This window comes from Pyrus communis, chromosome 6, assembly GCF_963583255.1.
Source record: "Pyrus communis chromosome 6, drPyrComm1.1, whole genome shotgun sequence".
NCBI lineage: Eukaryota > Viridiplantae > Streptophyta > Magnoliopsida > Rosales > Rosaceae > Pyrus > Pyrus communis.
The window spans coordinates 20,301,585-20,372,396 of NC_084808.1; the positions used below are offsets into that span (position 1 = coordinate 20,301,585).

At 37.2% G+C, this 70,812-nt stretch overlaps 8 protein-coding genes across 9 annotated transcripts in view; 5 read left to right on the forward strand and 3 right to left on the reverse strand.

Moving 5' to 3' along the window:
• LOC137737397 (major strawberry allergen Fra a 1-3-like) overlaps nt 1–777 on the forward strand; it is a 780-nt gene extending 3 nt beyond the window's left edge. Inside the window, exon 1 of the mRNA XM_068476856.1 lies at nt 1–777. This exon is cut by the window's left edge and continues 3 nt beyond it. Within this exon, the coding sequence (XP_068332957.1) occupies nt 87–566 (480 nt within the window). The 5' untranslated portion in view covers nt 1–86 and the 3' untranslated portion in view covers nt 567–777.
• Nucleotides 778–7,919: 7,142 nt separating this feature from the next.
• On the forward strand, nt 7,920–8,738 carry LOC137737071 (major strawberry allergen Fra a 1-3-like). The gene has a single exon (XM_068476426.1). It carries the CDS (start codon nt 8,015–8,017, stop codon nt 8,492–8,494), a length of 480 nt encoding a protein of 159 aa, XP_068332527.1. The 5' UTR covers nt 7,920–8,014; the 3' UTR covers nt 8,495–8,738.
• Nucleotides 8,739–9,819: 1,081 nt separating this feature from the next.
• On the forward strand, nt 9,820–13,216 carry LOC137736769 (uncharacterized). The gene is made up of 6 exons (XM_068476029.1): nt 9,820–10,170; nt 10,458–10,669; nt 11,627–11,912; nt 12,011–12,096; nt 12,180–12,271; nt 12,380–13,216. Exons 1-6 carry the CDS (start codon nt 9,925–9,927, stop codon nt 12,625–12,627), a joined length of 1,170 nt encoding a protein of 389 aa, XP_068332130.1. The 5' UTR covers nt 9,820–9,924; the 3' UTR covers nt 12,628–13,216.
• A 1,231-nt stretch (nt 13,217–14,447) lies between these two features.
• Nucleotides 14,448–17,122, reverse strand: LOC137736770 (protein DEHYDRATION-INDUCED 19 homolog 4-like). Of its 2 annotated transcripts, none has more exons than XM_068476032.1 (5): nt 16,863–17,122; nt 16,617–16,756; nt 15,746–15,823; nt 15,022–15,275; nt 14,448–14,754 (listed from the first exon to the last, which is right to left on the reverse strand). In XM_068476032.1, exons 1-5 carry the CDS (start codon nt 16,930–16,932, stop codon nt 14,652–14,654), a joined length of 645 nt encoding a protein of 214 aa, XP_068332133.1. In that variant the 5' UTR covers nt 16,933–17,122; the 3' UTR covers nt 14,448–14,651. The 2 variants fall into 2 exon arrangements, with proteins under 2 accessions (XP_068332133.1, XP_068332132.1); XM_068476031.1 differs by having other exon boundaries at nt 14,448–14,757.
• Nucleotides 17,123–22,805: 5,683 nt separating this feature from the next.
• On the reverse strand, nt 22,806–23,916 carry LOC137736745 (exonuclease DPD1, chloroplastic/mitochondrial-like). The gene is made up of 3 exons (XM_068475995.1): nt 23,519–23,916; nt 23,170–23,375; nt 22,806–23,005 (listed from the first exon to the last, which is right to left on the reverse strand). Exons 1-3 carry the CDS (start codon nt 23,914–23,916, stop codon nt 22,806–22,808), a joined length of 804 nt encoding a protein of 267 aa, XP_068332096.1.
• Nucleotides 23,917–42,078: 18,162 nt separating this feature from the next.
• On the forward strand, nt 42,079–46,258 carry LOC137737240 (two-component response regulator ARR1-like). Its single transcript, XM_068476667.1, has 6 exons — nt 42,079–42,531; nt 43,057–43,209; nt 43,316–43,696; nt 44,047–44,123; nt 44,268–45,422; nt 45,528–46,258. Exons 1-6 carry the CDS (start codon nt 42,357–42,359, stop codon nt 45,597–45,599), a joined length of 2,013 nt encoding a protein of 670 aa, XP_068332768.1. The 5' UTR covers nt 42,079–42,356; the 3' UTR covers nt 45,600–46,258.
• Nucleotides 46,259–47,005: 747 nt separating this feature from the next.
• Nucleotides 47,006–50,213, reverse strand: LOC137737035 (COBRA-like protein 7). The gene is made up of 2 exons (XM_068476384.1): nt 49,562–50,213; nt 47,006–48,795 (listed from the first exon to the last, which is right to left on the reverse strand). The coding sequence occupies exons 1-2, from the start codon at nt 50,112–50,114 to the stop codon at nt 47,375–47,377; spliced, it is 1,974 nt and encodes a 657-aa protein (XP_068332485.1). The 5' UTR covers nt 50,115–50,213; the 3' UTR covers nt 47,006–47,374.
• Nucleotides 50,214–66,264: 16,051 nt separating this feature from the next.
• On the forward strand, nt 66,265–66,816 carry LOC137736193 (leucine-rich repeat extensin-like protein 3). The gene has a single exon (XM_068475514.1). It carries the CDS (start codon nt 66,265–66,267, stop codon nt 66,814–66,816), a length of 552 nt encoding a protein of 183 aa, XP_068331615.1.
• The last annotated feature ends 3,996 nt before the right edge of the window (nt 66,817–70,812 follow it).

The window sequence follows — 70,812 nt, forward strand, 5'->3', positions numbered from 1 at the left end:
TTCTTGACAACTCAAAACCTCCCATTACATCATCTTCCTCTTCATCAATTTCCTATTTTCCTACTTTCCAAACACTTCTCAGAATCATGGGTGTTTTCACATATGAATCCGAGTTCACCTCCGTCATCCCCCCTGCTAGGTTGTTCAATGCCTTTGTTCTTGATGCTGACAACCTCATCCCCAAGATTGCACCACAGGCAGTGAAGAGCGCTGAGATCCTTGAAGGAGATGGAGGAGTTGGAACCATTAAGAAGATCAACTTCGGTGAAGGTAGCACATACAGCTACGTGAAGCACAGAATTGATGGGGTGGACAAGGACAACTTTGTCTACAAGTACAGTGTGATTGAAGGAGATGCTATCTCTGAGACAATTGAGAAGATCTCTTATGAGACTAAGTTGATCGCTTCCGGCAATGGTTCCGTTATCAAGAGCACTAGCCACTACCACACCAAGGGAGATGTTGAGATCAAAGAAGAGCATGTTAAGGCTGGCAAAGAGAAGGCCTCTCACCTCTTCAAGTTGATTGAGAACTACCTCTTGGAGAACCAGGATGACTACAACTAAACTAATACTACATGCTCCCACAAAAAGTATTAATAAGTAGTTGTGTGATCTTTTGGCATCATCCAATGTACCGGTGTGGTTTTCATTCCCTTTTTCTTTTAAGTTTTGAAACAGTGTTTTGGCTTGTAATTGGAGCTTCTGAGTGAAGAGTGAATATTGTATTTCCATTCATTTACAAATAAATAAGAAGAACACCATATTTGATGATATATTTTCAAGTTTCACCGTGGTAATAAATAATGTTCATTTTCATTTTCTAACTTGACTTCTATTATTCTACATGACATGTTATGTCAATCACACCAAAACATCACACAATAACCAATTTAAGAAAACAAAGCATTAATCTTATTTATCACCTAATACGCGATCAATTCAAAGCATCATATTTTCTAACTACACGAGTTGACATAAACCATACAACATTTTACAATTATCATGGTGTGACAAATGAATATATATATATATATATATATGTATGTATGTATATATATGTGTGTGTGTGTGTGTGTGTGTGTGTGTGTGTGTGTGTGTGTGTCAAACGGTCTTTTTGCATTAGTTGACCCAACTACTAATGAATAATGTTAATGCCTTTAGTTTTCTAACTAAGTTGGCAGGACCTTGCATGCATTGGTTTTTATGAATTCTTTGTCTCTTCCAGCATTGTCTTGCAACATATGATGAGATTATTCTTTTGTATATATATTTTCAGATCTTTGTTAGTACCCCATTTTGGGTCATGTTCTTGATTTATGTAAATATTGTATGTATTTGCTCCTTCACGAATGAAATATGTCGTTCCATTAAAAAAATTATAAGTAGACCTAAATTAGTTGACCTCGAATGTATAAATGTGAGCACATGAACATTAATAGATATGACTATGCCCCCGTTAATGTCAACAAAGTTCTTCATATCTATAGATCTCGTCAAAAATGGAATTCTAAAGTAAAAAAGAACGCATTTTTGTGACAAAAGCAAAGGTGTGGTACAATCAAATCTATTAACAGCAAAAAAAATGATACCAGCCTAAAACTAATTAACCATTTAATAGACAAATTGGCTGACATTTATGGAATGACACAAACTTTCAAAGTCTGATTGAACCCAGAAACATAAGCTTCTAATTTTACAGATTAATCATATATTTGAATAAGAACCCTTGCTCTCAGCTACCTATATAACATTAATTTAATAGAACTTTCTTTTCTTTTCTTTTTTCTAGTGATAAAATCATGGACTCACAGTGTAGAATCTGTGGATTCATCCTTGGTAAAGTTCTGCCGAACATACTCATTACAGTGGAGCTCCAACAAGTCAATTACTTTAAGGTAATTTTGTAACGACCCGTCTCTATAGTCTTTATAATTTTTAAATGTGAATTTACGAAAATGCCCTTCGAGGCAAAGACATTGACTTTTGTTGACCGTCTTGTCATGTCACGTAAGACTTGTTTTCTTGGCATATCCTCGTAGTACTCATCGCTATGAATGTGTGGGCGCAAACAGAACTCAATTTGGAGTTATAACGAAGGAGTTATTAACGAACGAAATCGAGGACAAAATGGTCAATTAATTATTTTTCAGGAAAGCTCCAGATTTTTTAAGCTAAATCTAGGTGAGAGGTCGGTGGAGATGGAAAATAAAGGAGAGAAACGAGGGAGATGTGAGGATGAATGGAGAGAGGGGAGAGGGTGAGTGACCAATGGGAAAGAGAAGAAAGGAAGAAAAATGAGAGAGTGAGGGAGCACCGGATCACCCTTGACCCGGTTCCTCCCCGCCAACCCGATGCGTTCCGCAGCCATTCTGACAGTTTTTCATCGATTTTTCCGCCAAATTGCAGCCATTCACCACCTGGGAACTTCTCACTAGCCCTTCTTCTTCAATTTCCACCCATGATTGACGGGTTTTTGACCCTAGTTTCACAAAAACACCCACGTCGGCTCCGAGGATTTCTTTCAATTGTCACCACCAATATCCCCCCCTTGAGCTCATGAACAATGCCCAATCATTGGTTGAAGCATCAGAGTTGATTTAAGGACAAATCATGAACACCCAAATTCTAGGGTTCCGGTGGGTTCGTGGCTATTTGAAGCTTTTCCCGGCCAAATTAGACTTGGCCACAGGTATAAAACTTGCTCTACTCATTGAGATCTTCATTTCTGTGAAGTTTGAGAATTTTTAGAAATAGTTGATTTTTCCGATGAGTCGGGGCAGCCGACCGTCGTGTACGGCGGCGCGTGGACCGAGGCATCCCCTGACCTTCCTAGGCTAAATTTGATTCTCCAAATCCATATGTGAAGTCCGATTGAAGAATCGTTTGAAACTAGTCCCATTAAGGTCCGCCACTTGATTATTATAGCAATCGACGATCTGACCGTTGGATCGTCACCAAACTTTGATACGTTATAGTATGTAATATTTAAGGATATTAGAAACTTACGAATTGGGAATCCGATGTACGGATCTTTACAAATATGATATGTAAGTTACATGTTCTATTGATAAGAATTCTGAGACGTGATTTAATAATTGTTCTAGGCGCCGATCGTTCGTGACGCCTCAATATTCGTGTTTGTAGCGCGGACCTCAAGTGAGTGGACCTTTTTCCTTTTTATAGTGTGTGTGTGTGTGTGTGTGTGTGTGTGTGTACACCTTACGGTTTTCAGAAAATGTTTTAAATTGATTATACATAGCATGCCATGATTTAAATGTGTTATATTTAAATATTGCATTGTGATGAGATTTGTGGTTATGGCAAATGATCCTACAGAGGCGCAGGTAAGTTCAGGTGAGTTATTATGTGATTGAAATGGTTGAATTATATGAGCATGCATATATTAATTTAGAGCTCATCATTGTTGCACCCCAATGTTAGTGCTCCCGCCCCGGGCCAGGGCACAGCCTTCACGTGATTATTCACCTCCCGCACCACACGCTCGCCTTGGATCCAAGTTAGGTGTTAGCCTGTCGTATAGGTTGCATTAGGCGACTCCGACTCGTAGGTGACCCGCGCATAGCGCTAGTTTTCACGTGATCGTAGCACTAAAGTGTATATATTTACACCCAGCCTGTCGTACAAGTCACACTAGGTGACTCCGACTCATGTGCTAGCATAAACTAATGAGTAATGGGTCCAGTCGTACAGGTCACATTAAGGTGACTCCGACTGGCATGTTAGTTTAGACTGATCTCACACCTGGCTTACTTTTATTATTACTGAGATATTGTGGCATGGCATGCTTCTGTTTTTACTGCACATGTGCATTCATTTTCCATACCTACGTAGTATTATTTTCTGGAAACTATACGGGTTTTACGGTGAGGGGTTATAACGCTTTCAAAAGGTTTTTATTAAAACTTTATTTTCAGGCTCATCCTTGTTTTTCGCCCCTCCAGGTTCTAGTAGCAGAGTTTTCGTACCGACAAGGATTATCAGCATATCTTGGGGTAGACAATTACCATCGATGGTATAATTCTCACCCTATTTTACTGTACTATACTTATGATCTATCATCACGTGTGAAATGGGTTCATACCCCTCACCGCGCACTCTTGTACTTAGACACTTTTAGGTTTAAATTTATTCACATCTTCCACATCAATACACTTTATGGCTTCGTCATCTTCTAGGTGTCGGCCAACACAGCTCGATTCGGAGTCCTAGTGGACATCTCGGGTTGGAATGTGTCAAATTTACACCCCGAAGGTAGAGAATATCTTCTTCTTTTTTTTCTTTTCTTTTCTTTTTTTTTTTTTTTTTTTTTTTTTTTTTTTTTTTTGAGGGGATTAGAAAGGGGTTAGTGATGGAAGAAAAATTTCATTTCTAATCCTATCATTTTGAGTAGGATTGAAATAGATAAGTTTTCTTCTTAAGTAATTCATCTCCTACTCCAAGTTTACCACAAATTTTCCATTTATTCCTTCAACATACCTTGACAATAGTAATTTCTCCATTCCAACCCAATCCTTTGTACCAAACAAGGTTTAAAAATCATAATGCTCTTACTTTCAACATATATAATAGTAATTGTACGTAGCATTGTAAGCTTCTCACGCATGTAATTAGGTGTTGATGTATATTATTTTTAATAGTGGAAAAGGATGAGGCAAGATTAGCTCTTTAACAATAGTCGCATGCATTGCATACGAGCACCTTTGAGGTCCTATTTCAGGACTTAAAAAAAAAAAAAATTGTGTCCCTAAAAGAATATTGTCTCCATAGTGTAAACCTTAAATTTGAGGTTTGTATAATAAAAAAAATCCAGATTAAATTTGGACCGTTGATTTGCAATAGAAGAAGAAGAAGAAGAAGAAGAAGAAAGAGCAGCATTTGCATTGTGGGACTTACGCATGTGGCTGCGTCTGCAATTGTTTGCTGACTATAATTGTGCAACCACGCGTGTAGAGGAAGTAGCTCAAGAGCTGCATATAAGCTAGACCTGGCATTCGTGTCATGTTTTCCAAGTTCGTGTCGTTTTCGTGTCATACCTGATATCTTAATGGGTCGTGTCGTGTAACACCCGTTAAAATAAACAGGTAAAATGACCCGACCCAAAATCGACCATATAATATTAACAGGTAATATAACCCGACCCGTTACCCATTAAGGAAAATATATTTTAAACCAATAAATAATCAAATGAAAAACATAATACTAAAAGTATATACATACCATATTGTCATATCCAAAACATAAAAACGCAATTTTCTTTTAAGTATATTTTCGCTTACCTAAACTGATCAAATGGTAAAATTGGAAAATATTGGAATAGAGAAGGGGTTTTTTCGTCCAAAAAAGTTCTAATAATATAAGTGAAATAGAATCCAATGGTACAGACTTACTCTCATTTATCTTACGGCTATTATTTAAGTAAAGTCTTTAATAGTTTTTTAATTAATGTAGAAGTGTAAAAAATATAGAAAAAAAAAAAAATATATATATATATATATATATATATATATAAACGCTCCTAATGACAAGCTTTACAACTTTCATGAAGAGCTTAACTTCGAAATTCGCCACTGTAATCATATAAATCATAGATCAAAATTTAACCCTTGATTGCTATTTACATTTACCCTTCATTGTTCTCATCAAATTTTATTTTTTCATATTTTCTTTTTTGAAAACATGATTTATTAGAGGATGCAGGAAGATGAACGGTTTGGATCTTTGATATCATATTTAGAGTTTTACGATTAGTGAAAATATTGCTTGATGTTTATAAAGTTTCTATAAACTATATGACATCGACTCATATTTCAGTTAACCGTAAATATCGAAACGTGATATCAAAGATCTAAACCATTCATCTTCTTAAATCTGCCAAATGATCATGTTTTCAAAAAAGAAAATTTTAAAAATGAAATTCAGTAAGAAGAATAAATGACAATCGATAGTTAAATATAAATTTAAGGTTTATGGATTATAGTGTTGGATTTTGAAGCTGACCCCTTCATGAAAGTTGTAAAGCTTGTCACTATGAGTGATTGTATATACACACACACACACACACACACACACACATATATATATATATATATATATATATATATATTTTAACATTTTTTACACTTCTACAATAATTATTATTAATTTTACCCTCAAATAAAAAACATTATTCATGAGGGTTTGGAGGATTTTAACAATCTAAACGATAATGTAAGTGTAACCATTATCTACTCGTAAAGGAATAATGATAAATCATAAGTGTTTATATATTATTTCACATTTTTCATACTTGTATGTATGTCTTCTTAGTTCTTGCCTATACAAATAATACACTAGTTTATTTTAATTTTGGACAGCAACATGTTAAGTAAAATTTATCCTAGTAATGATAATAAGGAACTCTCATAATAAAAATAAATAATGACAAAAACTTTTTTTTTTAACTTATATAGAATAATAATACAAAACTATATATTTAATATAGAATATATTGTATATATTAATATGGCTATTGTATTTTATAATAAATCTTTTAGTAATTAAACTTTAAAATTATCAAAATAATTTTTTTCTTAACGGGTTGAAACGGGTTACCCACATGCTACCCGTGTGTATACCCGTTAATAACAAGTTCTTAACGGATCACCCGATTAGTTATCATGTTGACCCGAAACCCATTATTTTTGTGTCACTTTCGTGTCGTGTCAGAAATTGCCGGGTCTAACATAAGCCTTCGCATGGGTGAGCATCATTTCCCACTCAAAACCCAATGGGCTCCACCATGGTCGTCCCTATATAGTTCTTAATTGCGAGGAAAATTTTTACGGCTTTGACCAGTCCCTCTACTTTAGGAATTGGAGTTCAACCCCATTGGAGGCCACCAAGTCCTTAAACTTAAAGACATACGGTGGTAGGGACAATTTTAGGACACCACTGGAGATGTTCTAAAGGAATGACAATGCAGTAGAAAATTAGTATACAAATCAAAGGACGAAAAGAAGGAAAACTTATTGAAAAACTCTAAATATTATTCCATAAACATACAAGAAAGAAGAATACTACAAATTGACAAGCATGCTACATAACGAATAAATTACATCTTGCTAAGACTTTATACCTACAAAGTTACAAGAGATGTACTTATAAAGACCTAGCTAATATACTAAAACAAATAAGAAAGCAATCTTACACCTTGATTACAGATGGGAAAGTAATCATAATTCTTATCCTAATACAGAGTCACAGACCATATCAAAAACACCCTAACATAAAAATGAACCAAGTAGTTAACCTTTCCAATAGATTTTACGGAGGTTAATTAGTTAGTATGCACTTCCAGAAGTTCAATTTTTCCTTTTTGGTCAAACTCTAGAAGTTCAAATTAGGGGGAATTGACTTGCATTTCAACATTGGCTGGTTGCAATTGTCAACATTGGTTGTCCACCCTTTCCCTTTAGGTTATCACATCTCCAAATGGAAATGGCGCAAAATAATTTCAACTGTTATCCCAATGCACAGTCCTCATCCATTTTAACCTATTTAAGCACACAGCCAAATGGAAATGACTCAAAACATTAACCTGTACGGTAGTGGACAACGAAAATTGAATTATTAGAAGTCCCACACGGTTCGTGCATGTCCATACTATTGTTTATTATCAAATGGAATCTCATAGTGCAAACCCATGTTAGAGAAAATAATTGAGGTTACTCGACCTCGTGATTAATTGGGTATTTTCTTATTCAATATCCAGATGGTCCTTCCCTTCCCCTTGACTAAAATACAAAATTTCATGTAGAAAAAAGTAATGGTTCCCACGTAAATGAATAGAACCAAGCAGAACTTGAATAATAAAACCTTTTGATCAACCTTGAGCCTCGCCCTATAAATACCATACCTGCTCCCTCACTTTTTCACAACTCAAAACCTCCCATTCCATCATCTTCCTCTTCATCAATTTTTATTTTCTTACTTTCCAAACACTTCTCATAATCATGGGTGTTTTCACATATGAATCCGAGTTCACCTCCGTCATTCCCCCTGCTAGGTTGTTCAATGCCTTTGTTCTTGATGCTGACAACCTCATACCCAAGATTGCACCACAAGCAGTGAAGAGCACTGAGATCCTTGAAGGAGATGGAGGAGTTGGAACCATTAAGAAGATCAACTTCGGTGAAGGTAGCACATACAGCTACGTGAAGCACAGAATTGATGGGGTTGACAAGGAAAACTTCGTCTACAAGTACAGTGTGATCGAAGGAGATGCTATCTCTGAGACAATTGAGAAGATCTCTTATGAGACTAAGTTGGTTGTTGCCGGCGGTGGTTCAGTCATCAAGAGCACCAGCCACTACCACACCAAAGGTGATGTTGAGATCAAGGAAGAGCATGTTAAGGCTGGCAAAGAGAAGGCCTCCCACCTCTTCAAGCTGATTGAGAACTACCTCTTGGAGCACCAGGATGCTTACAACTAAATTCTTCTGCTGCTTCAATGATTTTCTAAGTTATCTTGATCAAAACTCTGTGTACTCTTTGGCATCAAATAATTGTGTGGTTTTCATTCCCTCTTTTTCTTTTCTTTTTTTTTTTTTTTTTTTTTTTTTTTTTTACTTCTGAAATGCTATCTTGGCTTGTACTGGGAGCTTTTGATTGAAGAGTGAATATTGTATTTCCTTACATTTACAAATGATTAAAAATAAAATCATGGATTTGATGATATGTTTGTATGTTTCTTTCTTTTTAGAACAATACTTGGCTATTGAACAAATAATTCAATAGCCACTCCTGCTTTCACCTAATCAGATTTGAACATAAGTCCAATTTGTGTTTATAATTTCAATTACTTGGACATGTGTCCAATCCAATTTGTTTAATGAATAATGTTAAAGCTTCATTTTATAACTATATGTGACCCAACTTATATATGTAATTCATATTGATCACATAATGGTTCTTTTAAGAGAGAATATCAATCACCTAAAGATCATAATAACTTATATAATAAAACAAATATATGTCGTCCACCATATGATTCACGATTAATTTAAAGCACTACATTTTCTAATTACATATGAGTTACCGATATTACATTTATCAATTACTAAAACATTGTAATATTGATAAACATATACCACTAATGAATAATGTTAAAGTCTTTAAATTTCTAACTACTTGAACTGACCCGCCGTAGTACCATAAAGCATATGTCAATTACCAATTTAAGGATCATAATAAAGGATATAATTAACTTGTTGACACTAAATGAGATACGACAAAAACATACAATTCACAGGTGATTCTTCTCGCACACATAAAACGATTATTTGAAAGCATCATATTTTCTAACTACACCAATTGATGCAACAAGTGAATGTTATCTACCATATGACGCAATGTGTTAATGTAATTAGAGAATCTGATTTCATTTTTCTTGCAAACCACTTAGCAACTCACACCACAAATACACTCATAAGTGTTGGAAACCTCACAATTGATGCCCACCAAAATCTTCCTGCCCAAAGCTCTGTGTTATTTATAAAATCAAGGGGCAATCAAGTCTTTTAATGGGCCGGTTCAAGGCCCACATAAATTGGACTAATCAGGCCCACCCACTTGCCCTTACAAACGCAACGGTGGATAGATTCGCACAAATCAGGAAAATCTATACATTTCCATTCCAGTTTACACTTGGACCGGGACAAGTAGGTCAATATCAAACAGTGAAAGGACAATGTGGTAATTTCACCGCCATCATATATACAGAGTTCTTCTGGAACGAGCCCCACAAGACCACAAGCTGTTCTGGACTCTTCGTTTTCCCGAGAACAAAATCCCTTCGGCTTACCGTCTGCTCTCGAAACAGTTTCACCCAATACACCCCTTCTACTGAATCCGGTTTTCCCCAATGTCAGGCATTTCGATTGCTCGGATACGGGGAGAGAATCGCTTCTACAACCCGCCAGCTATACGGCAGCAGCAGCAGAGAAAAAAGCTAGAGGACGAGAAGCATCAGAGGCAGTCGGTGGATTCAGATGACTGTGCGACTTCATACAGTTCCGGTTCGGGTCGGGGAGTGATGAGCGATGATACGAATTTGGATCGGTTTTTGGAGTACACCACACCTGTGGTTGCGGCTCACTATTTTTCGAAGGTATTACAAAGTCAATTTTAAAATTTAGAAGCTTTATTTGGTGTTTCAAGAAAATTGAAGAGATTGAAATTTTGGGAATATATGGCATTGCTGGAAATTTTAAAATTTGTCATCTTTATCAGTAACAACCCTCTAAATTAAGCTCCTATTAAACTTGAATTAAAGTTTTCAACTTTAAAATTCGTAGTCATGAGTTTTCTTGTAATTTCTTGTATTGGGTTTCGGTGCATTGTTTCTGTAATTGTTGTAGAAGTGGTTCTCATGTGTTTCCATTTGGTGATGGATAGACAAGTGTGAGGGGATGGAGGAGTCGCGAGGCAGAATTACATCCATACTTTGTGCTTGGAGATTTATGGGAATCTTTCAAGGAGTGGAGCGCGTACGGTGCAGGTGTCCCTCTTTTGTTGAATGGGAGTGACTCTGTTATCCAGTACTATGTTCCTTACTTGTCCGCTATTCAGCTCTATGTAGACCCATCAAAGTCCTCAACGAGAATAAGGTGAGTAATTTATGTTTTGATGTTGCTGCTCATTTTTAACTTATGGGTTTTGACATGAATTTCATTACGCGGGGAAACTGTCGGAAAAAATTAAATTAAATTAAATTTAGTGAAGTGAAGCAGATGGATTCTGCTGTGATCAGTTTTGGATTCCTGTCAGTGTGCACTCTGAGATTTAGTTTACCTGATAATAAGACAGACCTACACTTAAATCTCATGCGCTGTGTGTTACTATATCTTGTAAATTCTGTTTCCTCATTTACTGGTCCTTTCACTTGATTTCTCGTTCGGAGTGATCAAGGAGATTTCAGATACAACTTGGTTGATTGGGTTTCAATTTTTATCTACTTGTAGTTACGGCTTACATTATATGAGGATAGGAAATGTCTTCTTATCAAGCCGTGTTGAAAAAAAATGGCTGTGGTAGTAGACAGTGGAAAGATATATTGTGAAGATAGGTTGTGAAGGACGAAATATGGTAGTGGAGTGCTGTTGGTCAAGTCGCCAGTAGACATCTTGTAGGCAATGGGTGACAAGATCTTTGATATAATGCATGGTAGTGTACTTAGATATGGTGTTACTTGGTGTTGGGGTGAGATGTCTGATGATATGTGGCTTAATCTCAACTTGAATTGGCAAAATTTTGCACGGAGTTATATGACAGTAACTAGTTTGAACTGTGTTTTCCTTTCTTTAGTGAAACATGCTAGTCCTGGTGCCAAACAATTACCTACCTTTGTCATCTATGAGATAAGTTGTGTGCAAGGCTCCATGCATGCTAATAGCTAGTTTGAACTTTATATTTTGATGCTTTAGAGAAATATGCTAATAGCTATCAGCTGTGAGTTTGTGCACAGAGGTACACAAACTCAATGTTCACTCAGATGAAATCAATCCGTTGGCTAGTAACTGTTTGTGTAACATAATTTTCCACTCGTGTGCATGTTATTACTGGAGGCCTGGTGATGAGAGTGATGCAGAGTCATCGAGGGAGACAAGTAGTGATGGCAGCAGTGATTATGGAACAGAAAGAGGATTCAACAATGTTCCTTATGGTACTTTAGGTTGGCAGAATGCTACAGATGTAAATGGCCATGGTTGGAATAAAACCTTACCGAGAACTAAACCCTTAAATGGTTCCTCAAGTGATGAAAGTGGTGAGGCTTGTAACCCTCCTGGTCAACCTATCTTTCAATATATGGAGCATGATCAACCATTTGGTCGTGAACCTTTGGCTGATAAGGCAAGTCACTCATCGTCTCAGAACACTTCATGCATTGAGTTTTCCTTTTTCTTTCATGAGTTTGATGGTGACATGCACTCATCACTACCTTCCAACAGATTTCATTTCTTGCATCTCAATTTCCAGAGCTGAGGACTTACAGGAGCTGTGATTTATCACCTTCTAGTTGGATTTCTGTAGCATGGTATGCTTTATTTTACTAAACACAGCATTGGTACATATGTAATCAGAAATCTAAAATAGTGGCTGTGTATATTTTTGTTAAAGGTATCCGATATATAGGATACCTACAGGTCCAACTTTGCAGAGCCTAGATGCCTGCTTCTTGACCTTTCATTCCGTATCGACTCCCACAAAGGGTACATCTCTCTCTATCTTTCTTTACATATGTATTATAGATTTGTGTACATTCATGCACTTGCTTGTTCTGCAAATCACATTATAATATATCATGTTGCCCGGAACAGGTGCAAGCACTGATAGGCTTCAGTTTGGTGGTGCTAGAGACAATCAAAATGCCAATTTCAAACTATCATTGCCAATCTTTGGGCTTGCTTCGTACAAGTTCAAAGTTCCCTTTTGGAATTCTAATGGAGTTTATGAATGTCAAAGGGCTGATTATCTATTGCGAGAAGCTGACAACTGGCTCAGGCAATTGCAAGTTAATCATCCGGATTTCAATTTCTTTGTGTCGCACAGCATTCCAAAGAGGTGAGAAGGAGAATTATAATCAGCTTGCAGTTATCATCCCAATGTAAAAGGGATATAACCTACTGATGACGAAAACCCTTTTCACCGGCCAGTTTTTCATGTTATTGGTTGGATGTCAGTTCGCACTCCTGTCGTTATATTACAGACTTGGCCCTTGATATCTTATATTATCATCAAAGGAGGATTAAGAGTGATTTTGGCTTTGTGAGGGCTTTGATAGGCTGAAAGAAGAAATAGTGATGAAATTATCGTTAATAAAGGCCTTTTAATATGGGAAGTGTGCTTCAGAACGGGCATCATGTATTGCATCAGGCATTATGATGACGACTCTTAGTCTATTTGCTTTCCACAATTTGGCGGTTTAGGGTGATGATCTCTGAGGATTCAGGAACAAGTAAGTAGATGTTGACAATTTTTCAATTACTATTTAGATGATGATGAAAATATGTTTAACTTATCTCTGTATGTAGAGGTGCCTCTTGTTTAGTATGTTTAATCACACCCTGTATGAATTAGCAGTAAAGTTCAACGCGAACGTGTTTTGTTAATGTATAATGTGATCTTATAGCAGAGTAGCAGTGAGTTATGATGAACAATTTGGTTGTGTCCTTGCATTCTCTATCTTGATGGCACATCGTGTCAAATGAGGTTTAGGATGTGCCTGCTGTGAAGGACTTCCATGCAATTGGGATGTTGTGGTAATATTCTAAGTTAATCATGCATTGTCATGCGTGATTTTCTTGGAATATTGTCACGGGGACATCCTAGTTGTTGGTATGTTTCTCCGGTGCCCGCCCTACGTCTGGACAGGGTCTAGGATCTCGATGGGTGCACATGGGAATGTTATCCAGGGACTTGTTATAAACCAGCCTTCGAAGTTCAAACTCTCCAAAATCTGATCTGCATGTTTCCTTCCATTACATAAAAGAGAGACAAGCCAATAAATTGGGAAAGGAAATTGAGAGTAGAGTATATTGTCAAATCCAGGCCAAGCCCGATTTGGAAAGTCGGCTCGTTCTTTCCATTTCAAGAATAATAGTAGTATTCATTAGTTCATGCGGATACGGCGGAAAGAACAACTCACTGTGAAGTAGGACTGTCATGGAACGAGGACTCCGGTACCGTGCATTTATGCTGGTCATAGACTAGAAGTTTAGTAGGGTTATGGGTACGCTAAGGGTAATTCTAGGGAAAGTATATTTTGTAAACCATATGATGTGGTGGTTGATGATTGAATTATTACATAAATGTTGATTAACGTGCTTATTCGTATTGGTGACATCACATAATTTACAAATATGGTTGAAAAAGTTGATCGATTTTGCATTACTCCTGGGCAGAAAGCGGAGCCTTAATGCTTCTAAAACAATAAGATGGCAACGCACCCTAAAAGCTTGAATAATAGTACTTTTTGGTACCACAAACTACCACTTAAGTTAAATCCTTGTATAAACCAATGGAGGAAATTAACTATAACATCATGTGGCTTGCCGCCGTAGTTTTAGGAAGTTTTAGCAATTTGTTAGAATGACGTGGTTTTAGAATTTACAACAATGTCGTTTAGTTTTTACGTCCGAGTATAATTTCTAGCAAGTGATAATCTTACATTTCCTCCTTTGCTCCACGTCCACAAAGCAAGGATTAAAGACGTCTAATCCCTTACCTTCAGTGAGTATCCACTCAAATCCAATCCCAGTCCACTAACGAGCCTCAAGTGCCCCTAATGCCATATCTAACCTAAAGTGCCACCATTCCCTTCGAGTTTGTACAACCTTTGGCAAGCTATCAAGAAAAATGTAGAAGAAAGAAAGCAAACGCAGAAAGTGGATAAATTATTCCATATTTTCATTATACACATAAAGGTCTGAGTACATTACGAATACATAGCTGTTGTTCTCATCATCTAACTCTTACCGATTGTTACATAAATAGCACCACTTTCTTCCCCTCCCTCTCGTATTACTTACGCTCTGCGCTCTGCTCCTAATAACTTTATCATTTCCACAACTCCCACTACACTCTTCTATCTCATAAATCATCAAGAATAGTCGACATGAGCAATCCTTGAACAAACTCACACCTCCGCGCCTGCTCCTCTTGGTCCTTGCGAGACAAGGGTGGCTGTTGAACGCTTCTGTCGCATCATAGACAAGTGTTAGACCTTGAAGAAATCATAATAAATTCACAGCACACAACGGAAACACATAATAAGCACACATGATATATCTGTTGTAGATCCAGACCTCAAGACAATCCCTAGATACTATCCCTACACATCTATTGTTCTACATACCTAAAAAAAATCGAGGTATGAGGACTCTCATTTATTACTCAGCCACCAAAAACATAAAAAGGAAAGAAAAAGCTAAAAGTTGTAAAGTGGCAATGATGCTCATACCTTTCTGAGACCACTTCCTTTGTGCTCTCCTTTACAAAAGATGGTTCAACTAAAGGATGCTGCTTTGTACTCACATCCTCATCAACTGTGGGAGGGTTAAATATAAAAGAAGACAACAAAGGATCAGCTTCAGTGTTTGACGGAAGGAATGAAGACCCTCCTAGAAGGGATTGTAAACTTCCTTCTCGCAGCTCTTTCCTCAATATAGAAAATGTTGAACTAGATCCTCTGCGAAATTTCCTCTTGCGCTGAACGTAATGTATAGTCAAGGAGCACATGACACTTACTCTGGACTTTAAAATATATATGACCAAACCAAAAATAAACATGGAAGGGAAAGTTATCAAAGTTTTTATGCAAGCAAAATACTATGGCAGCAGAGTAAAGTGATTGGTGGAAATACAGGAAGTGTCAACAAAGGGAACAAGGTCATGGTGATAATCGATCACATTATAATAACTCGTCTGCTTGCTGGCCAGACACATTAAGATAGGCGAGAGTGAATTAGATATCTGAGCATAATTTTTGCTGAAATTGAAAAACCAGTGAAGATAAAGGTTTTATCTAGACACATGATTCCTGTCACGCCGCTATTTAGACGGCTTTAACCAACTATCTAAACGATAAAAATCATCCTTACATTAACGAACCAACTTTAATGGCACAATGAGCATGCATGTAAATCATAACCAAAACAAACACAGAAATCCAGATGAAAGGATATCTTTAACAAACTCCCGTGTTGCGTGGTAATATGGCTCACAAGGTTTGCTCCCACCCTTTTCGCACAAACAGGACAGACCTGGAAAAAGGAAAGGAAATGAACATTTAGTTTCATAAAAACCCAAGAGAAGGGAACATCCCAAACAATGACAATGGGCAGTTCATAAACTACTCAAGAGAAACATTCCTTCCATATTAATTAAAACACCATGTAGACCTGAAAGATTACCTATCTGTATATCAACAAAGAAAGTAACTACGAGATTGGCTCAATCCCATCATAAAGACACTCAACGAACAGGGGCCCAATAGCAGTCTTCAACACCCCACACAAAACTAGCAAGAAAGAATACCAATATTGTTGGCCTATTAAAGCTAGAAGCAAAAATGTCGTACAAAGATGATTAACTGTCTAAACGAAAACCATCCCCTCTCTACACCATCATATACTACATGAACCACATCATCAGTCGTGACAAACCACTTAAATGACCCCTCAACATAACCCACTAATTTGCAACTCAACCCTACTCAAATGACAGTCCTACTCAACAAACAAAACCCCTTTACAAGCAGAGCCAAACCACAAGAGAAAACCAATTAAACCCTTTTGTATGCCTTGACTCATACAGCTTCTTCGTAAATTACAAAACTAGTGATACTAAACGCAACAAAAATTGATGCTTTCTAAGCCGAAACGAAAACTAGACCACCAACAAAACGCAATCATTAAATTTACAAGGGAAAAACTCTTGAAAGCTCAAAAGTTCGTATTTTCACACATTTCGAACAACCACTTTTCTAGTTAAGCTAGAAACTAATCAATTGTAAAACTTCAAAATTAAAGTAAAAAGTGAAATTGAACAAAATACCCCGTTCTTAGCCTCCACTGGATGCTCCTCATCGATGTGGCAGCAAAGCCCAACGACATCAAAATCCTCGGCGCAGAAAGGGCACAAAAACTCGGCCTTTAACTCATCGTCTCCGTCAATCTCTTCGTGCGAAAACAGATCTGCACGATACAAACCGCAATCGTCAGCACCAAAAACCACCATAAAAATTCAAGAAAATCAACAACAAACAATGAACACCGCCAGGGGCAGTTCGGGAAAACTCACCGGATCGCGATTGGTACCGCCTCGACGAGGAGGTCGAGAAGAGACTGCTCCACGAATTATCAGAGTCCATTTTCTACGCAGTACAAAATCAAATCACGGCGACTAATAATTCGGAGCTCCAATCGGAATTTGTGGGTCCGAATTTGTGAAATTTGAAACCCTAGGAAGAAAAATGGAGACGATAGATAAAAGCGAGTGGGTGTGGTGTGAGTGTGTGAGGAAGCGACCAAGAAATTGCGTGTGAGAAAGAGAACGCAGCAGAGACTCTCCACTGAACTTCCGGAGAGGGTAACCGCCTTTTATAGTACTCGCGTGCCGGAAATACCCTCGCGCGTTCCCGTGAATTTCGGGGAGTGCCACTGACTGCCTGAGCTAAAGAGATTTTGGTACATTGTCACCATACAAATAATGGCATATTTACGTTAAAAAGTTAATAAAAACTTTCCACCATTTATATAAAAACATATACTGTACCATCAGTGTTTCGCTCACAATAAAAAATTTATCCCTGAGCTGAGCCATGCAGGGAAGAGATCCCCTCTGGATCTCTCCCACCAATCAATTAATTCGGACCCTTGAAATTTAATCCAACCGTTAGAAACAAGGGATTCCTTTAAAAATTATAATAATTTTAATCGTTTGATCAAATTTTAAAAGTCCGAATTAATTGATTGATAGGGTTTGGTGGTCCCCGATTTTATATCCGCATACATGGATTTCATTGGACGGAGGATGTGTGTGAATTACTATTCACACGTGCCGAGTCCGTGGTTTTGTACTTTTTTTTTTTTTTTTTTTTCCTGTCTCTTATAGTTTGTGAGCCACTTGGTGGTGTTTGTGAGTTGACGCGGTTTTCACTTTTCGTGTTGTGTCGCCTTCTTGCCCACGTTTTGTAATTTTGGCACGTCTCATAAATTTGCACCTAAAACTTGCGGGGGCGGTTTGGACCTAAATCTTGAGGGGGCGGTTTGGTGGCTCCAACAGGACAGGTTACGAGCAATCACAATATATATAAATCTCAGCCGTTGTTGGTGCTGTTAAATTGTAACTTGGATGATATATACAAACCTTAAAGGCATGTTTATCTATAGATATTTGTTATTGGCACTTCAAAAATCTCATTCTACAGTCCAAACTTTTCAAAAATCGGTGAGGCATTTCAAAATGTCAAGAAAATCCTTTTGTTTTCTTCACAACCAAACCCAAAACATTTCAAAAAATGAGGATAAACTGGTAAAAAAACAATAACCGCACAGAAATATGTATTGAAAAACCACCACGTTCAGGACGTTCAATTTTATGCATAGCAATTTCCGTTCAATTTCAAACCCCCACAACCTTTTATCATAAGGCTTAATATGTTAACATTTCACATATTGTTGAATAAACCTCACATACTTAATACACTCCACATTTATTTTTTCAATTAAAAATTATCTTATTACACCCCACATGTTTTCCCAAAAAACCCTCACACCCCACATTCCCAACATACACCTTACATTTTCTACATACACTCCATATTTTCTACACACCCCATATTCTTCAAATCTTATAATACTCATTTTTAATTTTTATAAATTAAATTGACTTTGGAGTAAACCCTAACATCTTGTGTGATTGATGTGGAAAGAAGAAAATAGTCACTTCAGAGGCGCCAATTGAACGAAATGAGTTATATTGCAATAATTCACCATTGAATGGAATGAGTTATGCTGCAGTAATTCACCATTGAAAACAGTGAGAACTTTCTAAGAGAGAAGCCTTCAGAAAATCGGGTTTTTCGGGACTTGTAAAGAAATATTAGGATTAAATCAATCAATAATAGGCTTGGGCAGTATAGTTTCCTAGGAAATCACAAGCAGATATGTGGGACTAATCTCCTTTGAAACCAAAATTAGAGAATAAAATAACGCAAATAGCTTGGTTAGGGTTTTGTTTAACAACGGAGAGTGAGAGGTTTTGATTTGAAGAAGATAAATAATAGGTTAAAAGTGATTTGGGGTGTGTTTAGAAATTTTTTTTTATTTTTAAACCTAATAAGGTCGAAATTGTCATTGCATAATAAGGTACATAAGTTATTTAACATTACATTTTAGTGTGGGTGCATTCATCATTTTGTGGGGTATTAATAAAAAAACCTTATCATAACTTCTCCGCTTCATTTGTTCAGTTACAAAATTCTGATATCCGTACATCGATCAACCTCCTTCCCAATTTGAGCACTGCTTCTCTCTTCTTTCTAATGCTTCGTCTTCGTTTCAGATCAGCTTGTTCTGACTCAGCCACTCCCGCTGGTTCGGAACCGCCACTACCATTGCGTACCAGAATGACAGAGGATATACGTTTTTCATCAAAGAAAGCATTTCGTGGACGTCCCTCGGTGTGTTCATAAGGTTTCTCAAGCTCTCTACAATGTCGGCCTCAGCCAACCATCTCTGGCATTTCATGGACGTCCCTCGGTGTGTTCGATAAGGTTTCTCAAGCTCTCTACAACGCTAGCCTCAGCCAACCGTCTTTGGTTCAAGTGCCAAGTTTAGTCCTAACCCTAATTTTTTCTTTCATTCCTTCTTTGGTTAACTGTTACAGTAATTTTTTCCCTTATGTGCTCATTTCTTTTGTCAAATAATTTTTTTTTTATTTTTTATTTTTTATATATATGTAGGAATCCAAAAAGCTTTCAACTGGAGTTCAACATATCAAGTATGGAGAGAAATGATAGGAGCAATATAGCACAGATTGTCATCTTCTTAAATAAATTGTTCTCAATGTTAGGATGTCTTTTTACTCCGTTTGGGGTTTTGTCCTACTTGGTACAAACAATGTTTCAATTCTATCAAATATTCTCCCTCAACTTCTGTAAACTTTGAATTAATACATGATGATCACCTTTCTTTTATGTTTCTAATATGTCTTGTAAAGAAAGAAAATAATGAAATACAAACAAGTGAAGCAATTCACGTAGATAAATACGTTTAAAATGTGAGTCGCACGCAGCGCGCCGTGATTAAAAAAAAGGTCTTTCGCAATCATTTCGTGTCAAGGCCTTGAAATTGTATAATGGTACAAGATTATTGTGTTACTATACGAGGCCTCGACATTACAGGGCCTTGATATTATATCTTTCCCTTTTGGTTTTTGACGGATTGTATTAGATTTATTGTTGTTCTTTTGATGAAGTTCTCGATTCAAGAGCATATATATTTTCAGTTCCTACTATTTGATTTTTGTTGATTTTTAAGTCTCAGTTGTTGTGATGTTTGTGTGTTTCTAAATTTCTTACAATAGCTTACTTTTAGTTTGCTTTTGTTTGTATATATTTCTTCCGAGCAATTTTTTGAGTATTTTTCGAGTTGCATTCAAACGAGCTATATGTAAAGGATAGGTATTTGAGAAAATTTGGAGAGAAGAACGTCCTAAATTATTAGTACGATATCTACTATTGCAAAGTAAGCCGACATATTTGAGCTTTCTGTTTTTTTCCCATTATAGGCTGCATAATGAAAGGGACCGACTGCCTTTGTTGTTAATATTTATGGTGCCAATGTTGTGGTGTAAACAAAAAAATAATTTTAATTTTCTCTACCAAATACTATGATGAATCCTATGTCAAATGATGTATGTGGTTTTGAGATATGTAAAAGATCTATTGTGGTACATATCTGTATTTGACTATTTTGCTTGGTAGGTAACTGTGATCTCCATGCTTATTGTTTTGTGTGGGTTGTTAGAAAAAAACTCCAGACAGTGAACAAGTTTTATTCGATATTGAATTTGTAAAAAGAAGAAGAGAACACATTTTCTCAATAGAATGCAAATTTCATTCAACTTGGAGAAATACTATTTGACCACTTAGACTTAATTTGTTTGTTTGTAACTTAAAACAATAATGACACTATTAATATCTAAACCAAATGGATAACACTGGCAATGAGCAATGACTTTTGAGTAATCTGAGGGTTAAAACATCCTCAGATTACACATTTTAGTTCATCTTTTGGCAATGAGCAATACAGTCCTGCAAGTGGCCATTTACCACAGTGGTGCAAAGGTGTTAACCCCTTGCATGACGGCATGGGTTTGAACTCCGTCCGTGGCTAATATAACATTTAATCTAACAAAATCTATCATTTGACAAAATAAAAAATAATAATAATAATAAAAGAAAAACAAAGAGCAATACAGTCTGAGGCAAAAACAATGAGTCTCTACACACACTTCATTTGCGATTTGGGGAAAGAATCTAATCCCCTTTTGAGAGAGTCCCTCGATTTCGATTACATTTTAAGTTTTTCCCTAAATAGTTGGACGAGGCCATCTCCTTTGACAATGACATATCCTATCTATTTTTAGTAATCACTTGAGAAATATAAGAATATATAAGGAACACATTTTTGGGCGCGCATAGTGTCCGTGATGCAAAAATGCCTCTCGCATGCACCTGAGTGTGTGCAGAGAGGCTAGTTTATAAATAAAGTTCTAAAAGGCGTTAGACACTAGCCCGGCAATGGACAGGGGTTTAGCGCTTAAGCGTCGAGGGGCCTTAGGCGTGTAGGGGTCTAGCGCTTAGGTATCTTGGATGAGATACTAATCTTAAAAGCATGTTTACTTACAAACAAGATTCTAAAAGGCGCTTCAGCGCTGGTCTTCCAGCTGAAAAACAACATCGATGAAGGTGTGTAGGTGAACTATTACGTGGTGGGGATTTTAACTTTCCACGAATTTCCCATTTCTCTCTCAACGACGGAACTTTGTTTATTGCTTTTTTTGAGGATCGATGAATCAAATGAAATTTTTATTTTTATTTTAAATTTTTGTCTATTCAGGCGACGGGTAGATGACTTAGGCTTAAAAAATATATATAACTGTATTGGAATACATAAATAGTAAAATAGAATGGCATATTATAAAGTATTAGAACATATTGAAAACATGGAAAACAAGCATATAATAAGTGTTCATCCAAGTATTCAACAAGTCTTTTACAATTTATTGATAAAATAAAATGCAAAATGAAAATTATCTATTTTTTGTCTAAGTGAGAGTGACGTAGGCAAGTCTAAGTGTCCTTTCTTAACTTTCAAAAGTCTGAGGATTAATAGGGGCAACGGTCAATGGGCTAACGCCTAGTCGGGGCTTAGACGGTACTAGACGGAGATTTTTAGAACATTACTTACAAATAATGAATTACAATTAGTAGATATCATTTTCTTTCATATCATATTATGTGTTTAGGAACAACTAATGCAAAATACTTTTTCATCTAAAAAGAAAAAAGAAAAAAAAAAAAAACTAATGCATGAAAGTAAATGGTTCTCACATCATTTTGGTATTGCATTCCTAAAAAAGTTGGGTATGGATATCTAAGAGAGTGGTTGTTTATCTGTTACACATATTTTCTCATTCTTATTGTTTCTCCTATCGATTCATGGCTTTTTTGACTTCAAATACCTAAATATGTCAGAAATAAGATTTGTTTTGCTTCACAAACAATTCTTTGTGGATTGACTTACATTAGTTTAATCCAACTTGTATTCAATAATGAAACGACTTCTTTTGTTGTTTTTCGAAAATTAAAATATAAATTGGGAGAGTTGTCGTAAGCTCTCCAAAATAGAAATATAGATGACAAATTGTAGATGATGATTGATGACTTTTTAGAGCGCTAATTACAATTCCTTAAACATGTATTTTGATATATATTTCGGCAAGTGTTTCCTGTGGGTTTGTAATTGTCTACTCTAACGAGTGATTCCCCTATACTATAAACATCAACTGCACTAATGATTCATTTCATATCACATGTGCATCTATAATATTTTAGGGAAAATAGTCGACGACAATTGTACAAGGAAAACAAAACAAAACAAAACAGGAAACAAAAACTGTGGTATATTAACATATGCTTGCAGATTGAGTTCTTCATTTTATTTTTCTTCTTCTTCAAGTAAAACTGCAGACAGAAGCCTTGAAACTCCTCTGCAAAAGGTCCGCGACTCCGAGGTTGAGGTCAGAAGTCATGTTTGGAAGTATAGATGTCAGCAAGTTCACATCTGCCATGGCCCTGTGTTTTGGACCTTCTCTAGTGATCTTGTAGAACTCACTAAGTCCCTCAAGAGAGATCTTTGGAGGAACCTTTGGCCCTGTCAATAGCATTATTAGAACCCACTGTCTGTTTCCGCGTTTGAGCGGTATTTTAATTTATCTAATCTAAACTAAGGGAAGGGGGTTCGAACGTAGGTGCGGAAGGATAGTGCATTGCTCTAGCCAACTTGTCTGCACATTATGTGAAAGAAATAGCTCTTACCGTATAATTTCCTTAACTCATGCGACAGTGCGAGGGTGTCCAGAAACAGCCAGTCAGGAGGAATTTCAAACGAGCAGGAGCTGAATTCCTTGATTAAGAAGGGCACGTCGAAACGCCGTGCATTGTGAGCTGCAAATAAAACTTGCACTCCAGGTCCTTGCCGGCTTCTGATGTATTCGAGAAGAATCGGAATCAACTCCACCATCCTACACAACAAATTCTAATTAAGTTATTGCCCAATGCCAACTCTTCCTGACGAAGAATGTAAAACTCACGTAAGTAACCTAACGTATAATGAGTGGTGGAACTACTAATAGCATCGACACTTTTTGTATAAAGAAAAACATACCTCGGGACATCTGAATGTGTCACCATGTCGGTTGTTATACCGTGGATGCTAGAATTTGAAACACGTTGTTGAGGGTTCACCAGGGTTTGAAAGCAACTGTTCTTGCCGCCTTGAAGATCGCGGAGTGCGATTTCAGTTACATGTCCTATCCTTCTGCAAAGTCCGGTGGTTTCAAGGTCTAGAACAAATATTTTCACAAGATCCTTGAAAACTCCGAAATCCAAAATCGTTGCTTGAGCATCGGAGTATTGTATGCTTCTGAAGGATTTCGAAGGTGATTTGCTTAAAGCGGTTGTTGTTGTTAGTCTTCTTCGTAAAGATGCCAATCGAAGAGATGGTGACTGAACTCCAAACTTAGGTACCTGCAAGTTAGAACAGTACATGGCGCACGCCCTCATTTCTCCTCAGCAACTGGAAAAAATAATAATATAAAATAAAATTTAAAAAACATAAGATTGCAGCCATTTCAAATGGACTTGGCAATTTACATAAGAAAATTTCTAGCACAGTGCACAATCTGAAAATTTCCATTTAAATTCAGAAAAGAAGAAAAAAAATGGTCACAAAAATGATAAATACAGAGGTTGAATAATTCAACTTTCTTACAATGACCGAAATACCAGTGGCATTTTGAGTTACTTAAATCAGGCAAATTCAATGCTGATCGTCTTTTGTAGCTACTAACAATGCCACAATTTTCGTTCTCAAAATAAAACTTCAAGCATATGTGGTTAGGTCAGTTTGCTAGTGATCCCGTCCCTTTGCACCCGTGTTTAAATCCCCCGTCCCCCGAATTAGAGTAGTTCAGAATAGAAAATCGCCTTGCAGAAGAAACATCAACTTGAAGTATTTTACATTTACCTGATGGGTTCCAAACGGGAAAGAAACTACATTACATTTGCAGATTTTCGATTTGATAATATAGGAAGGGAAGTGGGGGGTGGAAGAGATGGTTTTTTAAGACAGTTTTTGTAAGGAGTGTGTGGAATGAGCAGCAACTGCGGAACCCACGTTGCCCTCATCTACTCTGAACGACCAGTCCCCGAGATGTGCGCGATTTGCCGTTTTAAGTAATTGAGTTCCAGATTTTGGCGCTTCACTGTTTTCTCATGCTCTCTCAAGTTTTGGGCCCTTTGGTTCTGTAGCATTTGATTTTGAAATGATATGTTTTGCTTGTCGGCCTTTCAACCATTTAGGCCCTTTGTCATTTTCCGTTTGTTGGGCCATTGTATAGCAAACCTCATTCCCGCACCTCCCTCCCACTTTTCTTGTTCATGTTGACAGATAAGTAAGAGTAGGTAAACCGCATGATACTGGTTAGGGGAGGCTAAAATGCTTTTTTGAGTCTTTTCGGCCCTCGAAATGGTGAACTATTATGGCGAAGTCACTAGTTGGTCCCCTTTTCGAAGGAAAAAAATTATTTAGGTAATTCATATGTGTTAAACAAATTGATAATTTTAGTAACAATTAACTTTTACAGAGAAACGAATATTACTAGACCATAATATTAATTGCTAATTAAAACCTTGGTTAAGTAGGGCCAACAGTAATTATTCAGTACCATGTGTCAATTAATAGTATATCGTTACTTAACTAATATTATGAATTATCGACCAAATATGAACATAATATAAAAAATATTTTCACTAAATATTGAATGAACCAGTTCACATGTGACCAAACACTACTCTTTTAAATCCCTTTTAATTAGCAACTAACAGGTGAGAAAATTCTTTTTTTTTTTTCAAAAAAAAAAATGTTAGGGAAGAGGGAGATCGGTAGGAAAATTGTGAATTATATAGGGATTAATTTGCAACTTGCAAGTAATTATTGACAATACAAAGTTTAAGGATGATTGGGACTAGGGCATAACTAAAATAGCTATACATTTCCAGTGGGAGCCAAAGATGATCGAATCCTCTAACCGATTTTGTGAATAAATCCACGGTGGAAAGTGGAACGTTGGATCTCGCAGGTGCTACTTATGTTACAGTTACACCATGTTCATGTGCATTCATCCTAGGAAATTAAATATATAATTTACACCATGTGCGTGCATACTATTGGAAGATGAAAAACGGTACATAACATGAGAGATTTTCTTTGCCAACTATTTCATCAAGTCACAAGTTTTAATTGGATGCGTGGATTACTTTTTCAAACGCATGGCATGTAATGGTAGATTAAGTGATGCTACTAAAATTATGAAATAGTTGCTAGAAAAAATCGGTCGTATAATATAGGAGAGAGAGTCACAACCAAAGGCCAAGTTTATCATTGATGGAAACTAAAAAGGAATCCATTTCGAGATCAAGATGTAAACTGTTGATGCACAAAATCGAGTCGATCTTAGACCAACATAAAGTGTCAAGTTTGTGACCTTCACTCGGTTGCTCCGGTCACCTAGTGATGATGATGTGTAAAGAGATAGAGATAGGGAAGCAAACACAATATGTACGTGGTTCATCTTAAGTTTGGCTATGTCCACGGAGTAGAGGAGTTCTCATTAATAGTGAAAGGTTTACACAAATACATAGGCTCAAGCATAATCATCATTAGTGAGTTCTAATGAATAGTTTAAGTACAATAATGACATTAGGAATTAACTCTAGGAGAATGATCTTCTTTTATAGTTGAGGAGAGTCTCCAGCTCTTGTTCGCAGTCGATGTGGGACTCTATGAACTTTATTCTGACATTGACATGTGTCGTGCCATGATTGGCCTCCTAGTTAGAGGGAAACTCTTGTGCTTCAACAGGGGTGCCTCAGCATGAACCCCTCAGTGGGTCCTTGAAGGTATGACGTTGACCCGTGCTTGGTAGTTTCGGGATTGGTCAAGTATGGTACAAACAATGCTATCCTAAGTTCCCGAGTGAGGAAAGCTTCTCGGTTGGGGACTTGAAAAATCCAAGTCACTGAGTAGTCACGAAACTTCTAAGTACCAGACTTTAGTAGCATATAGTGGGAGTCCCCCAAGTCTCTGGGCGAGGAGAGTTGTCGAAGGAGGTGCCTTGATATTCTTGAATAGTTGAAGCTTTGTAGGTGAAACTTTTTGGTTGAACTTCGTAGGTGAAGCTTTGTAGGTGAAGTTTTTAGGTTGGAGCTTTGTAAGTGAAGCTTGTAAGTTGAAACTTTGTAGGTAAAGCTTTTAGGTTGAAGCTTTGTAGGTGAAGCTTTTAGGTTGAAGCTTTGTAGGTGAAACTTTGTGGTTAAAGCTTTGTAGGTGAAGCTTTTAGGTTGAAGCTTTGTCAGTGAAGCTTGTATGTTGATGCACAAAATCGGGTCGATCTTGAACCAACATAAAGTGTCAAGTTTGTGACCTTCGCTTGGTTGCTCCGGTCACCTAGTGATGATGATGTGTAAAGAGATAGAGATAGGGAGAGTAGACGGAAGCAGCCACCTGAGCCATAATATTACTTCTACTTACATGGAGGACTTGATATAAAAATCAACACGTATTGATAGGATTTTTACCATATGTAAAAGTAGGGATAAAAACACTTAAAAATACTTGTAAGAGTACAAGGTTGTCATAGTATAGCAGCTCAAGCAAGGTCATTTTCCACAGGGATTGAATGAATAATTTGTGTTTATAACCAACTCTTAATTAATTATTTAAAACAAAGTTTGGATAATGTTGATTTTAAAATTTAATATAATAAAAGCGAATTTAAATTAAAAATAATTAAATAAATCAACTAGAAACCAATTTAAAGAAAATCAATTTGTAAAAGCCCTAGGGTTCAGTCGTCACCTTAACAATCCTACGTAATTCTTCCAATTACTTATGAATTACCCATGCATATTTCGAAGGTTAGGTTTTTCCTAATATATAGTCTACTTGGAACCTCCAACATTGAACGTGTATCTAACATGCAACCCGTCCGGACGTTCAGATCAAATATGAACATGAAAGACGCATTAAGTTTTGTGAAGGGGTGTGATATCCACACACCTCTTTTTACTTCTCACACACCCTTCTAATTTTCGGCCGTCGGATCGGATGAATTAAAGAAGATCAACGGATAAAAATTAACAAGGGGTGTGTGGATAGCACACCCCTTTGTGAAAACCCTTTGAAAAACCATGCAACCCTTAAGAGGTGGTGTTCATCCCAAGTGAAATTACAATTATTAACCACAAGAAGCCAGCGCCAATTTCAGGGAACCTTCTGACCAAAATTGCATCAAATTACTTTTCTAAATATCCTAATGGTCGCGAATCACTCAGACAATTAGATAGTTTAAAACGGTGATTAATAATTCAAAACATACATGCATAATATCATAAGTAAATTGAAAAGAAACTACATATTCTTGCTAAGGCTCGTGACCTCGTCCTAGCAAAAGAAATTAGTTACGAACAATCATAAAACAAAATATTATTAAGAACATGTAAAGAAAACACCTTGAAAATAAACTTCAAAAGCTCTCTAAAGTGTGCCTGCCTTTCCTCCTCTCCTTTTTTTTTTTTTTTTTCTCTCCAAATGGCTAAATATCTTTATTTATACTACTACAAAATAAAACCCTAAAAGGTCTTAGAATAAAACTAGGAAACATAATAAAATAATAAAACAGAAAATAAAAGGTTTCCTATTTGAACTGAAATTTGGACTTCTCAGAAAATCAGACTTTTGACCAACCAAATCAACTCCGATTTGGTCCCAAAAGGTCTCTTTTGAAATCTGGAGATGTCCCCTACAAATCCTCAGAGGGAATCTTCTTCAAAATATGTCATCTTAACCTCCAAAATACCCAAAACGTCCAAAAACATCAATTTGGAAAAGCTGCTTGCTGTGCCTTTATTTCATCGCCACAGTCAAACGGCCTAATAGAAAATTTTGAAACTTTGATACAATCATCTTGAAAGGGTCACAAACATCTTTCAATTGGAATCACTCTAAAATTCATCGATTTGATTACTTTTTTCTCCAGAGAAAGTCGAGTGTCCTACATTGAAAATATATAACAAAGTATCAAAATTCTACCAAAATAAATAATAAATTATAACTAAGAATAGGGTAAAATATATGGTATAATATGGACTCATCGCCTATCAAGTTGTACATGTAGTTATTAAGTTCATACATTATCTATGTAATTTGACAGCCGCCCCAATCGACTCTTAACTCGTGATAGTAATATCCATGAATCTTTGACCATACAATTATGTACCTAACCATAAGATCCTATAACTTCTAGAGTTCCACAAGCCATGTAAAGTACTCCAACGATTAATTGTTAATTCAAATTTATTAAGTCTAACAATATTCAAGTGTATGTTGTTGTCACTCATGTCACTCAAGTCTCAGATATTCTGGAAAAAAGAACGTTTGTGAGGTGATGGTAAAACCAGATACAAGTGGAGTGGGAAGGTTTTTCACTTTGTAATTATAATCGGATTTCATCCATGGCACAGTGTGGCTGTATATCCTCCAGCGAACCAAACCCTATTTATAAACAGTCAACTCGGGGTTCTATCGATCATGGACTTACTTGGCTACTTATACAGTTACACTGCTACCTTTGCTTGCGAGCCTGGCAAAGGTTTGCATGATGTGAGCCCGTGAGAGGTCGATTTATATGCTTCGATGGCAGGTAGTTTTCGCAAGCTTCACTTCACTAATAATTCTGAATTCATAACATTTGGGATACCTGCATGTGCATGTGGAGATTGCACCAGAAGTTGGAAAGTGGAGGGAGCAGAGACTAACGGCTGCCACGTGCTCATCATCTTTTTTTTTTTTTTTTGTATAATTATTGAAACTCCTAGTGTTACCAAAATTAGATTAAATTGACGGGACAACAAACCCACTTGGGACCCTTTGATCCTTTACGATAGCTACCCTAATTGAAAATTAAAATTTGGCTATACATTTTCCTGTACAGTGGACACTCAGATCACAACCTTAGGTATTTTCTAACCACCAATGTCTAGTTGTACAATATCGATACCATGTCGGATCGATCTACCTTAAAATCAAAGTTTATTTTCTCACTCTTTTACTGTACCCTAATTGTTTCTGTCCATGAGGATCCCACTGGAGCGCCTTCTTCTTCGATATCAGGTGAATATTCTTGTATTACTCCTTGTTGATTCCTAGGGACAAAGGAGGCTGGGTTAGCCGAAAGATAGTTATTGATTCAAGGACGTGGAGTGCCCCTAACTTTTCAGGGTAAGAATTACAAGTAAAAACTAACCAAGATATTTTTTATAATTACAACACAAATAAACAAAAATCATTTAATATGGTAGAAGATGATATTCGAGACATGGATAAAAATACGGATAGAAAATATTTTGATTGCCTACTAAAGAAGCAGAGGCAATAGAGGGCATTGGTGGTTTAAGAACCAATTCGAAGCCGATTGTTTACCTTGTCAGCTCAGAACCAAAAGCATCAGTATAAGTCCCCCAGTTGCAGTTTATTCTATTAGGAATCGTTAAATCCTAAAAATGATTGTTCTGAGATGTATCATGTAAATTCTTTAAATGCAAAAAGAAGATAATTCTCTGTGGTGGAACAAAATCTCTCTCATTTCCCCCTTGAATAAATTCTTCTTTATGGTTTCCAACGGAATGTTGTTATGTTGCCTTGAACGCTGCACTAATCCTTTGAATCCAGTAAGCCCGCCATGTGGGCCTCCTGCTGGGGGCCGCTATGTCAAAAGCGAGAGAAACCTCATCCCTCTCTTTCCTAGTTTATGCCCCCATGTCGCCACACGGGAGAGACATTGGAGAAAGAGATTCTCGAACGAAAAAAAGGTTCTAATGACCTCAAAAAAATTGAACGAGGAGATGTATGAGGTGAAAATCTATGTATGATTTTGTAGAATGGCAATAAGGGTGGTTCTAAACCCTATTTGAGTGCTTCATAAATTCATTCTTTTTGTATTTAGAGACAGGTGATAGAATTCAAACCGATTATGTAAATTTGAGAGATAAATCAAAGTCTACCACTTGGTATTCCCAGAAGTAAACTACATTCAAAAGACATATGCATGATGCATGTCGCTACACCCATCTTTCGTCTACTACGTTCCAAGCAAAACTACCCATTAATTAAGTGTTTACAAAAAAAATTACTCACTAATTATTTAACTAATTAATATATCACAGTCAGGGAGAAATATATGCTCACATAGACTGACAAATTTTCCCCTCACATAAAGAACAAATATTGTCCTCGAGCTTCCTCAAATTTGCGTCCTTAGTCATGAGCAGCGATGGAGACGTGTAAGAGAGGCGCACGTACGTTACCACCGAGGGCCCCACTATTCTTTCTAAAAGCACCGATGAGGGTCGTGTAGTGGGGGCCCAGCCCCAATGCCCTTCCCGCGTTGGCCCAGTTCTTCCACAAACTCATCCGGCCTTCATCCCTCACAGTCGGGATGGGGCCCCCTGGTTGCATCCTTCACCACGTGTCCGTCTTTTCCCGGGTCGAGCACCGCAGAACACGTCATGTCGGCGTTGCCTTCGTTGCTGATGACATGGACGAGCTCAGAGTGGGCCATGGGCCCGACCCGAGTCATCTCATACTTTACTAGATTTAACTTGGCTCCTCAAATAATCAGGAGCCCCTTCTGCTGAAAGCTTATCAAAATGCAACACGTATGTAAGTTGTGATTAAAAAAATCATAATCTGAACATATGTTCAGAATTGGCTCTCAGCAGGAGGGGTTTTGATTCTTCAACAACCAAATCTTGTTCTACTTTACTTGTCCAAGCCTTTCTGGGTGGGTCTTTGATTTCCAAATAATCATCTTCGGATTCTTTTTGTGAAAATCTAGAAGATCCTCAAATCGTGTCTGTTCATCGTATATTTGTACGATCAATTTTTAACAAGTACTATTTGTATTTAATTTAAAATAATTTCTAACTACACGATGTACGATAAATTGACACGATTTAAAATTTATCATATTCTCGTAAAGAAGATCCGAAGGGATCCTCAATCCTTTGATTTGTTGTTCATCATCATTGCTGGTACACTTGGTAGCGCAGCATAGCTGGATCTTGCTGTAAAATTTTGGATTAAAATATTCCAATATGAAACGATTAAAAAAAATAAAAATAAAATAAAAAGAGGGTAGGACCCTCGAGAAAATGTAAAACATTTTGATTGGGTAATCAAATTGAGAACATGCATGCATGTTTTGTTTTTACTTTGTCAACAATCAACTTAAAAGTGGTAAAAGAGAGCAACAAAATGGTGCAAATGATGATGGGAAAAGCATGCCCACAAGTGATTTTGATAGTGATTACATGCAAGTGATGTTAATGTAGCAACAAGAGAACATGTCAGATAATGGGCAAGTGAGGTGCAAGCCTCTTTGTCAAGGGGAAACAAAAATTTGATAATGATTGTTAACAACCCATGGAATATACAACAATGGCACCAAAAACATGTAAAAGGAAGTAGGGTGAAGAATCCAAAACGAGAAGTGTTACCAACAATCTCTTGCGCGCGCATGCGATTGTGAGCTATTGATATATTATGAAAGTTATATTATTGCTTTACGTCACTGCCGTAAAGCGTCATCTATGTATTATGAAAGCTATTCGAGTATAATAAAATAGAAAATCTCTCAAAAAGAAAAAAAAAAAGAGAAAAGTTTACGAGATTGAGTAAATTTGTATTTTTGTCCTATTTGGCAAGTTATTTTCTAAATTAGTCTATATGAGGAAATAAGAGTTAAGTTTTCTTGTGGGTTCAAAGAGCAACTTACATAGAACATCACACTATTGTTGCAGTGAACTCATTATGTAAGTCATTATCATAGATTTGGGTTTGTTTATTCAATTAATTTAATTATTTCGTGTTTTCAGTTACCCTTGTATAATGCTTTCTTATAAGAGTGGTTAGCTGTACACTCCTAATTATTATAGTCATCAAATTGAATAAAAAAAAAAATAACAAACAAGATTAAACATAATATCTGAGAGGTTAAAAAAGGTGTTTATCATTTTTCTTTCTATAATGCCTCATTACAAAGAAAAATACATTTGAACGTATGGAATTATGATGGAATTTTGAATTTACCTTAAAACTTTTACTTTTCAATAAAACTCATACACATCAGTCTCTTAAAATCACATGCATGTGTCGACGACTAATAGAATGAAGTGCTTCACCCAAAACATATAAAAGGAAGTACTCTGGAAAACAAAAAAAACAAGATAATGCTACAATTCTATGGACTCAAGTGACCGCGAGCCAGTCATATATTGTAAGATTCACTTGCAAACATGAACGACTGACGTTAGCATACAATTTAAATAAAAATTAGATCGTTTCTTCCATTTTTGGTTTTCACATCCAAAAGTAAAAACCAATGAAGGTGAAAACTCTGTCAAGATCACAAGTATATATATTCACAAGGCGCATGCAGATCAAGACTGAGGCTACTATATATCATTCATGTTGTAGTGTTGGTCTAAAAAGTGAGTTTGGAGAGGGTGTTTGCATTGCCTGCTTGGGACTTGGGGAAATGACACTCATGATTTAGGTGGCAATTGCGAAAGGAGATGGGGGAAAGTTAGCAAAGGTGGCTTTGGACCTTTTCTCCAACTTCCACGATGTGCCACATGGAAATGCAACAGTAGCAGCTCCAATCACCTGAAACCTACCCAAGGCCCAAGGGAGCCACCACGACCACCACACCACTGCAGTGCATTTGCATTTGCATTTCCATATAGTTTAATGAGCGCGCGTTAAATCAAGCTCGGTAAAGCAACATATTATATTGCAGAGATGTATTGATGCAGAAAGATTATTAAGGTGTTAAAGAGATAAGGAAGAAATGTAGAGAGAAAGAGGAATGTATTACTGTAATGTTTTTCTATATTTCTCAATTACATTCACTACATTTGTTATATACTAACTTTACAAGCTTGTTCACTAAGACTTGTTATAACTGCCTTAACCTCCTTATAACAACCCTACTAATCCATTGACACATGGCACACTATCTAACCATTCACTATATATTGTTAACATCCTCCCTCAAGCTCAGGAGGAGGATCACGAAGGCTGAGATTGCAACAATGAGCACGAAACAGTGGTGCAGAAAGTCCTTTAGTCAGAATATCAGCGAATTGCTCAGTAGACGAAACAAACTGCATATGAAGTAACTGTTTAGCAACCCTTTCCCGAACAAAATGAATGTCAATCTCAATATGTTTGGTTCTTTGATGCATCACTGGATTGCAGGTAAGAGCAATAGCGGACAGATTATCACAGAACAATATGGAAGGAGTCGATATGACAATCTGCAGAAAAGCAAGAATCTGCTTGAGCCAATCGATCTCAGTAGCTGTTGTAGCAATAGCGCGATATTCTGCTTCAGTAGAGGAACGAGAAACTGTTTGTTGCTTCTTGGATGACCAGGATATGGGATTATGCCCTAAGAAAGCAACAAAACCAGTTGTGGAGCGTCTGTCATTGGGATCCCCTGCCCAGTCAGCATCACTAAATGTATTCAGCTCCATCTCACCTTTGACATATTGAAGACCATAGTGTTGAGTCCCTTTAAGATAACGTAAGATCCGTTTGACAGCCAAGTAATGAGACTCCATAGGGCAATGCATGAACTGACAGACTTGATGCACAGAAAATGCAATGTCAGGGCGTGTGAAGGTGAGATACTGCAAAGCACCCACGATGCTTCTGTATAATGCAGGATTAACAAATGGTGTTCCATCATCCTTGAGGAGCCGATGATGAGGCAAGCAAGGAGTGGCACAAGGCTTTGACAGATGCATCTCTGTCTTGGTCAACAGATCATTAACATACTTGTGCTGGGAAAGAAATAACCCTTCTGCAGTTTTTGTAATTTGAATGCCAAGGAAGTAGTGGAGTGATCCCAGATCCTTTATATCAAACTCGGCTGCCAATGCAGCAATGACTGCTGGAATTATAGCTGTTGCACTCCCTGTGATGATTATATCATCTACATAAAGAAGGAGAATGACAACCCCAGATTCAGTGTGTTTGACAAACAAAGAAGTATCTGCATAGGTTGTTTGAAACCCCAGAGAAGGCAGAAAATTAGTAAACCTCTCATTCCATGCCCTTGGGGCTTGTTTGAGACCATATAGAGACTTGTGAAGTTTGCATACTGAGGAGGAATAGATAGAGTCCACAAACCCAGGAGGTTGGGCCATGTATACCTCTTCTTGGAGGATTCCATGCAGAAAAGCGTTTTTGACATCAAGCTGTCTTAAATCCCAACCAAACTGTGCAGCTAAAGCAAGAACAAGCCTTACTGTAGTAGGCTTAACTACAGGGCTGAATGTTTCACCATAGTCTATCCCTGCCTCTTGATTGAACCCCTTGGCTACAAGCCTAGCCTTGTATCGGGAGATAGTTCCATTGGCATGCCTCTTGATCTTGAAAACCCACTTACACCCCACAAGATTTCGATTTGATGGTAAGGGTACCAAAGACCAAGTGTGCTGGGAATGTAAGGCTTCAATTTCCTCCTCCATAGCTTTAACCCATACAGGAGATTTCAGAGCAGATTTGTAAGATACTGGTTCAATCTGGGATAAATCCACATCTGTAGACTCAGAGACCAGGGCAAGAAATGCTTTCTTCTTGACAATGCCACTCTTTGATCTTGTTTGCATAGGATGTAAGTTTAATGGAGGAATAGGAAGAATGACTTGTAACGATTCTGGGGAACACTCAGGAGCCACAGGAAGAGCAGAGGAAGTACACTGAGGTGAAGTGCCAGTAATGGGGTAGCTTGTGTCTTCTGGTGAAGGGGACTGAGATGGATCCAGTAGATATGGAGACTGGGGAAATCTGGCAGTGGCAGAGGTAGGGGTAGCACGAGGACTAGACACAGAAGTGGGTGATGGTGCTCCAACAATAGTATTGGTATTAGTAATCGACACTGAACTTACTGGAATTGGAGAGCTAGACCTCTGGGAATTGAGATATGACTTAGAGACAAGAGAGGAATATGGGAAGTCACACTCATCAAATAGCACATGTCTAGAGATATAAGATCGTTTGGAGAGAACATCAAAGCAAATATGGCCCTTGTACTTAGATGCATAGCCCAGAAAAATGCATAAGTTGGTTTTAGGTTGCAGTTTGTTCCTAGTATAAGGTTTTAAGAGGGGGAAACATGCACAACCAAAAATCTTTAGGTGTTGAACATCTGGAATAGATTGAAACAGAACCTCAAATGGGGATTGGTTATTTATAGTGGAGGAAGGCATCCTGTTTATAAGGTAGACTGCAGTTTGACAAGCAAAAGACCAGAAAGATGCAGGTAGAGATGCAGTCTGTAACAATGTGATTGAGGTTTCAACAACATGGCGATGCTTTCTTTCTGCCAGGCCATTTTGCTCTGGAGTATAAGGACAGGAAATTTGGTGAGTGATTCCCTTGGCTATCAGAAAAGATTGAAACACAGAACTGGTATACTCCCCACCCCCATCACTTTGGAAAGTTTTAATACTGACTGCAAAGTGATTAAAGATGAAGTGATATAATCGAATAAACACAGAACATACTTCACTTTTATTATGCAAGGGAAACAGCCAACAAAATCTAGTGCATTCATCAATGAATGTCACATAGTATTTGTATCCATCAATAGAAACACAGGGAGCAGGGCCCCAGACATCACTATGCAGTATTTCAAAAGGAATTACAGATTTGGAGACAGATGAGGAAAAAGGTAACTTGCTGAATTTGCCTTGTAAGCAAGAATGACACAAAGAAGGTAATACATCAGAAGAAACTGGAATATTTGATTTTCTAAGTATAGTGGAGACAATAGAATTGGAGGGATGACCTAGTCTGCTATGCCAGAAACTAGAATGCACTTGCTGTCCAAGAAATGCAGCTTTAAACCCCTGTTGCTGAAGCAGACCTGGTCTGGATATTGGTATTGGATATAACCCATTACTACACTTCCCCTTGTACAGAATCCTCCCTGTGGCTTTGTCCTGAATCCAGAAATAAAAAGCATCAAAAATTAGGCAACAATGATTATCAAGACAGAGTCTGTGCACAGATAACAGATTCTGAGTAATTCTCGGAACAAATAATACTGAATTAAGCTTCAACTTTTGAGTAGGTGTATGAACGACAGATGAACCAGTATGTGAAATGGATAAACCTGCACCATTGGCAGTTTGAATGGTCTCTGTGGATGGGAAAGGTGTAGCCAAGGAAAGATTCTGCAAATCTGCAGTGAGATGATTTGTTGCTCCTGAATCTGTAAGCCAGAACTGCTGAGAAGAAGCATTTGATGTTGGAGTGGATAATGAGGAATTGACATGCATTGCAGACATTTGAGGGGTAGTGCCAGACATAGTTGCATTACGAAAATGGCAAAATTGGGCAGTGTGGTTCTTTTTGCCACAAATCTGACATCCTTCAGCTATAACAGCCTCAGTGTTCCGGAATCGACATGTATCAGCAAGATGACCAAGTTTTCCACATATTTGACAAGCTGACTGTGAGGGAGACGCACCAAGAATCCCAGAAGCAGAAGTGGTGTAGACATTTCTAAAGTTCCCAGATCGAGAATTAGGATTATAGTTAAATTTACCTCTGCCCTTATGCTTATTGTAACTGTTCTTGAAGTAGATATGTGGAGGATTTGTACCAGAAAACCCCGAAGACTGAGTGTTCGAATACCCTTGACTCAAATTTGCAGAACTCCCTTGATGAGAACTACCAGTATACCCGTTGGATGAATAAGACGAGTTCTTGGAACCAGATTCAGAATTCTTGGCCATCATTGCAGAAAGGAATGGTGTAACAGCAATATTCTCAACCATTGCTTCTTCAGCAAGCAACTGAGATCTCAAGTCTTTGAGAGAAATTACACTGTCTCGACCTCGAATGATGGATCTGATAGTATTATAATCCCCTGACAAGCCATTGAGGGTTAAGATGACAATATCATCATCTTCGAAATGCACTCCTGCAGCAGTCAAATAATCGCGAGCTTCCTTAATGCGCTGCAAGTACTGGGATATGGAATCAGGGCCTTTCTTGATATTCTGTAATTCAGACTTCATTTGGAATATGGTGGCACGAGAAACAATGGAGAATTGTTCCTTGAGTCGAATCCACAGTTCTCGAGCACTTGTGCTGCCAATGACACAAGATACCGCTGATGGGGAAAGTGTGACAGTGATGAGCTGCATCAAGGCGCGATCATGCATTTTCCATACCTTGTATTCATCTGTATCAGTTCTGGATGAAGAATCCCCAGAATCAACATCAGACTCCCCAGACCCCGACGACAAAAACCGTGCAGGACAGGGAAGAGAACCATCCAAGAACCCCATAATTCCATGGCCTTCAAGGAGCAATTGCATCTGAAAGTGCCAGGTGAGATAGTTGGACTCATCAAGTTTGACAGTAACCGACGTAGGAACAGTAGAAATAAGAGAGGTGATTGGCGATTGCAGAATTTGTAGCTGAGTGGCAGTCACCATTGCAGCTTGTGAAGGAAGAAATTCACACAGGAAATATATCAAACACTTGGCGGGCACGATTGTAAAGAGAAACAATCGGGAGATAGGGAACTTGTAGAGGCCCGAAATCAGAGAAGAACACACAAACAATACCAGAGAAGAAGAAGAAGAAGATCTAGAACAGCGGAATGAAGAAATCCAAGATCGAGATAACCGTGCAAGCAAGAGGTGCTTAACCGGCTCTGATACCATGTAAAGCAACATATTATATTGCAGAGATGTATTGATGCAGAAAGATTATTAAGGTGTTAAAGAGATAAGGAAGAAATGTAGAGAGAAAGAGGAATGTATTACTGTAATGTTTTTCTATATTTCTCAATTACATTCACTACATTTGTTATATACTAACTTTACAAGCTTGTTCACTAAGACTTGTTATAACTGCCTTAACCTCCTTATAACAACCCTACTAATCCATTGACACATGGCACACTATCTAACCATTCACTATATATTGTTAACAGGGTTTACACACAAATATTATTCCATTTTTTTGCGTTAAAAGCAACCCTAAATTACTAAACCCATGAAAAGCTAGAACAAGAAACAATAAATAATAATTATAAAATCATCAACTTTATGGATTTAAATCTATGTGGGAAAGCCCAGAAAAGCCAGAGCTTAAAGCATAAAAAGCAACCACATTCGCAGACGCAGAGGTTTAATTTGCTGGTTTATCTTGGGGTCGGAGGAGGATGAGTGGGTGTTTAGGTCACAAATTTACACGGTTTTTCTGTGACGGGTTATAGCATTTGTTCATCGTAAAAGAGAAAAGGCTAGTTACTAGAGACTTACAGGGAATATACGATTTCAGGATATGCTTGGTTGCTTTAGCATGGCTGTTACAGCTTTTCTTGCACGAGGAGTGGGAAAGCAATCCTATTTCTTATTTTATAGTTTATAGTCTAAGGGAATAATATATATTGGTTTAGTTTAATGATTCTATCGTCTACGGTAATTGTGATTACTTCCGTTCGATTTAATCCAACGATGAAGCTCCAAGTCTTCAAGGGACGTCCTAGTTCGATTTTTCCTCCGGTATCACTTGTACAAGGATAAAAAAATGCCACTATATGATCTAATGTTAATTAGGACGTATGGTTGAAGGAAATGACTGTGCCACCTCAAAATCAATGCATAATAAGGTTATAAGGACATGCAAATATCACGTAACTTTCTGATGTAGGATAGCGCTCCACCGTCCTCACATGTAAAGACACCTAAGTGAAACACCTAACAAACTTATATCAAATGAGCATGTATGTTCGTTAGACCTTTACACATGGGCCAAATATGATTGATATACAAATGATTGCATATATTCGAGATCTACCTTAAAGTCTTGTACTCCAAAGAGGAAATACCTTGCGAGGCTCCTTGTTGTAATAATAAGAATGATTGTTTGTTAAGGAGCGAGTAGTTAATAATGTTTGTCTTATTAGATATCTAACATGTAATAAAATCAACACTTCAATCTAACAACACGTATCACACACACATCCTAGTACCGCACTACCTTTGTCAACCAATGTTTTTGATTGATGATCAGACATTTTAACATTATATTCTAATAAGATAACTTATATAGTTGCTACAAACATTACCATATTCAAATTAAATAAGATATCAGAACAAATAAAGTAATTAAGTTTTAAAAGAAAACACGCAAACACAACACCACACCACCAAAACTCAAAAGCATTGCATCTGCAACTGCAAGTCTGCAAGTGCAGGGGGGGAGGATGAGTAGTGACTAGGAAATGAGAGAGCAAACAACATAGGCCAAGGATGCCTTATCCTAATAAATGGCACCCAATGACACTTGTCGACACGGGGAAACGGGTTGAGAATGTGGTAACTGTTGGAAAGTAAAAGCTGGACATCGACAGCAACAGCAACAGCACAGCGCAGCAGAGAATTGCACCGGTTAACTCAACGGAGGTATAAAACTAAAGTAAAAAACTCAGCTCAACGGAGCAGCTTTTTGAGAAAAGCAACAAAAGTCATTCAACGGGGTTCCACAATCCTTTTTCTGTTCCGTTCTGCACTACGTTACGGGGAATCGATTTGTCATCAGGACACTCTTCGGATCCTTTTGGTAAGGATCTTAAAGATACGTGAATTATGTCGATTCATCATATATTAAGTAGTTAATTTTTGTCAAGTACTGTTTGTGTTTAATTTTAAATAAAAATATTTAAAATGATTTATGATCTCACATTATACGATTTACGGATTCTTGGAATCCTCATAAATAGGATCTGACGAGGATTCATATTCATAGATTTGGACCATAATATTATTTGCCTTTTTTTTTTCTCTTTCCTTTTGTTCATTGTTTATCTACACTAAAAGAAGGGAGGGACATGCTTAGCTTTTCAATAGATTAACAATAATATGGTTCAAATTCATCTTTTGCAAGAATTGAACCTAAAACCTCTCATTTACAAGTAAAGAAAATTACTATTAGATTGTAATACTAAGTGGTCTTTCCTTTTGTCCCTTCTTTTAACAAGCAATATTATCTATACTAAAATGAGGGAGTAGACTTAGCTTCACAATGAGTTAGCAATAATGTGGTTCAAATTCGCCTTTGGCGATAATTGAACCTAAGACCTCTCACTCACAAAAGAAGAGGAATATACTAGACCTTAGTCCTAAATGACATTTCATTTTTTCGCTTAAATTTGAAGATTTTCTCAATAGGATTGTGCGGTCATGTTATTTTGTTTATCTAAGTATTATTTAACAAAATTTATTTTATTTTATTTTATTTAACCTAGTCCTTAATTCCGTATTCACCCTAGTTCCAATTAATATAAGAACTAACCTAATCAAGTAATCTACCAAAATTTGACTTGAATTTACAAGTTGTTTGTATAACAACTAATCTATTGATGACTTTGAAAGTGGAAAACCAAAACCACCCCCACAATACATGGAAGTTGTTGTTTACTTTGGCAACATGGTTTCCAAGTTTTGAACAAACGAATATTATGTTGGTATAAAACATCAGCCCATCCAAATAGCATACATTATCCTCTACCATCTCCATGAAAACAGTTCTTTTTTTTTTTTTTTCTTTCTTTCTTTCCTTTTTCGTTTTTGTACTTATATATGTACTTAAGGCTGTCTTAAGTGTCCCTATGTTTATGTACGACGCCTTGTTTCGAGAATTTATTTGGTCAGAATTATGCTTTACATTTAAGACGTTGTAGTTATTTTTTTAAGTTAGTATAACTTCCTCATGTCGTCAGTATTTTTTAAATAAAAAAAAATTGTTTGTATTTTTACCTTGGGAAGTGTTATTGGCATTTTAAAAATATCATTATACACTCCTCACAAGTGTATTTTTCTTTCTAAATATAGAAAGTTTGGAATGTAGAATGAGAAATTTAGAGTGTCAATAACAATTCTTTTTTCCTTTTCTAATGATAGAGTGCTAGTGACCCAAAATCCACACACAAAATAAAATCCCAACGCATATTATGCAGTTGGCTATAAAAAGAAAATTAACAATGCAAACATAAAATTGTTTTAATCCAAAACATTAAGGTAAATCAAAATTTGGAGGACTTTATTATTTTTCTTTAACACATGGGCTGCATAAGCAAATTAGTAAATTCAAATGCAATTTATTTTCTGTAATCATGTTTAAATTTAAATATTAAGAATAAATGATTTGAATTCGGTTCAACCATTTGATTATTGGAAAGGTCAAACCTTAACCACTAAATTTCTGTTGCAGTAAAAACAGCAAACAGATAAAACGGGAAGGTAAATACCAGAAATAAAAGGGAAAAATTAACACAAATGGTAAGTAGTAAAAGGGTAAAAACACCAGACCAAGCATTATTTGTGAGTGAATTAAGGAAGGATCTTGTTAGTTAATCAAGTTAATTATTTATTTATTTATATTTGTATATGAGCTGGATCCACTCTTCCCTTCAGGAGTGACCCACATCTGAATAAAATATTCAATTATTAAAATAAGTTAGCAAATAAATAATTAAAATCTTAAATAAAGCCCAAAACACAGAGACAATTTGAGCTTGGAAGCCGAGAGAGACAAGTCCAACTCTTTCAACTTCAATCTGAAGAATATATATTTACACACATATATATATAACAAAAAATTTCTGAGTAGAAAATCAATAATCTTTTCCAATTCTGTTGCTTTTGCTCAACTGGATTCTTTGAAATTTGAATTGGGTATGAATCAAAACCGGAACTTCAGCGTGTAATTCGGGTTATCTGGTTGTGGGATTTTTAGATATATACATATCTTGCTGTTTATTCGGCTTCCGAGATTTAGGTGTTTTGAAGCTATGCATCTGAGCAACGGCATGGGATCGATGTCAACGGCTAGTTCGAGTGGAGCTTGGAAATCGGGTGATGTGGTCTCTGACCAGTTTCCTGCGGGACTGAGAGTCCTGGTGGTCGACGATGATCCTACTTGCCTTATGATCTTGGAGAGGATGCTCAGAACTTGCCTCTATGAAGGTACTCTCTTCTGAGTTTCTCGCTCTTCTTCTCTCTCTCTCTAGAGATTTTGCTTCATGGGTTTTCTTCAATCCTTCTGGAGATTTCAATTACTTGTCTCACATCATGGATTTATTTTTCCTGCGGGTGATTTACTACAAGTTTTTACCGCTTGGGTTGTAATTACTTGTGTTTTTCATGCTATTGTTTAAGGGATTTGGAGCCTGTGGTAGAAGTTAGGATTTGGAGCCTGTTGTAGAAGTTAAGATTTAGATATAATTTGATATTTTTACTGTTTCAGTTGTGATTCTTTTTAGATTTGAATCATGGGTTGTGTTAAATTTTGTTACTTGTTAATCATGGTTTGTGATTGTACAATGTTATTTTTTTTGTTTTTATAAGTTTTAATGGTATTGTTCCAGAAAATAGATTTGAGTTTTAATTTGTCTTTGTAGATTCATATCCCTGTTTTATTGATATTGTTCTATAATTTGTTTCTGTACTAAATTTGTGGATTGATTGAGTTGGTTGGTTTGGGATCTTTAGTGACAAAATGTAATCGAGCGGAGAGCGCACTTTCGCTGCTTCGAGAGAACAAGAACGGATACGATATTGTTATCAGTGATGTGCACATGCCAGACATGGATGGATTCAAACTCCTAGAGCAGGTTGGACTGGAGATGGACCTGCCTGTTATCAGTGAGTACCTCGTTTTAGTAATTTTGTATGGATTTAACTGCTGTTAACCTGAATCATGTGTTAATTTGGAGCTGATATGTGATGCGTGTGATTCCACACTCCACAGTGATGTCCGCTGATGATGGAAAAAGTGTTGTCATGAAGGGTGTGACTCATGGTGCTTGTGATTACCTGATCAAACCAGTTCGCATTGAGGCGCTGAAGAACATATGGCAGCACGTGGTTCGTAAGAAAAAGAATGAGTGGAAGGATGTGGAGCAATCCGGAAGTGTGGAAGAAGGGGATCGGCAGCAAAAACCATCCGAAGATGCAGATTACTCGTCCTCGGCAAATGAAGGGTCTTGGAAGAACTCAAAGAGGAGGAAGGATGAGGAAGAAGAGATGGATGAGAGGGATGATTCATCCACATTAAAGAAGCCGCGGGTTGTTTGGTCAATCGAACTCCATCAACAATTTGTGGGCGCTGTTAATCAACTAGGCATTGACAGTATGTCTTTTTCCCTATACTTTTCAATTTTATATTTCCTGATTGACTGTAGTCTAGTATGTATGAACACTGGGAGTAAACAAGTGCTCTGATCCTTTGAGTTTTGCACCTGTTTCTTTAACAAGGAGCTGAGTCAGTTTGAATTTATGTACACACTCTTTGCGCTGGAAATGGGCATGCATGACTCATAATTACGTTTTATCACAACGTGTAGAACGAATTACTTTACTTTCCTTTGCTTTTAGATAAAGTTGAACCATGGATTTATGTATGTATGATTAGTTAACGTCTGTCGCATTTCCTATTTCAAATTATTCTGTATAACATTCAAACTTAATTATTTGATCCAGAGGCCGTGCCTAAGAAAATTCTGGAGTTGATGAATGTTCCTGGGCTTACCAGAGAAAATGTTGCTAGCCATCTTCAGGTATGATAATCATGCATAATATAAAAACTTATGAGGAGGAATTCTCTTATGATATGAATTCGACAAAACTCCCTTGTTTTTATGTGACATGGTTAAAATATATTTTCTGTTTGAGAATAACTTGCGTGTAAATTTATGAAACAGAAATACAGGCTGTACCTTAGAAGGTTGAGTGGGGTGTCTCAGCACCAGAATAATTTGAGCAACCCCTTCATGAGTCCTCAAGAAGCGTCTTTTGGAGCAATGTCATCACTCAATGGGCTCGATCTTCAGACGCTAGCTGTCACAGGTCAACTCCCTGCTCAAAGCCTTGCCACACTCCAAGCAGCCGGACTTGGGAGGTCAACAGGAAAATCTGGCATACCTATTCCCCTTGTTGATCAAAGGAACTTATTCAGCTTTGAAAACCCAAAGCAACAACATATGAGCAGTGGCAAGCCGATGAACTTACTTCATGGAATTCCAACAACTATGGAGGCAAAACAGCTTGCCAACTTGCACCAGTCTGCACAAACCCTTGGAGCTGTCAATATGCAAGTCAATGCTCATGGAGTCCAGAACAGTTCTCTACTTATGCCGGTACCTCAATCGCAGCCAAGGGGGCAGATCTTGAATGAAACTTCTGGAAATCATGTTCCACGGCATTCATCATCAATGGGGCAGCCCATCATATCTAATGGTATGGGTAGTGGAGTTTTGGGAAGAAATGGTATTGTTGATAGTGGCAGAGGCGTGGGATATAATCCAGTGCATCAAAACTCCTCAATGTTGAATTATCCCCTAAACAACAGTTCACAACTACCAGGCAACAATTTTACCCTTGGAAGTACACCAGTAATGTCCAGCCTCGCATCTAAAGGGGCATTTCTAGAAGACGTGACTTCTGACATAAAAAGATCTTCTGGATTTATGCCAAGTTACGATATGTTTAACGAGTTACAGCAGCCCAAGTCAAATGAGTGGGACTTGCAGAATGTGGGCTTGACTTTTGATGCGTCGCAACATACAAACTCCATACACTGTAGCCTTGATCCCTCGGTTTTAGTTCATCAAGGATTTTCTTCTAGTCAAAGGGGTGGACAAAGCAGGAATCCATCTATTGTTGGAAAAACTATGTTCTCAGTGGGGGAAGGCAGTCATTTTGGGAATATGCAAAATACTGGTCAACACCTTAACGGTCGTATTGTTGACAATACAGTTAGGATTAAAGCTGAAACAGTCCCCGATGCAACTTCTCAAACTAGCTTCTTTCATGAACAATTTGGTCAGGATGATCTAATGAGTGCACTTCTCAAACAGGTCTGTTTTTTGCTTTAAGATGTTACTGTATTTGAATTTTTAGTTACATGTTTCGAGATATCAAGGTGGTTATTTACTCATGAAATTTCTTTTGTTTTTCAACAGCAAGATGGACTTGGACCCGCCGAAAATGAGTTTGACTTTGATGGGTATTCCTTGGATAATATTCCTGTGTAGAATGCGCTTCCTACAGTAATTTGTATGATTGCAATTCTGGTGTATATAATTGCTGCAATGGAAGTCATTTCTTCTGCTGCAATCAGATGGTGGAAATTCAAGTTTGTTTCTACTTCAAAGAAAACCGGAGTGCGTGATTTCACAAATCATATCTTTCGTTGTGAATAACATGTTCTGCTGTTTTTAGGAGATAAAAGATCAGGATGATGGATCATTGAGGCAGATCAAATGTGCTAAAGATATTGGTTCTGCACAACACTGCTGCATGGAACGCAAAGGCATGCGTGCAAATTTTTGAGTGACTTGAAAGAAGCAACGATTTCAGGGGTGCCGGTGAAACTTGTCCTCGGTTTTAGGCTCCTCTTGAGTATTCTAGGTAGGCTTTGATACTTCTTCTAACTCTCAATGACGCATGAAGTTTGCCGTTAGTGAATTTCTTTTTCCCCGTCGTTGGTTCCGTTTTCGTTCTTGTTCAAGGAATCGACTGTACATATATTCCATTTGGTTACTCAAGACATAAGTCGGGGGTATTCTTTCTTGGTTGCATTTCTTGTACTTGAATTTCTAGGAATTCTCCTTCTTGCTTTTTAGCTTTGGTGTTAACCACTTCTTATATGTAACATGTCCTCTATTTTTAATAATCTTTCAGTTTTACTACCTGTTTTTAACTTTTACCCGACCAAAAATAAAATCCACTTATCAAGTTTATGAGTTTGAAGTTCGGAGAGAAACTTCGGCAGGCATGCCTAACTGGTGCAAGCTCCAACTCCAAGCTAATAACGGGTTCCGACGCCCCTACCTAAGTTTTATGCAAATCAAGTAAACCTAGTGGTGATGTTTCACTAATTTAAGGCACCAATGCCAAAAGATGTGGGTGCGGCAGGAGGGAGAGTAATTGGCAAATGGGAATAATGCAAGAAGCAACATGAAAGTGGTCGGATAAGATCAGATGTGGTCCAACTGTCACAAAAAGAAACACAACAAAAAAGAAGGAAGAGCCTGCAGAATAGAATAGAATAGAATAATTTCGGTTAACAAGTCGCAAAATGTGATTAGGCATTCAATTAAACTAGTTTAAAACCAAGGATTAACTTAAACAATTTGTAATCCCACTGTTAAGACCTGTTTTTCTGCACAACTAGTGAATTGAACTTCTCCGGTTTTGTGCAATTAACCAACTAAACTTCACATAGCATTACAACTTGGCACTCACCTTTCTGTCAAATAACGGCGCGTGACATTAACAAATACGCGTTTTTAAGGTCATTCTTGTCATTTTACTCGATCGGAGGCCTAAATATGCCGAGTGTAAAACGAAAATGGGGGGAAATGCGGAGTTCTTTTTAGGGAGACAAAAGCGGCATTAACACTTGTCATGGCAACAATAGGGTGACTCTAGAACACGATTATATTGGACGCTATATTATCGTTTCCACAACCAACAAAGTGTACACAAATAACAAAAAGAATCAAGAACAAGCATCTAGTTCAATATTGTTTATACAAAATATGAGTACATTTGCTTTATATAGTTTGCTGTTACTTGCAGCGTGTCGACGATCCTCCCTTCAGCATTTGCAGATGAAAAGCAAACGAATACCAGTCACAGCCAAAATCCGCCTAAAAACCTCGCAAGTACCGGCAATGGCATGCACGTCTTCTGGTAGTTGGGATTTCACAAAACCTCCCTGTTGAGCACATATCAATCAAACTATTGAAAGAATAAAAAAAAAATCAGCAGTAGCTACAAGATCTAGCATTGCCTCATCCCTCAACTATTGCTGCATCACCACGAACGCTACAACCATTACGAGAACTGAGAAAATTATAGATGTGCTTTTTCGGTAAGCACTGCTAGGATATATTGTAGGAAGTGAGCACTCCTCTCCGTTAAAGTATACTTTCGTTGGAAACCCATCTCCACCAACCAAATTGATTCCAGGAGTAGTCTTCTTTGTAAATGAGAGCACTGATTGCTGTTTCCCGGGGACCCTAGGATCCTTCCGTGGGTTGGCTCCATCTGTTTCCGCCACAAGATAGTTCAATCCTTCCAGACCTTGCATGAATACGGTGTTATTGACACCATTCAATTCCAACTGGCTTGCGTTGAAAGAGTACGCCTTTTCGAAACCAGGGCCTGCTTTATCCAGTTGTACTGCAGCGAACCAATCGACAAAAGCAGTTTCATCCCAATTGAAGACTGTGACCCTTGCACTCCATCCACGAGAGTAGTCTGTATATAAATGCCAGTTAATGCTGACCCCACAGTTATCACCACACGGTGTTGGGTTTGGGTCTGGTAGATGTTTAAGCTCAGCCCAAGCTTTTGCCTTGACAGTTCGGTTGTCAAAGGGAACAAGAAGTGATTCTGGTGGGAGAAGCATCGCTGGTGCAGTTGTGCTACAAGTTTGAGCTATATTACTAGGGCAGCCACAAGCGCAAGTGTTGCATGGGATGACAGACTCATTGTAGAAAGCAGAAAATGAAACACAGCATCTAGGGCTTGCTCCCTTGGGTTGGGTAATATTGCACACAACCTGCCAGCTGGCTACTGCAGTTGAATTCACTGGCAAGCCAGATTGGTCAGGGAACTGGCTAGGACTCACCTGGACAGGAGGGCCACACTTATAATCAGGGTTGAGCGTGCCGTTGATTCCCCAGTTTTGTGGCGGTGAGAGCTGCGACCGGTTGAGATTTGGAGGCATTTTAAAAACTTGAAGCTGGAATGATGAAACTGACTTGCTTGCATCCATTGTTGGTGGCAAGATAGTACCATTTCGGCAACAATAAGGGACCAGACCAAGAAGTGTGTCATTGGCTTTTGTTGGAGGCAGGTCAATAATGGCTGGCCGTCTTTCACAATTCAACACAGTTGAGAAGTCTAGACCCCCGTAGAATGTACCTTGTTTACCAAATATACAGTCAGAAGAATCAACAACAGATGGATAAGCCCCTTTCATTGAAAATATGAACTCATCTTCCATCCAGTCCCAGCTCAATTTCCAATTATCAAGACGACCAAGGGAGTTATGGTTGGCGATTGTAACTTGCGCCGTGTATTTTGACTCCTGAGTACTGATCACATCATACATAATTGTAAGATCTCCTTTTTGACGGGGGAGGAACTTTTCATCCACGGTGATGTTTGTTTTAAATTTTGTGTCTACGGTGCAACAGACTTGCATTTCATGGGTCCCTGTGATGAACATTACGAGAGCAGTGTAAGAGTGTGCTGATTAACATGGGCAATAAAAGTCGAAAATGAAAACCCAACTTGCTGTAAAAACCAAAATGTATGTTACCGTGGTAAAATTTGGTTATTATAAACAAGTTGGTCTACAGAAAAGAATATCCTTAAACTGACTGTCTAATAATATGAACGAAACATGGAAACCAATGATCTCAGTACAACAAAAGAAAAATGAAAGATATACCCTAATGTTATATCATTCTTTTCTCTGTATATCTTTTCGTTGCATATATCCACTACCATTGTCTTCCGAAAACATAAAAACTAGCAGGGAAGACATTGTTCTCTGTTGTAACTACGACGACCCCAAGACTAACAAATTTCCTAGTGACTGAAGGCAAGTCAACAGCTTTGAGGCAGTTTGCATACAGATGCATATCCTAATGAGACTCACACGGTCCAACTCATACTGAATTAAATTGTTCAATAAACCACTAAACACAATCCAAATAACAAGCATTCTCTCATCAAATTCAACTGATTCTATACGGTTATACAATAAACATTCAAAACAAATGATTGAAACCTTCATATGTATAAGTCATCAAAAGGATTCAATTCACGTTTCTCAAAAAAAAAAAAAAAAAATCAATTCACAACAGCTAAATTAGATCTGCTTACTCCAAATAAAAGACCATCAAATAGCAACATCCAAAAAATGTACCAAAAGAAAAAAAAATCCAAATTACCCAAATGAAGTTTAAGAGCTCACCTTGCATTGCAGCCGCTGGGCAGACGAACCCATCATTGGCCAAAGTAAGATTGGAAGGCATGGGAACTTTGGGTGGGGCCACACCGAACTGGGTCCCAATCAATTTGACCTGAACCTGCATCTGGGTCAAGTCCCCCGCCGTCTTAACAGCCGTTTTCAGATCGGTCATCGGATACCCAGCAAAAACGGTGCCGTTTCCCACACTCCCAGGAATGCTACCCCCGTCGGCCAAAACGGCATTGGAGGCAGAGACCAAGTACTCATTGTTAGTAAACCCCACAAACACCCTCCACGACTTGAGATCGTCGAGCCCGTTGTTGAGCACCGTAAGCACGGACTCGAACCGGTAGGGCTGCTGGGACCGGTCTTTGACCTCGGGCGGGAGCTGGGCTCCGGTGGTGTAGGCGTACGACAGGAAGACGCCGTTGCAGGAGTCGGAGGCCGGCGGCGGAGCTTGGGCGGTGGATTGGGCGAGTGAGTAGGGGAGGATCGTGAAAATAAGGAGAAGATTGAGGGCCAAGATCGGAGGCCAGTTCCTGGAGCTCGAGTCCATGGCTTTTGCGGTCTTGTGGGGACTCGAAAGTTTGGGTTTTTGAATTTGGAGAGAGAGAGAGTGTGTGTTTATATTTGTGAGTTTCGGCGTGTGCTTTTTTTCAAACGCGTAGAGAGAGAGAGAGAGAGAGAGAGTGTGTAAATACAGCTTAGTAGAAGCTGTATATTTTGAAGAAGTGTTGTATTTTTTTTTTTTAATAAATATTTAAATTGTTGTTTGATGCAGTCGTTTGGTTTTGGCGTGCTTGAGTGATTCAGAGAAGGTTCATGGATTTGGTAATCTTTGAAAGCAAAAGGCAATAAATGCGTTTTTAAGAATTAGTAACGTTTGGAGATAAAGGGTCCTTTGTCTTTGTCTTTGTCTCAACGGGAACCCACACTTCCCCTCTCTTCCCATTTGATTTTGAATCCGCATTTGAACACGGTTTGTGTGAGGTATTTATTTGGACAGAAATATTCTCTTATCAAATTTATATTTGTTAAACAACAGTATTTATGTAGTCAAATTTTACGTTAATCTAAATCGTCATATCAAATACAAGTATCTTATGTTGTCAGGGATATTAAGACTGTAAGAGGCATGTGGTTTCATACAAATCATTGCGTAACCAACAAAGTCAAGGCATTTCTATTGGAAGAAGAGCGCATGAATTAGGCCTTATGTTGCGGGCACGTCTTTTTTGTCCAAGTTGTTTCGTAGATACCAAAGTTGTGTACATCGACTCGGCTTGATTTTCCACAACCTAACCGTTGCAGCCCTCACATGGGCCCAATTTTGAGAGGCCTCTGTACGAAGGTCATTTTACATGTATAATTTGGGTTTCTTGTTTAGTTAGTTTAAAATCCGGTTCGGCAGGTATGACTCCGCTCTAACCCCACACGACCTCGTCCGGATTATTTATTGGCTTGAGTTGAAATGATTTGGGTCGATATGTTGTCTGCCATGTCAACCCAAACTAACCCACTATTAATTCACATTCCCTTACTGACCTAACTTTGGGATGCCATTACTTAGAGTTTGTTGGTGGTTTTCATTTCGACAATGAACATAAGTGTTTCGTTAACATTTCATTGTGTTGAAGCTTGGGTATTGTTTTGTAATTAAAATAATTTAATTCTAACATTGCATGGCTGGTACTTTAAAAATGGTTTTGATGCTATTTGATTTAAACTTTTGTGTGAATGTTGCATTGTGAAATTGAATTTAACTAGTACTAGTAATATTTTGGTTGAAATTATGAAAAATTTATCTAAAAAGTGTTACAAAGTAACTTGATAAAATTTGGCAATCCAAATAAGCCCAAATGTAATTGAAACTTGAGCTCAAAAGATCCTGCATAAATCCAAACCTATACGAGTTCAAATTATGAAAGTTGTATTACGAATTGATTGGCCTTCAAACCCGTCTGAGTTACACCCTTCAAGGCTTATAATAAGATATGAAGGTATTGAAAAGCATTTATTTTGTTAAATTGGTTACTAATCATGGATCTAGCCTACTCCTACTTACCGTCACAATGAAATAACCTAGTGGCTTAGATTAAATGATTAACCAATATTCGTCCAATTAAGATAAGAGATGGACATATATAACCAGAGGAAGAGTAAGACATTACATGAGATGCGACCTCTTAGCTGTAAGTCCCTCAACACACAAGGATCCACCTACACAAAAATGGAAATGAACTGTTGAGCGTGAACTCATTAAAACTGACCAGGAAATTGAATTATTATTTGCTCAATGTTGCTTTCTATTCTTTAGATGTTTACGGCAAGGAAATCTATCACGTCACCAGAAATATACAAAAAGGCATATCTCAATTATAAAGAAAAAAATTCTTGTTTATTAGACTCCATATTGATCAAACACAATATTTCAAAATAATATGTACACAAGCATAATCCTCAAGCGTTTGTATGCACGTGAACCAACCTGTATTGTTTACTAAACCACTAGGCGTCACCTGGTGATTGAGGTGAATTTCATGCCCGTATTCCACACGGTTAGTTTCGAGTTCGATTCATGCCGTTGGTGAATCACACGATGGTGGTCAGATGAGACTGAAATGCCTTCAGTCTTTCCGACTCCCAGAAGCATGATTGTCGTGGCTCGGCCACCAGTTGAGTTTATTTTTTATTAAAAAAAATGTATTGCTTAATAATGTTAACTAACAACCATCAATCGATTACATGCGATAACGTCTATCAACAATCACCAATCACTCGCATATAACTGATGCAAGGGGACAAAAAACCTCAAGTCACCATGCAAGGCATATGGTTCATGAGTTGAGAATAAAGCAAGAACGTGAAATTCTCCTCAGAGAAATCATAGGGGGCCAAAAATATTACGGCCAAGTGAGAATGCCTACCAGACGCGCACAACTACCTTGTCGGAATGGTATGTATATGTTCACATCGAGTTTCCTCTTTAAGTTTTTGTTTGGAAGCCTGTGTGAGATGCTTGCTTAACCAATGTCAAGGTCGCGGGGCCAATTAGTAGAACTAAATGGACCAAACCCAAATTTGCTTACTGTCGTTTTGTAGCTAAACTATGTTGATGAATCGGACTTAAACAAGTCACATCTGCATATATAATATATGTGTCCTATTCAGTACTTTTGGATATTAAATTTTCATGGAGTCAAATTCTATAATTTCATAATGTTTACGTGCTATTATTATTCCATGCCGTGATCCACATATAACAAGGCTAATGGATATTAGACGAGGATTATAATCACAAATTGCTCTTATTTTCACTTTCACTTCAGTGATTGTAAAGAGGTTTTTGCATGGTGTGGAACGTATTCTATAAGAGCATTCATCACATGATGAGTGATCATGCATGTAATTTGTGCTATATTAACGTGCTATATTTCTGATTATTTGCAAATATATTCAAACCAACCTATGTATGAAGTATGAAATACCCAATTTTTGGATCTTGAATTTGGCATCAAATGAGCTATATTTCGTACTTGAACTTGAGAAAGGTAATTAATTATTTTATATCATGATTCATTCACATTCATAAGGCGAAGTACATAAAATTTTGGGAGTTTTAACGAAAAACCTGTAATACTATTCATTTAAACGAAAAATTATATTTTTACACTAAAAAGTCAATCATGGTACTATTCATTTTACCCTTTATTTTGTCCTTATCGTTAAAACTCAAAGTTTTCAAGCTATTTTCATTAGTTTTTCTTAAAAATTTTCAATGTGTCGAGAACAGGGCTCGGTACACCAAGTGTAATAATCCAAGTGATTGAATTTTTTTTTCAAATTTTTAACTAATTATATTATTACACTTAATGTATTCTCAACACACTGAAAATCTCTAGCGAAATACGTAAAAGCCACCGGCCAGTAAGAAAAAAAAAAGAAAGCAAAAGGTATTATGATATGATACCAGTGAAGTCCAAGATTCCTTGAATTTTATATTTGTATTTTTTTTTGTAATTAAACATTATTTTTCATCTTGTAATTCGAAGTTTATTATGCCCATCGATTCATGATCATTTCACCTTTTATTAGAAAGTACCGACTCGGTGGATTCTTTGAAAGCTTTGTAATTCACGCAAATCAGAATTCCTAGCATTCCACCGTATGCATGTTTTTATGTAGAAAAAATTAGGTTCTTTTTCTTCTTTTTGTTACTCTATTGATTAAAATCTATTCATTTTGAATTTTTGATCAAGATCTTTGAGTATTAAAAACATCATTAATTATTTGAATAATAAAATATTTTTATTTTTAAATATATTTCTTTAGTGTTAAAAATGTTACAATTAGTATATTTATATTTATCGCTAAATTTTTTTATCATATATATATTTTTTTTAAGTTTGTACCTATTTTTAATTTGCAAATATTTTTTAATTTGTAACAATTTTCTTTTCATTTTTAATTTGTACCCATCTATTAGTTTCTTTTTGTGCTCATATTTTTTAAAGTTTTATTTGTGTTTGTACCCATATGTATGCCGTTACGTGACATTGTATATTTAATTAATGATAGAAAAATTACATATGGTATATTTATGTTTTATGCCTAAACGTTGTATCATATATTTATATTTTTAGTTTGTACCCACTTTTAATTTGCAACATTTTTTTTTTAATTTCTAGTATTTTCTTTTTAGTTTTATTTTGTACCCATGTATTAATTTCTTTTAGCGCCTATATTTTTAAAAATTCATTTGTACTCATAATTTTTAATCTTTTATCTGTACCCTAATTTGTTTATAATGTACCCATTCTTCTTTATTAATGTACCACTTTATTATATGTGAAATGTACCAATTTTTTTAACACTATGGATACATTCTTTTGCCATTTCTTATTTCTTATTTTTACATAGTTTTTATCCATTTATTCAATCAAAATGTTTGAATTTTTTTTATTGTAACCGTTTCTAATAGTATTATAATGAGGGATTTTAAATTTATAAGATTATAAATCTCATAAAATATCAAACAATTAATGTCAAAACTATAAAAATATAAATATAAATAGTAATATAATGAGGTGTACAAAGTCAAGGGACCTTGATCAAACTTTGAATACTATTAAGGTTTTAATCAAATAATGTTAAGGATTAAGGACCGCATTCAAAGTATCCCTTTTATTTATTATACTTTTGTTGACCACTACAAATTACAAAGCTTACCTACCGCGTGAGCCGAATAATTATTAAGCTAATTACGTCATTCTTGTGAATATGAGTGTGCTAACTTGCGACTGAGCTTGGTCGGGTGAGTAGAATAGATACAGTGGTGATATCGAATGCGATGTTGAGTTCTACACCTGAGCAACTACGGCCGAGGAAGAAACACCTCTCGACCTAAGGTTCTGCTAACCTCAAGACAAGGTTGCTTTTCATTGTGAAGTTCGATAAATGACCCAAAACAAAGTGACTTGGTAATACCTTACTTCGCTAGGAAGCTAATGTAGTAACCTTATTGGGCAAAAGAATTAAGAACTCTTCGCCGGCCGAGACTTGGATAGATAACTAACAAGAATCAATGTTGTTTACTTATCCAAACCGAAGTTGCATGCTCATGAATTGTCTGGTTCTACAACTCCAATGTTGTTTACTTATCCAAACTAAAGATGCGTTGACAAGAGGATTAAGATAGTTGGTATTTTTCTTAGGGCTGTGATAAGGGTTTCGCGAAGAGCAAGGATTTTTGTGTAGAGTTTTTTTAGTTGTTTGTTGAGTTGAAAGGGCCTTCGACGTTGCAAACCTGCGCATTTATAAGGGTGAATTTCACGTGGCTAAGTCTGCTGAGTTGTAAAATGCTCATAATATTCAAGTTCGTCAGCATATTCTTTGAATATACTCAGAATTATTCTAGGCCGATACTCTATGGCCACCAAGTCTTGTCGTCTTCTACTAGGACTCTGAAGTCTGAACCTAGATTGATTATGCGATTGATTCAACCTTTATTTGGAAACTAATCTTGATACTTAATATTTCTCTCATCTAACATCTTTGAGTATATGGGCTGAGTGCATGCAAAATCGTGTCCAAACAATTTTTGAACGATATATAAAATTTGTCTAAACTAAAGAGCTGAGGATTCAAACTTAAATGCAAAAAGTAAAACACACTAGTGTGTAGCCAACTTGACTAATATGATTGTTCACAAAAGTAAAAATTAAAGAATATAAACATGATTTTTATTTTTTTGGAATGTAAATATGGTTGGAATTTCCGTTTAATAGTTAGTGTTAGGATGAAATTAAAGTGAAAAGGACCGACATCTTTCAATGATCCTTTATAGACTAGTCGCCCCAACAGAGTAATTTGGTAAAGGGGAAGTGCATTATTTTTCAGTGTATTGTGAGTTGTGATCACTATAAGCAGATTGTAGAACCCATAATAATTGTGATGTGCTTATAATATTTCCTTACATACATTACAAACATCTATGTTGATTTGATTAAATTATAAATTAGAACCCTATTGTGAATAATTATTTAGCTGTAACATTTTTGTCAATTCATACGAACTTATCTATGGAGTTGCTTGTTGGTCGGTTGGCACCAAATGGCAAGAGAGGTTCCTTCATTTCCCTCCCAGTAAGGCCAACTCATCCTAATTAAAGATTGCAGAGAAATCATACACAAGATTTCGATGAAAAGTAATGATTCTTAACTACTTGTGCTATAAATTTGGTATTTCGGATGAAAAATGCATCACTGCACTTCCCCATGTTGCTGGTAGCCATGTGATGGACATGCACTGCAGTATTATTGTTATTATTATCCAATCTAACTAGCTAATTACTAATTAAGTGGGGGCTCTGAAATTACTCGACCTCTCAACCCTAATTACTCAGTGGCTGGTGGGAAAGAAGAAATGGTATAACTAATCCTTTTGGACAAATTTTTTTACTAATAGTTGATTAACCAAGAGGTAATTAACTGATATTAACTTTACAAGTTAACAATCTGATTTATCAATTTTCCAACCAAAAAGAGCAGAATCTTTTTATTTTATTTTATGCATGCCAGCTGGCCCATATCTATACATGTGTTCTTTGAATGAGGATCCTCTTCAAATCCTTTTTATGAGTATTATGAAGATCCTCCGATCACGTTTGTTTATCGTATATCGTGTAGTCAGTGTCAGTTTTTGTCAAGTACTTTTTATATTCAATTTTAAATAAAAAATTTACAATAATTTTTTAACGCACGATGTACGATGAACGGACATGATTAGATGATCTTTGAGATTCTCACAAAGAGAATCCGAAGAGGATCCTCATTCGTGTTCTTTAACAACTCATTCTACATCAATTATTTCTTGACAACAAGTATTTTGTCTTCTGTCGAATATGAACATGTATAGATAATAATACAATGCTGTTCCTACGTATAATTTTGACAAACTTAAATCTTTCTTGTCCATTTTATACCAGATTAAGAATATGTATGCAAAGACGAAGCTAGGATTTCAAACATATGACTGGGCTGAACTTATGTTTCGTCCTAACTTTGTTAGCCAAGATTGCTTTTGTTGAATATAGTTATCGTGTTTCAAAATTTGTTGAGAATACTAATGCTTTAGAAATTACTATGCATTAGAAATTTACTACAGCCCATGCATGTAGCCCCCTTCATAGTTTCGTCCCTGAATTTATATGTGATGTTTCATTAAGCATGCATTTGCAGAGAGATATATATATATATATATATATATATATATATATATATATATATATCTCTCTCTCTATGTATGTATGTAGCTTTGCTGTTCATATTTTTGTCGATTGCTTCTTGAAGCAAATGTCCTCGACCTGCAATTGGGAAAGGAATGAGTGACCCATTGGTGGCTCTAGCCACCCTCTTGTTGAGCTGATTGGGGTTTTCTATACATAGAAGATTACTTTTAAAACCAAATGGGCAGCTTCGTTGGCTTTCGAAAGAGCACAAAGAGTCACAATTCTCCCAATTTTTGCTTGGTCAGTTAAGGTATGAGAAGCTTTGTGGTTAATGGTGCATTGTTTCATATATGTTTGACAAGAAAGGAAGACTTGTAGAACTTCGTGGTAATTAAGCCCCCAGTCACACAAGTAGTTGTCTTTTGAAGTATCACAAGTGTTCAACCAAATAAACAGAGAATTTGGTGGTGGTTTCTTCTTGGGTCCATGCTTTAATGTAGCTTGAATTATTATAGGTGACTTGCAAGTTTATCGATACGTGTGATTGACGAGGGATTATATGTTGGGAATAAGGATACTCTTCGGATCCTCTAATTACGTCTGTTTATCGTACATCGTACAGTCAGAAATCATTGTAATTTTTTTATTTAAAATTGAATATAAATAGTACTTGACAAAAACTAACCACACGATATACAATGAATGGACGTGATTGGAGGATCTCTGTGATCCTCACAAAGAGGATCCGGAGAGGATCCTCATTCCTAACATATAATCACTCGTCAGCCCTCAATCACACATATCGATAAACTTACAAGTCACCTATAATAATTCAAGCTACGTTAAAGCATGGACCCAAGAAGAAATCATCACCAAATTCTTTTCTTTGGTTGAACACTTGTGATACTTCAAAAGACAACTACTGGTGTGGTCAGGGGCTTAATTACCACGAAATTCTCCAAGTCTTCCTTTCTTGTCAAACATATATGAAACAGTGCACCATTAACCACAAAGCTTCTCATACCTTCAACTGATTGAGCAAATATTGGGAGAACTGTGACTCTTTGTGCTCCTTCGAAAGCCAACGAAGCTGCCCCTTCGGTTTTAAAAGTAACCTTTTGTGTATAGAAACCCCCCATCAGCTCAATGAGAGGGTGGCCTAGAGTCACCAATAGGTCACTCATTCCCTTCCCCATGCCCCTGCCACAGAAAAAAACAAAAAAACTCTGTTAAGTTCTACAAATAACAATAGTAATCAAATTAAAGCAACCCAAAATCACTCACTTACTCTGCCTAATTTCTGATCGCGTGTGCTGACACAGATTTAATTTTATAGATAAGGAACACGCTCTGTTTTTGGCTTTGTCGGTCTCGTCCTCTCCCATTGTTTTTATTTGTATTTGACATTAAAATGGAACTGCAATGTGAAAACAGATAGCAAGGCAGAAGAACAACCAAGGGTTCAAGATTCTCGCCAGGTTGTGGTTGATGAAATTCGAAAAGGATCGTGTTCACCGTTGACTTATTATGTGCCCACAGGTATGCTTTTGATTTTTCTTTATCTTCTTTACTTTCAGGGTTTTTGTAGTAAAATTTCTGTTTGCAGTATTTGAATGAAATCGAGAAAATATATAGTAAGTCAGTATGTCTAGCTTGATTCCCATTGAAATTATGCCAGGAATTAGTTGCCTAGGAATTTGTGTAAGACCATCTCCAACCGAAGGGTCCAGAAAGTCGAAAATAGCTCGAAAACCGTCTCCAACAGAGGTCAGACCAAAGGACTCGTGGGCCCTACTGGACAAAAAGGGCCAAAGGGCCAACTGGCCGACCCAACTTAGCCAGCCAGCCTCGGGGTGGGCCAGAATTTTCATTATTCCTGTCGGTTATATCTGACCGACAACATTTTACTTATTCCTGTCGGTTATATCCAGCAGGAATGGCAGGAATGGTAGGCCAAAATTTCAAATATAACAGCTCATTGACATCAGCTAGCTGTTATTTTTGAAATTTTTTTTTTACATTTTTTCGGCCAAATTTTGTAAAAAAATATTTAAAAATTCTCATTTTTTTCTATAAATTTAAGTTGTAGTTTTTAAATTTAATTTACAGTTTTTAAATTTAAGTGGTAGTTTTTAAACATAAGTTGTTGTTTTTAAATTTAAGTTGTTGTAGTTTTTAAATTTAAATAATAAATTATGTTTGGCCATTTGGCCCTCGGTTGAAGACGGTTTTTTGGTGATAAGGTTAAAACGAGCCCTATGGCCCTTTGGCCTTCGGTTGGAGATGGAGGCAAATATGATCATGTACTGTTCATTAAAATATTAATATCTTAGAGGGCCAGAGGGTTAAAACGAGCCTTCTGGGACCCTCGTTCGGTTGGAGATGGTCTAACTGGCTCAAAAGTTTGACTATTTGTGTGTGTGTGTGTGTGTGTATAGTTTTATAGTTTCTTTCCTAGTTCTTGTTGCTTTTGAAAGCTCATTTCCGCGTTTGATGTATAATTGTTTCATTATATTTACTGTGATTACCTCCATCTCGGAGAAGAATAAACATCTAAATATATACTCCATTCATACACCGACTTTTTTTTTCTTTTTTAGGTTTTCTCATCATCAACTTATTATGAAGAGCGTCGCCCTGCGGACAAGTTTCCCCCAGGTACGGTGGAGTATTGGCTGGCTATAGGTATGCTCATGATTAGTTTTGTTTTACGGTTTTGTGAAGAAGATTATCTGGAATTTTATTGGACTCGTCGATCCGCTGTGTTTTGAGGGGAAAATACTGCCATTTGTTTACTTAATTTGTGAGTCTTTTATATATATATATATATATATATATATATATATATATATATATATTATATTATGTTGTTATTGTTTTTGTTTATTTTGGCTCTGGCTCTGGGACTAAACTCACACCTGAAGAAGAAGAAGCAAAACTTAGATATGGTCCTTGTGAATGTTGTGGAAGGAGAAAGACCACGCGACTAAAAACTGCCCTCTGAGGACTGTGAGGATTTAATAGATAGAATGCAGTGGAGACAAATGTATTTGTAATTTCTAAGTAATGTCAGTCTTTTAGAACAAGAAGCCTTATTATTAAATAGGTGTCGTTGTGTTTGTAAAGATTCAACGGCAACAGGTTTGGTGTTTTTTAATGAAAAGTTTGTGTGAATTAGCATATGATTTATGCTTTAATTTGGAAACAATACTGGTTGGTGAATGTTCCTCAGCGTAGTAATCATCTACAATTTTTCAGTAATTTGAGTTTTGAACTTTTTAGTGTGATCCCTTTGTCTTCATTGAGGAGGCATTTTGTGGGCATCGAGGGGCCGTTGAATGAGATGAAGACGGATCTGTTTATTAGACTAGTATGACTATTGGACGTGTTTTTGTATGATGTAAAATATGAAGCTTAACATAGTAGAAATTTTAACGTATGGATATCCATATGTGACACCTTTACATATGGATCCCACCGGGCGTCTTATGCAAGAATTTTCATCTAATTTAGACCTATGGTAAGGCCTCCGGCGGGTGGAGGACTTACCCACCCACACTTTTTGGGATCCCACCGCGACATGCTTGACCAATGTGTGTGAAGTTTTTGGCATGGTGTCACATGATGAATTTGGAACACACAGCGGGATTGGGACCACGAAAACAGAGTCCCTATTTTACAGAATTGCTTTACAAAGAAAAGAAGAGCCATCAGTTTGCTTGCTAGTAGTGTAAGTCACTGCATCTAAAGTGAGCAACGGCGACATTGTGTCCGTATAATTGACAAAGACATATTCGAGTAATTCTTAATTTTACTGCTTTAAAATTCAGATGGAACTACCATTTAATATTACGGTCTAGTTGTATTCCTTTTCACTCGTAAGTGAGAGGTCTTAGGTTAGATTCTAGCTAAAAACAAATTTGAACCACATTATTGCAAGCTCATTAATGTCGATAATATCGTTTGTTCAAAATAATAATAATAATAATAATTCAGATGGAACTTCTGAGTGTTGATTGAGTTACGTCTTCACCTCATTCTCAATTTATTCTGGAATGGAACTTCTTTAGCTGTTATACCCTGCAGCTTTATAGCTCTTTGATTTCCATATAGAAAACAAGCTTCTTCTCGTGGAATACCGTAACTTTATAGGTCAAACCATCGCATTTTGTTAGGCTAGTTGGACAACATTTCTTGGATGCTTTCCAACTTTGAATTGTAATGTTAATCTTGAGAATAAGGTTATGAAACAATACAGCATTGGATGAATGCCGCCCTGACATTGTGACATTTATCTGTATTCTTGTTGACTCTAAAAACTACCAAGTCTACGTGGCACGCAGGTTGAGGAATTAATAAGCTAACTACATCCTTCGGTTATGTGCGGGGTGTGCCAACTCGTCGGTTGAGCTCGGCCAAGGAGTAAAAGATGTTGATGTGGTGTTGGGCGCGCTGTTGACTTCTTGATCTTGAGAATGCAGCAGAGGAAGGAAGACATCTCGGCCTTCGGGTTCTAGAGCCTGAAGACAAGGCTGCTAGTTATGCGAAGTTCAATATCAAATTCGACTTTCAATATGCCAAATGTAGTAATCTCGTAACACCTCACTTCGCCGAGAAGGCTGATGAGATGACCTCTACCAACAAGGACTCGGAAATCCTTGTTGACCAAGACTTGTATAAATAACCAGTCGGTCTTGAAGCAGTGATGTTTATCCAAACTGAAGGTGTTCCTCGGTCGGCTGATTCTTCAGCTCTAATGCTGTTTATCCAAACTGAAGGTGTCGCCAGTTGCCATCACAATGCTATTTATCCAAACTGAAGATGTGTTGGCGGGAAAAAATAAAATAAAAATCTCAAGGTTATTGAGAGGTTTCGCGTAGAGCGAGAGTTTGCACAGTGTAGTTTGTGTATTGAATTGGAGGGGGTTTGAATGAGGCACTCCCTCCTCTATTTATAGCAGTGAACCTACTCCTGGCCGAACCAGAGATGCACTCAGACTAGAACTCTTTATCCCAATATGATTATGATTTGGCCAATCCTAGTTCCAATAGGTTCCTGAACTAGGCTCAATAATAAACCAGATTCATTTCCTGATTCACAACGCCTTCAGCTTTAAGACCCCTTGTTGTATCAGGATTCAACCTCTTTGCCTTCATCCAAATCAATCCTTTTCTCAATAGGACTCGGCCAACCTAACTGGATGGCCTATGACGGCTAGTCGTCCCATAATACTTTAGGAAAAGTACTAGGCCGAGAATAAACCTAGGCTCGGCTCAATAATTTTATTTTGGGCTCAAATAATTCTATGTCCGGGCAGATAGAAAATTGCACAGCTGTATTCAGTGCAATACTTGCAGAAGGCCTAAAACCTAACACTGTTTCATAGAATGCACTATTAGGTTCATATGCTCCACATGGGATGCGCAAAGAGGCGTATCATTTTTTTTTTTTTTTTTTTGTTCGGTCCAAGTACCACGCAATGTCCCCACACCCGTAGAATGGGACTAATCTACGCTCGAGGTGTGGCTTGCCTCTGACCACAAGGTGCTTTCAGTGAGTTTTGACCAGTTAGGCACCAGGGAATCCGCCCACTGATGGTTTGATTTGCCAATTGCGCCACACCTTGTGGTTAAAGGCGTATCAGTTTTTAATGAGATTAAGAAAAGTAGTTTCCGGCCTGATGTTTTGTCTTATACATCCCTACTCAATACTTTTGGAAGGTCACGGCAACCTCAAATGGCCAGGGAAGTTTTTGACGTGATGAGGAAAAACAACTTGAAGCCAAATGGAATTCATCCAAGCATTGTATCAATATGCACACTTTAAGCAGCTTGATCATTGATACAACATTACCTTACATAAGATGGAATTGTACGTTTCAAAAATTTCCCAAACATTAATGTTTGATCAAAGACTTTTCTCACCATCATATGTCTATGTTTTGTAGTTCCATGCTCTATACTCGCAAGTTTTTTTCGCTTCATTTACGTTCCTAGTTATTAAATTTGCTTGAATGAGGAATTGTCAACCCTAATTACTCAGTGGCCGGTGGGAAATAAGAAATGGTACGTAGAACCAAAAAAACTTACTAATAATTAATTAACCAAGAGCTAATTAACTGATATTAACTTAACAAGTTAACAATCTGATTTATCAATTTTCCAACCAAAAAGAGCAGAATCTTTTTATTTTATTTTATGCATGCCAAGCTGGCCCATATCTATGCATGTGTTCTTTAACAACTCATTCCTCATCACTTATTTCTTGACAAAATCTGTCGAATATGAACATGTATGTATAATAACTCAATGTTGTTCCTACGTAAAATTTTGAAAAACTTAATCTTTCTTGTCCATTTTATACCAGATTAAGAATATATATGCAGAGATGAAGTTAGGATTTCAAACGTGACTGAGCTGAAGTTATTTTAGTCCTAATTTTCTTAGCCAAGTTGAATATGAAGGTATCGTGTTTCAAAATTTGTCGATATATATGTGATGTTCCATTATGCATGCATTTGCAGATATATATATATATATATATATATATATATATATATATATATGTATATGTATATGTATAGCTTTGCTGTTCATATTTTTGTCGATCGCAAAAACAAGAAAGCCAAATGCAGATTTATATCATCCAGTGCAATAGTATTTGGTGTACTAAATATATTTGGCTGAATACTAGTAAAAGCAGCTCCAGGTGTGCTAGAGCAGCTCCAACGTGTGCTGGAGCCCAGGGACAGGTGAGTGAATAGGGCCATAGAACCCGAGCAATCAAGTCCAGCGTGTGCTGGCAAGGGAGCCCGAGCAGGCCCGAGCGAGAAGCTGGTGGAGAGTTACCAGCCCGAGAGCCCGGAGTGGGTTTGATGCAAGGCTGACGTCAGCCATGTTTTTTCTTCTGTTTTGCCTCGGCGTCTGTTGGATCTCAACCCACAAACTTGCCAGAGTTTGCTCCGAGGACGTGACCAAAAACTGGGCAAGGTTTCAGAGAAATTGCAGGGGGTTAAACCTCTAGTTTCGAACTGGAAAAATATCACAAATCTTGTCCCAAGCAACATTAAGACATAATGAAACAAGATTTGCATAGAGAACCCCACCTAGGTTCGAGTTTCAGATCTTGAAGCTCTCGGCTTCAATTGTGGTTTACACCATGATGATCTGATGACGCATGCAACGGTATAGCAAGGATCCTTTAATCCCAGAGATTAAGGTTTCATGGTTTTGGAGTTTGATTTGTTTAATTTTCGAAGAGGAAATTGGGTGAGAGCTCTTGGAGCTCTAGAGAGAGAGAGAGAGAGAGAGAGAGGAACTTCAAAGAAAAATGGAGAGGAGTGAGAAAGATGAGTGGAAAGAGAGGGAGTGACGTGAAGGAGTGGAGAGGTGCACGGGAAATTCCAAACAATTGCAAAAAATATTATTATTTTATTTACCTGTTGTCAGGGTTATTCAAGTGTAAGGGTGGAAATGTAAAAGACAATTACTGTTTATTAAGAACAATTACTGTTCACTAAATGGATTAAATAGTAGATAACCCGGAGGGACCTTTCCCACGGTGGAACTGCTCTAAAAAACCATGCACACCAAGTGGAGCTTGTCTTCATTCCACGTATGAACATCTGTGTACAAGTCAAGCCCAACAACAATGACTGCTAATTCCTCAACCTTTTCACTGTTTCCTTTTAGCACAGCTCATTACTAGCAGAGTGTACCAAGTGATTAGCAACTAATTAACCACGAGTGTACCCTACTGAACTAAATGGATTCCCATCATTTCAACACATCATCATTACTTTCCTTTCTGCAACCACAACGCATTGGTTTTAGGTTAGATACTGTGGTTTTAATACGATTCAAATTAAAGATTAATCATACCGATCTCAACAGCTCACATACTCATACGTTATTTAATGAGAATGTAAATTCCACACACTAGAAAATTAATGGTTCCGTCTCTCCAGTGGCATGAAACAAAATAGGGCAGTGACATGAAACAAAATAGGGCTCAACTCAACTTGACATTGCATGCGCATATACAATCCCTCTTTTCATGTGTCAGCTTCTCTCATGCTTGAAAAACTCATCAACTCCCAACATTGCACATTCGTAGTACATTTCGTCACATGTCACCTATGGCATTAGGATAATGCAACCCATGTAACTGAATAAAAGGTTAATACACGTCACTTTGCCTCTGCTTGGGCCGAAATTCAGGACAAGGGATACCCCGCCCTAAAAATCAAGGGCGCCGTCCACGCCCGCCCCACCACCCCCCATCCATTAGCTTTAAGCTCAAATTCTGGACTTTTGCCCTAAACGTCCTCCGAGTAATATGAGGCCACTTTCTGTGAAAGTAAAACGCGTCGGTGCGGTGTCCTCTTTTTACAACTTGAAGGTTAAGCAGCTCCTTCATCTCACTCTACGACCTGGTTTGGTACTGAGGTGATTCTGAAAAAAGTTGGTATAAAAAAAAACTGTGAGCTATTTTTATGTTTGGTAAACATTCAGCTTCAGCTTTTTTTTCACAGTTTTGGGTGAAAAAAAATCCAAAAACAAGAAGCTGCAAAATCCAGCTTTGAAAAATCTGTTTTTTTTTCACATCTATTTTACATAAAAGTTTACCAAACACTATAATACTATTTTTTTTCTTTTCAAAAGCACTTTTACAAAAAAGTTTACAAAACACTCTGCTGCTTTATTTCACAACCATTTATTCTCACAGCATAGCAGAATCAGTTTTTTTTAAAAATATAACAATACCAAACCAGCTTACGAATTACACTCCCCTTATTTAAACCCACTCTTACAAAAAGATGCGGTGTAGCTTCAAAGACAAGACCATTACTTACCCCCGCGCCTTCTCTCTCTCTCTCTTGAAGTCTCTCAACACTCTCACTCCTCCACCTCCCACTCCGTTTTTCCATTTTTCACTACTTTTTCTTGTTGCGTTTCTTGATCTTTCTTAGCTAACCATGAAATTTACTCATCAGACCCACTTCTTTTTCAAGCTTCTACTTCTACTCACCGTCGCCACCACAACGCTTTCTTCGCCGCTGCCGAAGCCTAAAGTGACTTCCAAGGAGCAGATCGAATGTGAAATGTGCTCTGTCTGCGAAAACCCATGTGGCAAAGTGCCATCCCCTCCTCCACCGTCGCCTCCTCCGCCCTCATCTCCGCCGCCTTCTCCGCCATCCTCATCCTCCAACTGTCCGCCGCCTCCCACGCCACCGAGCTCCGGAACCACCTACTACTCTCCTCCGCCACCTTCCCAGCCCACTTACTACAACTACCCGCCACCGCAAGGCGGCAGCGGGGGTGGCGGGTGTGCGTTTTATCCTCCGCCGAATGGCAAGAACTACCCAGTGCCACCGCCGCCAAACCCAATTGTGCCGTACTTTCCGTTTTACTATTATAACCCTCCTCCCCATACGGCGTCCAGCTCAGTCCAGCTGGTGGCTAGCCACCCATTAGTTTACACTGTTTTCAGTGTTGCTCTGTTTTCTGTTATGCTCTGTTTGTTTTGATGGAAAAGGAAACAGACAAGGAAGGTGGAATTAATAATGTGGCGGCAGATTCACAGATCTACGACTGAGCAAACAATTGAAGAAGAAGAAAACGAAGACAGAAAGAGATGGGAGTTGCCTACTGCTGATTTTGCATTTCCGAAAATGCCCTTGAGGAACAAGGGTTTCTGTTCACTGACACTTGAAGTTAAAGCTGAAAGATTACAGATGGGAAGTAAATTCTCTCTTTCTCTCTTCCGATCTCTCTTTAATTTTTTTCCCTTTTGCCTTAATTTATCTGTCTGAATTATAATGGTGTAGTAGCCTTGTAGGCTGGTCCGTTGTAATTTGATGGGCAATTTGTATCTATCGTTATTTGGTTAATATGATCATGAAAATGAAGTAAATTGTTACTCATTTTTGCTAAAAATTTGCATTAGCTCCGTAGGAATTATTTGTGCATGCCGGGTTTTGTAAGGAAACTAATGAAAAAAGAGATTGAAAATTTTGAGTTTTAATGACAAGAACAAAATAAAGGGTAAAATGAATAGTAACAGGATTGACGTTTAGTGTAAAAATATGATTTTTTGTTAAAGTAAACAGTACCGTGAGCTTTTCGTTAAAAATCTTAATTTTGTATTGATAAACCCCGATATTCTTCTTTTGACCATTATCTTCTAATGTTTTAGAGTAGAATGGACATTGTTGATTCATTCATTGATAGATTAAATTTCTAATATTTATCTTATGGTTGTATGGTTCGTAAGAAACTGTTTTTAAAATAACTAAAATCGTTTTTATAAAAAATATCTTTTGATTTTAAAAATACTTAGTGCTTTTTACAAGAACTACTGTATTTTTTGTATAAAGCATTTCTATTAAGAATTAATTTTAAAAATATTTTCTTTAAATTTTTTAAAACTATTTTAAAAGTACTTTTAAATAAGTTTATAAAAATGAGATTAAGCTGAAGCCTAATAAACAATTTGTATTTACAATTGGGTTCCCAAGGGGGGGCCTGATGTCAACAAGTTTATTAATTCGGGTACAAACATAGGGGAAGAAATTTTTAATTGTGACGGAAACATAAGTGGTACATCACGTATTTTAATAGGAGTAGTGGAAAATTTTATTTTTTAAGTTATTAACTTTTTAGCACATATATTCTACCATTTATAACATGTGACATATCATCCTATGTACCGGTCACACTAAAAAATCTCTTATGCTGGGACCCGTCTCCCGAGTACTGTGTTTCCCTCTTTTTGTTCAAGGGTTTCCAGCTTGCATTTCCCTCTTTTTGTTCAAGGGTTTCCAGCATGAAAGCTTTATTATGTTTCAATGTATTTTACATATGTAGAGATTTTTTAATGTGATCAGCACATGAGGTGGTAACGTGTTATTATGCGGATGATGGGATTTGTGTGTTAAAAGTTTAATAACTTAAAAAATAAAATTTCCCACCACTTACATAAAAACACGTGATGTACCATTCGTGTTCTCGTTACAATGAAAAATTTCTCCTATAGATGAGATTTTTAGTCGTTAAATAACTTTTATTATATTTTTGACTAACGATGCAACGGCTAAAAGTTCTGATGGTAAAGGTTATCACAAAAAATACTAAAAAATACGGACTAGGATTCTCTCATTTACTCTTTCTATCCTCTTCCATTCCTTTCTCTTACATTCTCTTATTTTATCTTTCTCTTGTTATAAAAAATTAATATAAAATATTGACATGGTTTAATCGTAACCGTTCAAATAGGAGATGAGGAAAAATGAGGGAAAAAAGAGGAGAGATAATGGAGATAATCCTACTCCAAAAAATACCTTGCCAGCTTCCCAAATGCAATGTACATCTGTCTCTATGGCTGCTTTTGACCATTTGAGTAGTTTGGGACAAAAATATTAGCGGCCATGTGTCAATGTGCCATCGTCTTCTTTCTATGGCAATGATAACTTACTTTTGCTGTAGGAGCCTTTAGTTTTGCTTTGCATGAAATCATTCGTTTATTGGTCAAATATTAGGGACGATCTTGGTAGGTTAAAGAGTAACACATGAGACTCTTTGAACTTCCAATTCCAACCATGAGATCATTTGAGTTGAGTTCATATCTCTACTGGCATTTTAGGACAGTAGTCCGCATCCGATTGCATGGACACTCACACCCTGCAGTCACCGATGCGCCTGTGAGCGACTGTCTTTGAGAATATTCTAGCAATCAGTACTTTCGAGCTTTGAACAGGAGTAGCATGCAAAAGATATGGAAGATGCTGTTTTTCTGACACGAGTTTCTGATTTGATTAGCTTAGCAACTAAGAGTCATTGATGAGTCATGAGGCATCTATTTCTTACTCAGCTAGAGAAAGGAATAGAAAGGAAGGTTTAGCATCACAACGAAAAAACTCTGTGCTAGAGAGGCCTCTTTTCACTATGCTTTTCTGATGAATGTGGTGTGTCATGGGAAAAACTTCAGTGGGGGCAGTGTCTTTCTTTGACGTCTCTCTCTCTCTCTCTCTCACACACACAAAAACTATTTTGTTGTTTGGTTAAACCGACATTGCTTGGGTCAATGTGCCATCATTTTGTTCGTTTGCTCTCATGTCAATGTGATAACGTCTTATTAGTTTGCCTTACATATCTAATCATGTGACACTCCTATTAAAGATTCTCAAAGGTGTGCCGGTAGTCGTCTCTTTTTATTCATTAATCAATTGTGCAAACGGGTGCATCATGCGTTGCTCTCTTTTTGCCAAAAACAGGAACCTCTCAAAGTGCTTTCTTTTCTTTGAAAAATAAGATGACAAACAGATTCTGGAGATCAAAACTCAGTTGTACAATCATCGATAGATCCCCCGACCATGTCGGCAGAAATCAACAAACTTTCCCTTCTCTTTAGGGGGTTATATAACTTTTCAATGTTTCATAACAATTTTTCTTCGTCCAGAATAACTGAGTAATTCAGGATATGAAAAGTAAAAATTGATTCTAAACAATCAAACAGTTTAGTTAAAAAAATCAGATTACTTAATAGGCTGAACTACCGAAGCCAAACTCGTTTGGCAAATAATAAATTGAGAATTTGGACATGAAAAGTAAAGAAAACTTATGAGATTTTCTACATAAAATGCAGAAAGATGGGGTGATATGCAAACAAGTCAGCATCAGATATTGTGAATGGATGGTGGCTCAGGAGATTGTTGAAGAGACAAATAATAAAGGGAAAAAATGTGTTGTATAGATGAGTAGAGGTGTGGGAACAATTAGCTGGAGGGCACGTAATCAAATGGGTTTCGGGTTGTGGGGGGAGGGCGGTGGGGTGTCCTGCCAAGTTGGTATATGGCATCCTAGGCTCGAGCACTCACACAGGAAATAGAAAGGATAGAGATTAGAGATTGCCATTCTTACTCTGACTCTGCATCGAAATTCTAATGGCCCCTCAAAAGATAGATATCAAGATTGGGCTCAAGAGGCTAAGAGGATAAGTTTGATTCTTCCCTTGTCACAATCGTTTGCATAAAACGAAATGTCAGTTAAACAATTAAATAAATAAAATACTTTACATCATTTCTAGTTCTAGAATTTGTTTCGTAAACATAAATTTAAAGTATTTTATTTTTACAAATAATAGATAACTTGTATTAAATTTATCTAAATTATGAGATCGAGATTTGAATATGGTGTGTCATGAGTAAAGAATAGCAAATGAATCCACCTCTAACTTTTTTAGTAGTTTTAAGAGGTGTACTTTTGAATATGTGTAAGTTAAGAAGAAATGACTCCTTATGTATGAAAGCCAAACAATATTATCAGTTACAAGAGTGTAGGGGTTGACTCAAAAAGAAAACACTCAGATGTACAGAGTTGCTCTCTTGAGGTCTTCATTTTGAGAACCTACAAGGACCTCTTTTATATGAGCCCTGAATTAATCTAGCGGTAGGAAAATTAAGGGGGGTTTTGATACAGATGCCCAGGTTTTAAAATTTTAAGATTAAACATTTATGCCTTATAGA

What these genes read in the sequence shown, in the direction of transcription:
- LOC137737035 (XM_068476384.1), bottom strand. Translation starts at nt 50,114, where the DNA reads ATGGACTCGAGCTCCAGGAACTGGCCTCCGATCTTGGCCCTCAATCTT. An exon ending in CCCAGCGGCTGCAATGCAAG is followed by an intron (nt 48,796 to 49,561) that starts GTGAGCTCTTAA and finishes TGTTCATCACAG; the next exon opens with GGACCCATGAAATGCAAGTC.
- LOC137736745 (XM_068475995.1), bottom strand. Translation starts at nt 23,916, where the DNA reads ATGAGGGCGTGCGCCATGTACTGTTCTAACTTGCAGGTACCTAAGTTT. An exon ending in ACACATTCAGATGTCCCGAG is followed by an intron (nt 23,376 to 23,518) that starts GTATGTTTTTCT and finishes TTTGTTGTGTAG; the next exon opens with GATGGTGGAGTTGATTCCGA. An exon ending in TGAGTTAAGGAAATTATACG is followed by an intron (nt 23,006 to 23,169) that starts GTAAGAGCTATT and finishes TGCTATTGACAG; the next exon opens with GGCCAAAGGTTCCTCCAAAG.
- LOC137737071 (XM_068476426.1), top strand. Translation starts at nt 8,015, where the DNA reads ATGGGTGTTTTCACATATGAATCCGAGTTCACCTCCGTCATTCCCCCT.
- LOC137736770 (XM_068476031.1), bottom strand. Translation starts at nt 16,932, where the DNA reads ATGGACTCTGATAATTCGTGGAGCAGTCTCTTCTCGACCTCCTCGTCG. An exon ending in CAGTGGAGGCTAAGAACGGG is followed by an intron (nt 15,824 to 16,616) that starts GTATTTTGTTCA and finishes TCCTTTTTCCAG; the next exon opens with GTCTGTCCTGTTTGTGCGAA. An exon ending in AACACGGGAGTTTGTTAAAG is followed by an intron (nt 15,276 to 15,745) that starts ATATCCTTTCAT and finishes ACTATACATTAC; the next exon opens with GTTCAGCGCAAGAGGAAATT.
- LOC137737240 (XM_068476667.1), top strand. Translation starts at nt 42,357, where the DNA reads ATGCATCTGAGCAACGGCATGGGATCGATGTCAACGGCTAGTTCGAGT. An exon ending in GATGGACCTGCCTGTTATCA is followed by an intron (nt 43,210 to 43,315) that starts GTGAGTACCTCG and finishes CACACTCCACAG; the next exon opens with TGATGTCCGCTGATGATGGA. An exon ending in ATGTTGCTAGCCATCTTCAG is followed by an intron (nt 44,124 to 44,267) that starts GTATGATAATCA and finishes TTTATGAAACAG; the next exon opens with AAATACAGGCTGTACCTTAG.
- LOC137736193 (XM_068475514.1), top strand. Translation starts at nt 66,265, where the DNA reads ATGAAATTTACTCATCAGACCCACTTCTTTTTCAAGCTTCTACTTCTA.
- LOC137736769 (XM_068476029.1), top strand. Translation starts at nt 9,925, where the DNA reads ATGTCAGGCATTTCGATTGCTCGGATACGGGGAGAGAATCGCTTCTAC. An exon ending in AAGTCCTCAACGAGAATAAG is followed by an intron (nt 10,670 to 11,626) that starts GTGAGTAATTTA and finishes TTATTACTGGAG; the next exon opens with GCCTGGTGATGAGAGTGATG. An exon ending in AGTTGGATTTCTGTAGCATG is followed by an intron (nt 12,097 to 12,179) that starts GTATGCTTTATT and finishes TTTTTGTTAAAG; the next exon opens with GTATCCGATATATAGGATAC.